The 72,089-nt window shown below is 44.2% G+C and overlaps 3 protein-coding genes across 4 annotated transcripts; all 3 read right to left on the reverse strand.

The window, feature by feature from the left end:
• Nucleotides 1-12,848: 12,848 nt before the first annotated feature.
• Nucleotides 12,849-15,896, reverse strand: LOC308327702 (toll-like receptor 13; the record flags this gene model as incomplete). Its single annotated transcript, XM_080781227.1, has 3 exons — nt 12,849-13,074; nt 14,524-14,641; nt 15,443-15,896. 3 exons carry the CDS (start codon nt 15,894-15,896, stop codon nt 12,849-12,851), a joined length of 798 nt encoding a protein of 265 aa, XP_080637353.1.
• A 20,257-nt stretch (nt 15,897-36,153) lies between these two features.
• LOC308327247 (uncharacterized protein) lies at nt 36,154-41,453 on the reverse strand (the record flags this gene model as incomplete). 2 transcript variants are annotated; one of them, XM_080780519.1, is made up of 2 exons in its annotated part: nt 36,154-39,845; nt 39,879-41,453. In XM_080780519.1, one exon carries the CDS (start codon nt 41,451-41,453, stop codon nt 40,896-40,898), a length of 558 nt encoding a protein of 185 aa, XP_080636645.1. In that variant the 3' UTR covers nt 36,154-39,845; nt 39,879-40,895. The 2 variants fall into 2 exon arrangements, with proteins under 2 accessions (XP_080636645.1, XP_080636646.1); XM_080780520.1 differs by having other exon boundaries at nt 36,154-36,452; nt 37,191-41,453.
• A 1,171-nt stretch (nt 41,454-42,624) lies between these two features.
• Nucleotides 42,625-55,419, reverse strand: LOC308327703 (uncharacterized protein; the record flags this gene model as incomplete). Its single annotated transcript, XM_080781228.1, has 3 exons — nt 42,625-45,853; nt 49,791-50,971; nt 55,353-55,419. 3 exons carry the CDS (start codon nt 55,417-55,419, stop codon nt 45,515-45,517), a joined length of 1,587 nt encoding a protein of 528 aa, XP_080637354.1. The 3' UTR covers nt 42,625-45,514.
• Nucleotides 55,420-72,089: the final 16,670 nt, after the last annotated feature.

Genomic DNA, 72,089 nt, shown 5'->3' on the forward strand with positions numbered 1-72,089 from the left:
CCAAAAACACTCCTTGGGCTAAAAAGAAACGGCCATGGCCTCTTGTGCCCAAGTGTCTGTCATGCATGCGCACACACAGACAATATATACACATAGCACACACAAACACACACACAGACACATATATATATAGACAACATAGCACACACAAACACACACCTGTTGTTGCTCCGGTCAGAGTCACCACAGCACAGAGAAGCAGACCCACACTCAGCATCATGTTTGAAGACGGTGGCCTTGAGATGGAGAGGTTGAGATATCTCTCAGGAGAAGTAACCATTAAGGAGGAGCGGCGGAAGGGAGGATTCTCAAACCTTCAGTAGACGACGCTGTGTATACGTCGTCCTTCCTGCCTTGGAATGCAGAAACAGAAGCACTGTTATATCCAGTTTAGTTTGGGGCGTGTCAGTCATTCACTCCCTCCTCCCCCCCGAGACCACGTGCCCTATCAGAGACAGGGATAATGCACACATGACACTCATCTGAATACACACTTTCTTCTGATTAATTATCGCTGGCCAGCTTGGAAGTGACTGTGTGGGGAGTGGTGTGTTTTAGTGACATGTGTCTCTAGCCTATTCTGACCTGAGATCAGATTCATACAAGGTTTCCACTGGACACCGACACACACTGGTCTGATGAACCCATTCTGACCTGAGATCAGATTCATGCAGGGCGCGGCCATTACTGAGGTGTAATTCATGGAGCAGGTGCTCTGTAGACCAGGTGTAGCTCTAATCAGTGCTGCTGCACTTAATGGTATACCTCAGTAATGGCCGCACCCAGGAAACCCTCGGTCTATATCTGAATTCCTGGACATTAATGGAATTGTTTCAAACATGATTGTTGAGTCACCTGTCCTCTCCTGCGCTGGCAATCGTCCTGTTGATTTGGGAGGTGCCAAGCGCTGTAGAGGAGAGGGGTGTTTGTTCCTGTTTTATATTGTAGCTTTTCTAATTATACCAGGCTTATTATAATGTGTTTGTAAAGTGGTGCTTGAGATATGAAATGTAAATTGTATATGGTTTAAAGCAGGGGTGGGCAACTTTGATGATGGAGAGGGCCACTATATTTCCACACTCACTCCCTAGGGCCATATATTACTGTCGTAGCAAAAATATTATAAATACTATTTTTGCTATATTCTAATTGGAATCCTGAAAATTAACATTTTGATGTAATTTCAAATGCCTTTAATTATACGTGAGTTGAGCATTGAGCTACTAATTTAGACTGAAGTAATTAAAGCAGGTCATGTTTGCATGTTGTGGAATTGTAAACAGCTGAAACCAATATTATATCAGTATTCTGATATTAACCTGAGGGCCACATTAAGTGAAGGTGGGGGCCGCATGTGGCCCCCGGGCCGCCAGTTGCCCACCCCTGGTTTAAAGTAATTGCCTTAGTTTGCCTTGCCTCACCCTCACCCTCACCATAACTGCGAGCACGGGGCAGCACACCTAAACCTAACCCCCAAACCCTATCCCGAGTCGGACCGATGCTCCTTCGAACCAATGATATGTCGGACCAAAGTATGCTCCCCATGAGCTGGTCCAGCCGGCTACATTCACTGGCATGTATTCATTGCACTTCCGGTGTGAGGTTGGCTCCCATGAAAGTGTCCATGAAGGTGTCATGGCGCAGCCCAGTCATGTGACCATTGCCTTTCCTTCTCAAAGCTTCCTTGGAGCAGCTGAGCTAGGAAGAGTGCTGCTGCTGGGGCCCTTCATGGAAGGGTGGCGCCTCAAGTTGCTGTTCTTTTTCTTGCCTTTTTCCTGTTATTTATTCACTGTGAATATATTGCACTGCCTGGTTGATGTTTGGAGACTTTGGGGTAAATAAAAACAAACAAAATGCATTCTTGGACAGTTGTCTGATTCTTGGAGCCTTGGCAGTAAGTAAAGTTAAAAAAAATCCTCTCAGGTTGGACAAAATGTGATTATTTTGTTTCTCAACTGATTGTGACAGAACATTAGGTCTACTAGCCAGGATAAAAATATCTACCAAAATCTGCTCACTGCTAATACCCTAAATTTGCCTTAATCCAAGATGGTCCTAAAGATAACCTATAAGGCAATATTTTCTAAATTTCATTATGCTTCAAGTAGCATCATGTGACGTGTCAAACTAGGGGGTTTTCAGGATTCTGAATACATTCCAAGCATTAGTTTTGCATGAAAAACACTCCTTGGACTAAATTTGGCCACTTGCCCAAACATCCCCAAAATGTGCCGACCATTACATTGGTCATGATTTAGGGTATTTGCAGTGAGCAGATCAGGGTAGATTCTTTATCCCGGCTAGTAGACCTAATGTCCTGCAGTCACAATCAGGTGAGAAACAAAATAAGCGACAATTTTGTCCAACCTCTTGCCATTTAATTATTGGACTATTTGGCAGACATGGTGAAATGAAGCCAATCAGGGATCCAATGACCAAGATGCCATTGTACAATGCGATAATTTTACAATAATGGCCCGCAGCAAAAATATATATGAATGACTAAATTTGTTAATTTCTTTGAACCATGAACTTTAGTTCAAATGTTGTGAATTATGAACTGTTAACAAGTGAACAAGTTAATGTAGAAAGTGAACTTTCCCCAACAACACAGCCCACCCCTAACCATAGCAAGGATGCAAAAGCCCACGTTAAAACTGGCCACTCTGAACACACACATGTGACACATGTGTAAAAACACTGGCAAACAAACACAGACTTGCTGTGGATTGAAGCTGGAAAGGACAAACACCTCTGAGGCTCTGGACCCATGGGCAGCTTTATATGGTGACGCCCATGAAGAGAGGAGCCAGCCAATCACCTCCGAGAATCCACCTACTAGTTAACCACTCACGTTCATACGCCACTCAGTCTATACTCACACAGGCTGGTAACCAATCACACATAAGTGAGAACTGACTAATTTAACTGATTATGACTAGAAGGCTATACAACCTGCTCAACATGAACTAGACTAAAAACACATTTAGATAGACAGAGGACATATTTAACAGCAAAAAGGTATTGTCTAGAGGACAGTTATAAATGATTCACACACACACACAGACACCAGTTTGATGATATGAGGGTATGTTTATTTTAGAGACTGGTGGATAGGACGGGGTTGTCCCTTTTTTTCTCCAAGCAGACACTGCTCTGAAAACACTCAGTTTTGGACAAGAGGTTGTGCGACAGGTGTGACTGATGGAGATAAAGCAGGTTGTGCGACAGCTGTGACGTTCAGGTGACCGCATAGATCGTCACACGCTTGCATGGTCTCGAAGTTGTTGAGGTTGCCGAGGCAGCCCCCGTACTGGAACGTTTCGCACTCCTTTGCGCCCGTGTTGAAGTACCACCGGATCATGAGCCTGCGGCACGGCCCGACATCCTTGGAAAGACTACACGACGACACGTCTGATGGAGGTAAAGCAGGTTGTGCGACAGGTGTGACTGATGGAGATAAAGCAGGTTGTGCGACAGCTGTGACGTTCAGGTGACCGCATAGATCGTCACACGCTTGCATGGTCTCGAAGTTGTTGAGGTTGCCGTGGCAGCCCCCGTACTGGAACAGCTCGCACGTCTCTGTGCCCGTGTTGAAGTACCACCGGATCATGAGCCTGCGGCACGGCCCGACATCCTTGGAAAGACTACACGACGACACGTCTGATGGAGATAAAAACACAACAATATATGACCATTACAACATGACGATCACTGGAGGAAGAATTAGGACTAATGTGTTTTACGTCGAGTAAGTCTTCATTATGGTATTGATACTGTCACAAGTAAAAGTCTGGTATTCAAAATGGACTTATACAAAAGTAGGCCTATAGCCATCAACATAAAGTATACAAAGGTCATTATGCAGATCAAAATGGACTTACAAAAGTATAGCCATCAAAATAAAGTAGGGGAGAGCCGCCTTGGATGTAACATTTTGCACGTTTCATTTTTTTACTCGGAGATCCGTTTAGCTACACATGTAATATTTTCAGGCAACGGACCTACACATGTCAGCTACCATAAACCACTTCAAGTTATTTTTTTGATAAAACAGGTCGGGAGTTATTAAACCGAACGTGGACGCTGTTTCAGTGTTACATTTGCTGCGCATATCGGATTAATTGTAACAGCATGGAGTATAAATGTAACAACGCTAAAAAACACCATTAAACATATCGTTTTCATCTTAAAGCAATTATATTTCATTGAAGCAACTCCTTAGCATTGTTTTCATACCATGGATGTGATAAGAAAATGTATCAAACATATTGGGAAATATTAAATAGTATCGGGTGTGCAGTTTGGGCTTTTTTTTCAGTTCAATGGGGAAATACATTGATTAAACAAACGTTTGATTGATTGAGTTGTACAATGTTATACAACCCTAAACTAATTTTAGAATACACTACACAATACAATACAATTTTAGAACATATAATATTGGCCAATATGTCAAATATGTAAATATTACTTATAATGGCATTGAATGGAAGCGGACCATTTGTAACACATGTTACAATTGACCCTCCCTCCGAAGTTTTCTTTGCCGTTGCTTACAGACCAGAATGAACGTGAATTCCGTCTAAACACGATGCAAACTAATGAAGAACATAAGCATGAAGACATCCATGTGGATTTTTATTCACCAACACCAAAGAAAAAACTTGTAGCACACAAATACTCCAGGTGTAAAATTATACGCATTTTGAAAAAAGTCAGTTTTTCGCCAATAGCTCCCCGCAGGATGAAGGTAAACACTTCAAACTTCCTGGGCACGTAGAGTACGTTGCTGTACACATACTGACGCGATGGCGTCATGGTGGCGTTGACCAATCAAGAGATAACGTCCATGTTACAACCGTGACGCGTTACATCCAAGGCGGCTCTCCCCTACCAAAAGTAATCATAATGTATAAACAAACATCTGTTTGGATGAAAGTGGTTAATGCTCGTTTTGTAGTAGGCCTAATAGTCAGCCTTCACAAAGTAACTAGTAAGCAAAGTTTTCAAATAAGTGGAGAGTAATATTTGCCTCTGAGATGTAGTGGAGTAGAAGTATTGACATTTTAAAATAGGCCGCCTACTCCTGTAAAGGAGACATTTTGGAATAGAATGGGTGGACCAAATGAGAAGCTCCCAATACATTTTTTGAAGGAATATTCTTAAAAAAAAAAAAATACCCACATTATAGACTTATAAAAAAACAAAATCATGTTAAAAGATTACCTGAAATTGCCATGTATTGCTGTACTTTAATATATTTTGATGAGTTGTTTTTAAAATATACCCGGATTTTAGTGGTTTGACAAAAGTTGAGTTTAGTGTTAAAACAATACAGGAACATTTGGAATAATGTTAGTTTAGTTTTAATCCTTTAAGTTTCTAGACGTGGGGGTCCGTGGGCCAAATATTGAACCACTGCTCGACTACACCAGTGGTTCCCAAACCTTTTCATGTCAATTAAGGACCCCCAAATTGACATCAATTAGCCCCACGGACCCCCCATTTGAAAATAAGATGCCAGGGACCCCTCCATGAGAGAAGATTTATACGGCTCTAAGATTGATTCTCAACCCGTTTAATTTCAAGGACCCCCAGTTTGACATGCATTACTCTATGGAACACCCATTCAATGTCTACCCATCTCTGGGACCCCCAATTTATATTGTAAAAGCAATGTTAATTTAACTCTTGAGAGTGTACGAATGGAACCAAATGGACCAACAAGGGTCCATTTGGTCAGGAAGTTGTTGCTGTGGGTGGAACAGCCTCCGTAAATGAACGTCGCACTCCTTTGAGGTGAACTCATGTTGATGATGTAAAACAAACTGTGCCAACAAACACTCTTTATCTTTAATGGCATTTAATGTTTGTTAGGGACAAGATGACGTACATTTTCCCTTCATAGTCAATTGCAAAGGCAATTGACTATGAAGGGGCCAGTGCCCCTCAAAAATAGAGTATTATATAAATTGTGGGATCATGGTAAATTCACTAATTCAGGGGTTGAAAGTTGGACTACCATTAAAAACCTTTAAGGCAAAACAAATCTTATTTTTTACATTATGCTTTAAGACGCATGAATGTGTCAAACTAGAGCTTTTCTAGCCGCAATTTGCAACTCTAGATTGTTATATAATGGAAAGAATCTAGAGTTGCAATACCCTCCAATGACTCCCCACTCATCCAAAGTGCGTTTGCGATCTGTATTAACAACGTTAAACTCATCATTGCAGCTCTAGGCCAAGCTTGAATTATCCCCTTTCAATCTGCCAAGCTTTTGTTTCATAAAATTCCACCGTATAGAACATGTTGTGAGATACTTTCTGTCAAGAAATTCTATGCATGAAGATTATTTTGTGTGCAGTTTGGAAGCACTCGTTATTAACGGGTTGCACTGCTGCCTCCTGCATTATGTGCAAATTCGAAACAGGTGGCACAGCAGGGCCGTTCAGTGACTTACAACGAGTGCTTCCAAACTCCAGCACTTAGAAAAAGAATCACATAATCTCTGTCCATGGTGGATTTTTATGAAACAAAAGTTTTAAAGAGGATAATTCAAGCTTGGCCTAGAGCTGCAATGTTGGTGAGTTTAACGACGTTTAATACAAGCAGATCGCAAACGCAAACTGGATGAGTGGGGAGTCAATGGAGGGTATGCGCAACTCTAGATTCAGCCCATTATAAAAAACATCTAGAGTTGAAAATTGCAGCTATAGGGCTTGTCATGATTCTGAATCCATTCCAAGCATTAGTTCTGCACCAAAAACACTCCTTGGGCTAAAAAGAAACGGCCATGCATGGCCTCTTGCCCAAGTGTCTGTAATGCATGCGCACACACAGATATATATATAAACATAGCACACACAAACACACACACAGACACATATATATATAGACAACATAGCACACACACACACACACCTGTTGTTGCTCCGGTCAGAGTCACCACAGCACAGAGAAGCAGACCCACACTCAGCATCATGTTTGAAGACGGTGGCCTTGAGATGGAGAGGTTGAGATATCTCTCAGGAGAAGTAACCATTAAGGAGGAGCGGCGGAAGGGAGGATTCTCAAACCTTCAGTAGACGACGCTGTGTATACGTCGTCCTTCCTGCCTTGAAATGCACAGAAACAGAAGCACTGTTATATCCAGTTTGTGATCAGCATGTGGGGCGTGTCAGTCATTCACTCCCTCCTCCCCCCCGAGACCACGTGCCCTATCAGAGACAGGGATAATGCACACATGACACTCATCTGAATACACACTTTCTTCTGATTAATTATCGCTGGCCAGCTTGGAAGTGACTGTGGGGGGAGTGGTGGTGCGTTTTAGTGACATGTGTCTCTAGCCCATTCTGACCTGAGATCAGATTCATACGAGGTTTCCACATGGACACACACTGGTCTGATGAACCCATTCTGACCTGAGATCAGATTCTAAAAATGTCAGTCGTTCTTCGATTTTTCAAAAATAGCAGACCTACAAGCTCGTAGCGCGCCACTCGGTGGCGCGCTATGAGCTTGTAGATCTGCTATTTTTCAATAGCTAAAGCATAACATGATGCTAACACCAAAACGGGTTCCCGGTCAGAATGGGCTAGTATAGACCGATTCACAGAGGGGTTCCCTGCAGGGCTTGGCCATTACTGAGGTGTAATTCATGGAGCAGGTGCTCTGTAGACCAGGTGTAGCTCTAATCAGTGCTGCTGCACTTAATGGTACACCTCAGTAATGGCCGCACCCATGCAGGAAACCCTCTGTGAATCGGTCTATATCTGAATTCCTGGACATTGGAATTGTTTCAAACATGATTGTTGAGTCACCTGTCCTCTCCTGCGCTGGCATGGCAATCCTCCTGTTGATTTGGGAGGTGCCAAGCGCTGTAGAGGAGACGGGTGTTTGTTCCGGTTTTATATTGTAGCTTTTCTAATTATACCAGGCCTATTATAATTGTGTTTGTAAAGTGGTGCTTGAGATGTGAAATGTAAATTGTATATGGTTTAAACTAAAGTAATGGCCTTAGTTTGCCTTGTTTAAGTTAATTGCTACTAATTACTGTGCGTGTTCTTGGTATGACCCACCTGGTATAAAAATGGTGGCTGAATCTGCAGACAGAGACAGGTAATATTGAGCAGCTCAAGGAAGCTTTGAGAAGGAAAGGCAATGTGGTCACATGACTGGGCTGCGCCATGACACTTTCATGGACACTTTCATGGGAGCCAAACTACCCGGAAGTTTGGCAGAATGCACTGGAGTCAATGAGAGCTCAGTGACCATACTTAAGTAAAGCACAGATATACCTCAAATTTGTATTTAAGTAAAAGTACTTTCCACCACTGACATAATAATAAGTGGATGTGGTGGAGGAGGTCTTGAGACATCTGTATCCTTGTGGCCGCTGCGTGAACTGCAGGTGAACAGCCCATTGGTCATCAGCGCAATATATATATATATATATATATATATATATATATATATATATATATATATATATATATATATATATATATATATATTGGACCAGTCATAACACGTGGACCATAACATAACAATTCAAGGAATACATTAACCACAAGAATAGGGAAGTTGCCGTTAACTGCCTTTAGCTGAAAAGAGGGAACTTTTCAGCTAAAGAAAACCCCCAAAAAAAACCACAGGATACAAGGTATGAGCATCTCAAAGAGAGTGCAAGTACAAGTCAAATGCAAGGTTAATATCCCTCACAAGAGTTTGGGAACTAATGTGAAGTTAATGTTAATTCATTTTCTAAATGACCGTCTAAAGAAATGGGGTCAAAATAGTCTAAAAATGTAACGGGTTGATGACTAGGCCTACAAGTATTTGGGTTCAAACTAGGAAGGGTATGGCCTGGTCAGCCTGCAATGACATGCACAAGATCTGGTCATCCCAGCTTAGTAAAATGTTAAAAGTTAAAAAAAATAGGACGACCGTTGAGCCGATTCTACTCTATGGATCCGAGTCAAAGTCAAAGTCGTACGATTTGTCACACAAGTTAACGCAGTGACATTTTGTGAGCCGCAGCCAAGGAGCAGTGAGCTGCAGCCAAGGAGCAGTGAGCTGCAGCCAAGGAGCAGTGAGCTGCAGCCGTGCCGCGCTCGGGAATCATTTGATTATTACTAGATTTGACCCCCAAATCCAACCCTTTGATGCGGAGTCCCAAGCAGGGAGGCATTGGGTCCCATTTTTACAGTCTTTGGTATGACTATGGCCGGGGATCGAACCCCGACCTCCCAGTTTCAGGGCGGACACTCTAACCACAAGGCCACTGAGCTGGTGTACAGTACACACACATGAACACTTTTAAAGAAACAGGAGAATCGGTTGGATGGCACTTACACCCGCGCCTTCTAATGAGAGCGCGAAATCTGTCTTGGAAGAGCCACCCATCGACTGATCTAACCTTCCCCGTGTTTCTTCACCAGTGCGATCCAGAAGAACACGGTTTTCCGGCCACTGATACAGAGCTGACAATGAGGTTAGATCTTCCCTTCTTCTCTGGAGTTCTGCCTCAAAGCAGACCAGAGGTAGAAAACTGTCGTTCCATGATGTCATCGCTAGTAGGGACACATGATGTCATCGCTAGGGACACATGCATCAGTAAGCAGGAACTGGGAGTGGCAATGAAGAACCGGAAAGTCTGGTGTGAACATTGGCCGTGGCATTGTGAAATCCATGGTCTTGACCGCAGTCAAAAATGCATGCGCACACACACACACACACACACACACACACACACACACACACACACACACACACACACACACACACACACACACACACAGTCAAGCATGTACGTAAGTGGCTATACTGCAACAGAATAGAACATGCATGTGATGCGATAGTTAGTTAATTTATTTAAGTTCAACCTCAACACCAAGGCAATTGGCAAGGATATTACAAAAGCTTTTTCTATTGAACATTATTGCTCAACATTTTCACGTCAAAGACCCCCAAAAATATGTATGTAATTGGACGCCGCCGATCCCCATCGGAGCAAAGAAGCAAAGATTTGAGTTAAAAATGTTGGCTCTGGGGGCTGTGGTTCAGCGGTCCAGGCACCTATTGGCCGGTATAGCCTGAGTCTGGCAGTGTGCCGCGGGTTCGATTCCCGATCCCGACGGCCCTTACTGCATGTCTACCCCCCCCCCCCCCATCTCTCTCCCCAGTTCCTGTCAGCCTACTGTCTATCCCTCCATAAAAAAATAAAAAATAAAATAAAGGTGAAAGCCACAAAAAACATCTAAAAAAAAAAGAAAAAAATGTTCGCTCTGAAAGAATATATATTCAGATTTGTGCCACAAAGAATATATATTCAGATTTGTGCCACAAAGAATATATATTCAGATTTGTGCCACAAAGAATATATATTCAGATTTGCGCCACAAAGAATATATATTCAGATTTGTGCCACAAAGAATATATATTCAGATTTGGGCCACAAAGAATATATATTCAGATTTGTGCCACAAAGAATATATATTCAGATTTGTGCCACAAAGAATATATATTCAGATTTGGGCCACAAAGAATATATATTCAGATTTGGGCCACAAAGAATATATATTCAGATTTGGGCCACAAAGAATATATATTCAGATTTGCGCCACAAAGAATATATATTCAGATTTGCGCCACAAAGAATATATATTCAGATTTGCGCCACAAAGAATATATATTCAGATTTGCGCCACAAAGAATATATATTCAGATTTGTGCCACAAAGAATATATATTCAGATTTGGGCCACAAAGAATATATATTCAGATTTGTGCCACAAAGAATATATATTCAGATTTGTGCCACAAAGAATATATATTCAGATTTGGGCCACAAAGAATATATATTCAGATTTGGGCCACAAAGAATATATATTCAGATTTGGGCCACAAAGAATATATATTCAGATTTGCGCCACAAAGAATATATATTCAGATTTGCGCCACAAAGAATATATATTCAGATTTGCGCCACAAAGAATATATATTCAGATTTGCGCCACAAAGAATATATATTCAGATTTGCGCCACAAAGAATATATATTCAGATTTGCGCCACAAAGAATATATATTCAGATTTGCGCCACAAAGAATATATATTCAGATTTGCGCCACAAAGAATATATATTCACATTTGCGCCACAAAGAATATATATTCAGATTTGCGACACAAAGAATATATATTCAGATTTGCGCCACAAAGAATATATATTCAGATTTGCGCCACAAAGAATATATATTCAGATTTGCGCCACAAAGAATATATATTCAGATTTGGGCCACAAAGAATATATATTCAGATTTGCGACACAAAGAATATATATTCAGATTTGCGCCACAAAGAATATATATTCAGATTTGCGCCACAAAGAATATATATTCAGATTTGCGCCACAAAGAATATATATTCAGATTTGCGCCACAAAGAATATATATTCAGATTTGCGCCACAAAGAATATATATTCAGATTTGTGCCACAAAGAATATATATTCAGATTTGGGCCACAAAGAATATATATTCAGATTTGCGCCACAAAGAATATATATTCAGATTTGTGCCACAAAGAATATATATTCAGATTTGCGCCACAAAGAATATATATTCACATTTGCGCCACAAAGAATATATATTCAGATTTGCGCCACAAAGAATATATATTCAGATTTGCGCCACATTTTCACGGGTTTTTCCAAAAATTGGCAGATCTACAAGCTCGTAGATCTATGAGCTCGTAGATCTATGAGCTTGTAGATCTTCTCGTTTACACGGGCTATAAGCAGCCCATTCCACCACGCACGTGCACGCAACCACACACAGAAGGAGATTATCAGGATGGGGAAATGAAAGACCATGTTGTGCAACCCCCCTCCCTCCCCCCCCCCCCCCTCCTTCCTTAAGAAAGAACTGAAACAATTAGCAGGATGGGCGTTGGTTCCCACGCTCTATCCTCCCCACACTTATTACTAGTGATCTGATCATGGTTGACCTGCATAAATAATCTATGGAAATTAACCCATTCTGACCTGAGATCAGATTCATACGAGGTTTCCACTGGACACACACTGGTCTGATTAACCCATTCTGACCTGAGATCAGATTCTAAAAATGTCAGTCGTTCTTCGATTTTTCAAAAATAGCAGACCTACAAGCTCATAGCGCGCCACTCGGTGGCGCGCTATGAGCTTGTAGATCTGCTATTTTTCAATAGCTAAAGCATAACATGATGCTAACACCAAAATGGGTTCCCGTTCAGAATGGGTTAAGTAGGGTGTCACATAATGTACATTTAATATCTCAATCTGGAGATTTTCATTGATAACATGGTAAATGGTGCATTTATATATAGCACCTTTATCCAAGGCGCTTTACATAGATTGTGCATCATATTCACCCATTCACACACCGATGCCGGAGGAAACCATGCAAGGCACCAACCTGCACGTCAGGAGCAATTAGGGGTTCAGAGTCTTGCTCAAGGACACTTGGACACTAACTCTGGGGGAGCACCACAGGGTTCGAACTGGGACCATCCGGTCATTCTACCCCTGAGCCACTGCCACCCCTGTTGAACTAACAGCAGAGAAGAAAACATAATAAAATCAACAATAATAATAATAATAATAATAAAGCACTTTTATAACAGGCTAAATTAAACCAGACACCCACAAAGGTGTGTCCCAGCTTTAAAGTCTCATCAAACTAGCTAGAATATATGTTTGAGGGATTGAAAACAAATGCAACATCAGTTGCCCTGCACTTTTGGTTATATTTACCACAAACTATAGGCTATAATAATTTGTAACAGGCAGCGTATATAAATAAATTACGTCGACAATCCATTCAAACACAGGTCGGTGTCAGGGGTGTCCAGAGCTCTGCGCAGGTTCTGCCAGAACAGTCCAGGGTTCTGTGCAGCCTGGCACCAGCTCAGGTAGGTGTGTTTCTTCACCAGCCTCCTCATGCGAAAGTAGGGAGACAACCGCTGGGCTGGAATGTCCTCCAGGAACACCAGGATCAACACGTCCTTCTTCTCATCAAACAGACGGTAGCTGCACACACAGCACAGGAGAGCAGCATTACTGTATAGGCTATAAGACTCAAACATTACTTAGCGTTATGTGCAGACTCATTCACGGTAAGACATATACGGCACTGCGGCTTACAATAAGGAAACACATGCGGTAAGTGAAGCGGCATCTACTGCAAGTAAACATTTATGTAGGCCTACAGTGAAAAGGGTTGTTATTATTTAAACATTTTAATTGAATTGAATTGAATTGAATTGAATTGAATTGAATTGAATTGAATTGAATTATTATTTTTGTATTTGTTTTATTGATAAATAGTAGCCTGACAAGAAATGGGGAGAGAGAGATGGGGGAATGAAAAGCAGCAAAGGTAAAATAAAATAAATAAAATGAAATGTTGGTCACAAAAAAAGGTCGTCGGGATCGGCAGTCAAACCCGCGACACACTGTCAGGCAAGTGGCAACATTAGCAGCCTAGGTGCCACTACAGTCCAGGCTAATTTAATGGACATTAATAAGAGCTACATAGTATTTGATGGAAAGTGCTTTTGATAAATCAAAAAATATGAAAATGTGAAATGTGTACATCTATAAGGACCGGTTATTTCACAACATGTTTAAGCACACATTGCATGAAATAGAATGCACAGATTCTCCTGCCACTTCCAAGTGAGTAAATGTGGCGTTCAGAGAACATGTACATTTGCATGATGTTGTAGTGATTGCGAACGCAGTGAGCACTAACTACGAGTAAGACGCGCAAACGCGGGAAGCGAACGCAGCTCGTACATATTTGGGTTTTGGACGTATAGCTCCATATATGGGCACAAAAGGTGCCAGGTCCACAACAAACAAATCACTGGCCCCTTTTGTGCCCATATATGGAGCTGAGTGATTGCTGATGCAACACACTCCATATTTGGATAGCGGGACAGACACACGGACAGACAGACAGACAGACACACACACAGACATGATCTGCTAGGTCTCATAGTAAGTGCTCACTGCGTTCGCAATGAGACCCTGCAGATCATGTCTGTCTGTCTGTCTGTGTGTCTGTCCCGCTGTTACTGTATATGTGGACCTGGCCCCTTTTGTGCCCATATATGGAGCTGAGTGATTTGTTTGTGATTGATGCAACACACTCCATATTTGGACGTATAGCTGCTTTGGGGACTCCTTATATGGTTATGGCTGAGTCATGGTGGCATGAGTGTGATGGCGTGGTCCAACTTGTATTCCATTATTAGGCCATTTTGTGGCTACACTTGAAAAAAAAATCATCTTTTCCATAGGCCTACACATCCACGCTACCTGGCCCTCACATCTCCTCTCTCTCACACAGGCACACAGAGCCCTGTCGGTATCAGTTGTGCGCTGAACCCTGAGCCATAACTTATACGATCTGCGTTCGCTTCCCGCGTTCTCGCGTCTTACTTGTAAACATGTCTAGGTAATTTGGGAGCCCACCTGGCCATCTGGATCTCTCTGGAGCACCACTCACTCTCCAGGTAACGACGACTGATGACACAGATGGTCTTTCTGCTGCCATAGATGGCCTCTGTGATGTTCTCTATGATGGCTTTACCTGGAAACATGACAAACAGTCAAAACTACTATGCATACAGACATTAACCCATTTTGGCCTGATGTCGAAATTAAGAAAAATACCCGAGGCGGGGTTGGCGAAAGGGCCTTTCTGTGTGGAGTTTGCATGTTCTCCCCGTGTCCCCTATAGGGTAGGTACCCTCACAAAAACATGCAGTAATCCTGGTCTCTAAACTGCCTCCCCCTGTCCAGCCGGGGCGCCTGATGGAGGGGAAAGGAACTGGTTGGAATAACGTGTTCCTTCCACGCGCTACGTCCAACCAGGGAAACTCCCCCCTGTCAGGTGTAAAGGAGCAACTTGGACACTCAAGCATGAAGGAAGCATGAGTTAAGTCCGTTGCTCTCCCCAGGTTGGCGGAGGGTGTGTAGAGCCCAGGATCACATTAGATGATTGACACAGGGGTGAAAAATGGATTACAAAATCGTGGGATAAAAAATATATTTAAAGAAATTAAAACAAAAGTCTTCAGTTTTCTGAAAAACAAAAAAAATGTTTCTATGTCAGTTGTTCTCGAACTTATTCATGTCAAGGACCCCAAATATGACATTGGCCGCCGACTCCCATCTGAAAATATGTAGTTCCATGAGGGACCATCCCAGTAGCAAAGATTTGAGTTAAAAGCTCGCTCTGAAATAATTATATTCAATGATTTCAGGCACATTTTCACGACAAAAATAGCTGTTTTATGCCCTGTCAAAATGTCTCCAACACTTTTAAACAGGCAGGTTTAGATAAATACATAGTGCACTGCAAGCGAGAGACAGAGAGAGAGGTTTGTACCTGGTAGGAAGTCTCGGTGGTGCAGACAGAGTCTCCAGCCCTGCTCTCCCTCCAGCACTGGAAGCATCTCTCTGTAAACCCAGAGCTCATCGTGAACGTTGTAGGAGATGAAGGCGTCGTAGCGCTGAGGAGACCCCCTCTTTCTTCTCTGGGCATCGTAAAGGAAGGCCAGGAAGAGGTAGTAGGCATAGAGGAGCTGCAAACTCAGGAAGCGGTAGGCGAAGGTCGTGAGAATAGTGAGCACAATCACACAAGTGGAGGAAACATAGCAGACGAAGCTAGCGTCCATCCAACAGGAATGGAAGTCAAAGTCCAGAAATCTGGTTCCCCTTTTCACCAGAGGATAGCCACAAGTGTAGCTGTGAGCATCAACCACCTGCGTTTGGCTGTTGTTCAGAATCCACTGCTGAAAGTCGGAATTAGTGCATTCGCAAGCGAAAGGATTGCCACTCATCTTAAGATACCGGAGAGCAGGAAGAAAACTGAACACCGAGATATTGATCACAGTCAACTCGTTCTGGCTCAGGTCCAGCGAAGACACTCGGGTCAGGTTGGACTGTTCCAGGAAATCTAGGGACTTCAGTTCATTGTGGGAGAGATCGAGAACTTGTAAGTTTGGTGTGTTTTTGAATGTGATGTACGATATGTTTTGAGTAAATAATTGATCCTTGCATTGTATTGTAAGGCTTTTCAGGCTCTTCAATAACGGTAAGTCACGGCAACTCAGCAGAGAAATTAGAGTAAGGGTTTCAAGTTCATCCAGTCCTTCAAAAGCGTTTCTTGGCTGCGTGTCTTTGCCGAGTGCCTCCAACCTGAAATTTCGTAATGTAAGGTACTTGAGCCCAACCGGTCCTTCAAAAGCGAATTCGTCCAACCAACCATAGTCCTCCCTCACTCCGTCTGAATACACATCTAAGTGCTTCAGAGACGCAAGACTTTGAAAATCGTACTTATTTAATTATTTAATGTCATTCATATTTAAATCCAATAATTCTAGTTTCTGTGAACCAGTCCAGAATGTAGTGCCAAGCACTTTAATGTAATTTTTAGTCATAGTTAGAACCTTTAACTCACTGAGATGTTGAAAAACACACGGTTTCATTTCAGTGATTTGGTTGAAATCTAGATGAAGGTGTGTGAGTCTGGTTGAATTTAAGAAGTCTGAGCAGAGTAAATTATTTATATTATTGTCTTCCAGGTGTAAGATTTGAAGCATGGAGAGATCCTTGACATCGTCTGGCACTTTAGTAAGCTGGTTTCTGTCGAGTTTCAGGTGACTCAGTTGTTCCATTTGTCTGATTGAATCCTTTGACAGTCCAGTCAGGGTATTAGATGATAGATCAAGGTTGGTTAGCTGAGTACAAGTTGTCAGTTCACTTAAGTGAACTGACTGCGCTTCGTTTTTGTGTAGGTCAAGTGTCCTCAGTGTGGGTATTTTGCAGGCAATATTCAATAGACCTCTGTTTAGCCACATAGAAGACAGCTGTAGGCACTCTAGTGAATCAAGGTTCTGTAGAGACTTTCTGATGTTAAAAGAAGTTGGAAAAGAAAAATACACATGCGTTATATTCCTGAGAAAAATCTTGTCTGGTATGTCCCACTCCCATCCTGATTCGTTACAACAATGTGTCAGATCAATTGTCTTCAGATTTGGAAATACAGCTGTTGTGATGCTAAACGTTTTTATGGAATGTGAATTAATTCTCAATGCCCTGAGCTCAGAGGACATGTTTAATGGCAGATCTTTTGACTGAAAACACACTAATTCATAAATTGAGATTTCCAGCACATGCAATCGTGGTACTTGTAAGATGGTGATGATATCGGCCATTTGATGTATATAGTTTAAATTCAGATATAGTTCCTGTAAACTGGGGAGTGACTGGAAGGCAGCATGGCTGATGAATCGGATATCGTTCCAATCCAAGCCCAATAGCAAGAGGTTAGACAGTCCCTGAAACATATTGTCTGTCAGTGTTGTTAGACGGTTATTGTTCATATGGAACACTTTAAGTTCCCCCAACCGACTAAAAGCTCCGTCATCGACATGAGTTATTGAATTAAAGCCCAGTGACAATTCTCTGAGATTCATCAGATTCATCAAATCCGTCCTGTTTATCATTAGAATGTTGTTACCACTGAGTGATAATGCCATAACTTCTCTGGGAATGTTGTCTGGTATGCTACCGAGTTGACGGCGCTCACAATCTACTGAAACACCAGCGGTGACATTTTCAGAGTAAAGAATAGTGCAGTCTTTCAGGACGTAAGCCGGTATAGCAGTGAGAAGAAGCGTAAACAGCAGGAATAAGAAAGGGAAAGGATGCCAGATTCCCCTCTGTGCAGGCATCATTGCTGTCCTTAATTCAGGGTGAACGGCCAGGTCCTTTTGGGGATTATGCTGGTTGGTTGCTGGGAGGGAATTCGTACATCATCATCATCAAGATTGTGCATTGGTGTGAAAGCTTTTCAATTGTGGCATATGGTGTTAGAGGTATAAGGCATAAGGTTTTCAAAAAAACATTGCAAACTTCACCAAACCACCAAGATATAGTATAGAACAGTCGCATGCTTCTCAGGATGATTTGCACTACTATCAACCCCTCTCAAGGCCCTGGGCCTGGCGCTTCACCGAATCAAAAGGCCCTACAGATTCAGCCAATCAATTAATTAATTAATTAATTAACATGCACAAGTTTAGCGCATATCCACTACTACCTGCGCTGCCCGCTGACACAGCCTTTCCGACTTCAGTCTCTGCTAAACTATTATGCAAGGACTAGGAGATTACTTTATGGTTATTAATACAGTCATTAACAAGAAACATGCATGGCAATGATGAGATGGGGGAAAAACGATGCTGTTTCATGTATTTTCCTATAGGCCTACGCCGCCTACTGTATTCAACAGCCAAACAGCTGATTGATGGACCACGCAAATCATACCTTCCTGAAAAAGGCTATTCAGGTCCTGAATATAGCTTACAAGCTAAACAAAAAGCTGCCTCCTTAATAGGAGAATATACTTTGAAAAGCTCCACTTCTGGTGTAAAATACAGTTTTTCACATTTACTAAAGTCACCATATCTGTTCCGGCAAGACTGGCAACTGGTTCACTCAACTATCTGCAATTTTCCCGAAAAAATAATTAGCCTATATCTACCATTAGCAGGCAGCAGCATGTTTTGTCTAAATTGTCTTTGTGGCCAACAAATGTAGCTACATTTGCAAACAGTGCTGTTGACCATGTTGTTACATGGTCCATATAACATGTGTGCACCAACAGACAATGCCAATATGCTATATTAATATTAGAACGTTTTAAAGACATATGAATTATTGACGACAATGCAACCAAGTTGTGGGTGCAACGTCACTGAAAACTTTCATAATAGCAATTCAATTAATTTACTCACGAGTGCTGAAATCGTGAAATGGAGGATGTAAGAACACACGTTTGTTGCATTAGAGCAGGGTGAATATGAAGTTTTGCGCCACGGTCTTGTGTTTATATTCCTCTTACATATGTATGTTATTGTCGCAACAACACACGAATTGGGCAGTGCCAGTGCGTTGACTCCACATGCGGTTACAGATTGGGAATGGGGAATTGGGGATGAGGAAATGAAAGTGGCATGTGTGACATGCACCAGAGATTGGAACGAAGAACTGAAACAATTAACCCATGAGAACATGGGTCTTGGCATCGCTTCCAAATAAATACCGGTTAAGAATGTTTTTATTTTGGCTTTCTTAAAAAAATAAAAGTAAAGAAACGAGTTGAACAAATGTAGGCTATTCTTCACCAAACAAATATTTGTCAACACTAAAATGTATCTGCAAGCATTCAATTGATATTAAACCAACAGATCAGTAATAAAACATTAAGATTGAAAGGGGTGCATATGCTACTTAGTTTAGACTATAGTCATTGGTTAGACATGGGTCAAGGTTAGGTTTAGGTATGCTGCCCTGTGGGAGGTTAGGTATAGGTTTCTGGTTTAAGGAAGTGTTCAGTACCGTACTATTGTATGAGTACAGAACAAAGAATGTTTGCTTTGTTGAAGAAGAGTCTGGGCAATTAAGATTTGGCCTTACTAGGTCCCTTTCTTTCACCTCTAGAAATGTGTTTTTCTAAGGGTTGAGGGTTTGAGATAGGTTGTAGTTGTAGGACTAATGACTGGTCTAACCAATGACTAGTCTAAACCAAAAACTGTCTAAACTAAGTACTGCACCCGGTTGAAGTACGTAGAAGGAGTGGAATCTTTTTAGTGACAGACTATTCTGTTTATCGATTGCCGAGCAACCTATCCAGACACTGGTCTGCACAGCGATCTCACTGAATCAATAATAATAAAACAAATCTTCCCTTGTATAATTAGTCTTTATGTGCCTTTTCAGGTTATCCATTTAAATAAATATTTTGCCACAAAATGTGCAACTATGGGGCTATATGAATCATCATAATCGCTTCGGACCACCATTGTCACAATTAAAGCCTTTGCCACAGATTTCACAAATGGCTTCTCTTATGTATGATGTATGCGCATCATGTGCTGCTTCAAATTTCCATTGAGGGCAAAGCATTTGCCACAGACTGTGCAAATATAGGGCTTTTCCCCTGTATGAATCAGACTGTGTTTCCTCAGGTCATTCATTTGAACAAAGCCTTTACTGCAAATTGTGCAACTATAGGGTTTTTCCCCTGTATGAATCATTATGTGTCTCTTTAGATTCTTAGTAGAATTAAAGTATTTTCCACAAAATGGGCAATTAAAGTTATTTTCCGCTGTATGACTGACCAGGTGCTTCTCCCCTGTGTGGATCATCATGTGTTGCTTCAAATTTCCATTAAGGTTAAAGCCTTTGCCACAAACTATGCAAATATAGGGCTTTTCCCCTGTATGAATCAGACTGTGATTCTTCAGATCATACATTTGAACAAAGCCTTTACCGCAAACTGTGCAACTATGTGGTTTTTCCCCTGTATGGATCATCATGTGTCTCTTCAGATTTCTATTAGAAATAAAGCTTTTCCCACAAACTGTGCAATCAAAGCTCTTTCCCCCTGCATGCTTATTCAGCTCGTGGCTCAAAGGCAACTCGTCTCCTTCCACATGTGATGGAAGTGTGTTTAAACCCGACTGGTCTTCCTGCTTCTCCTCCCACTCATCACTGTCTTCAGTGTCCAATTCATAACAGTGTGAAGAGAGGAGCTCATCATCTCTAGTAAATTGCGACGCTCCACCGTCCTCTACATCAGCTTGTGTTTCTATGTGTGGAGTTGAGGTGCTGGCCACAGGCTCGGTCTCTCCGTTTTCACTTTTCACTGTTATTAATGTCAATGTTGACCAATCAGCCACCTCTGAACTATGAAGTAGCTCCTCCTGTTCCTCTTTAATGTGTGGAGGCTCTGGTTCCTCCTGGCTCCTCTCCCGCTGTTCAGGGGGAACCTCTTTACACACAGGGAGGTGCAGGAAGCCTGGGGTAAAGATACAATGAGAGCAAACCGTTACACGTTTGGATGTTTGAACCTTCATCTTGATCATAGATTGCACATGAGCAATGTGGCAAAGCCAAGGTGGCGTGCACACATCCGCCTCAGTGACAGCATACTGCTGGGTGAGTGCTGGCGCTTTGGCTTGGGGGGGGGGGGTCAGATCAACATATGGAATGCAGTCTGTATATAGAACGTGTCTTGAGTGTACAGGGTTTGATGAGGTTAGATCAACATATGGAATGTCAGAACAGATCAGCTCCATATTTGGATATCTAAGGGTAGCAGCGGGGGCAGTGTCTTGAGTGTACAGGGTTTGATGAGGTTAGGTCAACATATGGAATGTCAGAACAGTTCAGCTCCATATATTGACATCTAAGGGTTTGAGGTCAGATGTATAGTGTTGCTGGCTGCAGATCCAGGTGATGATCCAGTCTTCTCCATGTGTGGGTAACCAGGGTTTGATGAGGTCATGATCTTCATATATAGAAACCATATATGGAGCGTGTCACGAGGCGTGACTGATGACCATATATAGTGGCGAGATCTGTCACAAGGGGTGATGGACTGACGGCCATATATGGAGGCGTGGCGGATCGACTGATTGTCGGACGGACTGACAGGTTTTGCAGGTTTTCATAGTAATCTGCGACCTAGAGATTAAAAACTAGACTATGTTAGCGAGGGAGTAGTGGAGAAGAGATCCAGTTTTATTGCGAACGCAGTGAGCACTTACTATGAGACCTAGCAGATCATGTCTGTCTGTCTGTCTGTGTGTGTGTGTGTGTGTGTCCCCTTTGTGCCCATATATGGAGCTGAGTGATTTGTGAATCACTCAGCTCCATATATGGGCACAAAAGGGGCCAGGTCCACATATACAGTAACAGCGGGACAGACACACAGACACACAGACAGACAGACAGACATGCACACACACGAGCTGCGTTCGCTTCACGCGTTTGGTTTGGATGGTCGGGGGGGTAGGACCAAGTCTCATGGGATTTGTGATTTGTTTATAAACATTTTGGTATTTGTTTATAAACATTTGTGATTTGTTTATAAACATTTGTGATTTGTTTATAAACATTTGTGATTTGTTTATAAACATTTGGGATTTGTTTACAAACATTTGGGATTTGTTTATAAACATTTTGGGATTTGTTTATAAACATTTGGGATTTGTTTACAAACATTTGGGATTTGTTTATAAACATTTGGGATTTGTAAGTCTCATGGGGGGGGGGTAGGACCACTTCCAGTTGACCTGTAGTAAGTCTCATGGTCGGGGGGTAGGACCAAGTCTCATGGGATTTGGGTAGGGATGTCCCGATCGATCGGCCTCCCGATCGATCGGGCCCGATCACGTCATTTTCAAAAGATCGGGATCGGGAAAAAAATATCGGGAAAAAAATATTTATTAAATATAATATATATATTTTTTTATTAAATCTTTTCTTAATTGTATTTAACGTTACAGAAGAAACGTGACCATCTATAAGTCTTAAAGTCATCCTCCCGAGTCTTTAATTAAAAGTCATAATTAATAACAACAAAACATCCTCCTCTCGAAGCAGCCTCTTGCTGCTGCTCCTAGGAAAACTTAGCGCACGACAGTGACGTTGGCCCTAAACAGCAGATCTGCAAGCTCACAAAGAGTTGCTTTCGCAACGCGCTGTGATCTTGTAGATTTGCTACGAATGGCGACGTTCTTGCGTAACTTGCGTAACTTGCGTAACTTGTAACTTGCGTGGCTAGTAGGCTAATAGCAGAAAGCTAACGACAACAAGCGGCAGCGGCTGCACTGAAACAACCGACGCTTAAAGCGACTTTTAAAAAGAAGGAACCACAGAGAGAGAGAGAGAGAGAGAGATGATGAGGAGAATCCAGCCCTCGCAAAGACCACTCGGTGGAATAATTATTGATCGTCATACACAGAGACACACACAGCGGAGTAACCTCGAATCAACAGGCTTCTAAGCACCGTCTTGTTCAGATCTGCTTCTGCATCTGCACTCGCTGTTTGAGTGCTAAAAAGGGAGAGAGAGAGCAAAAACAACTCGTTGTTGTTGCTCTGTCCACCCGCAGCAGGAGAAGAATATTCCGTCTGAAAAGTCCCAACAAAATACTCTATGTCCAATCCATGACTGTAGATAGAAACCCTTCTTCTAATAATATAAGCATAATATCTCATGCAGAGATCTTTATTGTAAACTTTTGTAAATGTTTCTGTGCCACGGAATCCCTCCTCTCCCCAGTGAGCTCTCCTCTCCTCCCTGCATGTGCTGCGACTCTGCACCACGTGTGAGCGCATAGGTGCATTATTTTTCCCTTGAACATAATGATGAGGCACATTAAAATAGCAATATAAGGTTTTTTTTTCCCCCTTTAAATAATGAAAAGGCAGAAATGTCTAATAAAATAATATATGCTAAAAAAAGAATAAAAGATAATGCTATAAATAAACTTTTTGAGTGGTGCAAGCCAGTCCCTTGGACTGGGTATGAGCATGAAAACAGCATGGTTGTTTTTCACCACCTGTGTGCAACCTAACACACGCACACAAACACATGCCCATATTAACTGTATATGATGATTTCGTGTGTGCCAGTACAGTACAGTAGAGGGTACAGTAGAGGGACCGGCACACAGTAACTCTGTCATTTCTCAACCGTTTCGGACACGGGGCGGCAGTTCGGAACCGTTTTAGTCCCTTTTTTTTCTTACTGCATTGCCAAAATGTATCTGATTGGGAAGAATTATCGGAAATGATCGGAATTGTATCGGGAGCAAAAAAAAGTGATCGGATCGGGAAATATCGGGATCGGCAGATACTCAAACTCAAATGATCGGGATCGGATCGGGAGCAAAAAAACGTGATCGGGACAACTCTAGATTTGGGATTTGTTTATAAACATTTTGGTATTTGTTTATAAACATTTGTGATTTGTTTATAAACATTTGTGATTTGTTTATAAACATTTTGGGATTTGTTTATAAACATTTGGGATTTGTTTACAAACATTTGGGATTTGTTTATAAACATTTGGGATTTGTAAGTCTCATGGGGGGGGGTAGGACCACAGGGCCGGTTCTAGGCATAGGCGAACTAGGCGGTCGCCTAGGGCCTCAACCACTGAGGGGGCCTCGTCACAGGGAGAAGATTTTTTTTTTCATGTATCCCTTACATGGGCTACTGGCCACATGTGGCCCCCACCTAGCTTCTTAATTTTGATCTCAAAGTGCACCAGATTGAAGCATTTTCATGGCAAATTTACAATTTTTATCCGGCGTGGCAAAGCAGGAGGGGGGGGGCCTCTGTATAATATGTTGCCTAGGGCCTCAAAAGGCCTAGAACCGGTCGTCATCCCCTCTCAAACGAGCACTGGTCGGGCAACTTGAAAGCAAACTCAACCAAGGGACGGCGGTGGCTCAGGGGGTAGAGTGGCCGGATGGTAACGGCAAGGTTGTCAGTTCGAACCCTGTTGTGCTCCCCCAGAGTTAGTGTCGAAGCGTCCTTGAGCAAGACGCAGAACCCCTAATTGCTCCTGATGTGCATTACAGTACATTTCAAGCATAACTCAATACAGAAACTGTCAACTGTGAGTGGACGACCCAATAAATCATTACACTTAATTGTTTACAAGAGGGTCCACGTCCACATGTTCAATTCATCATAACAAGCCAAAAACAGGAAATCATCATAGAGGCCTACAGTGAGGGGAACACATGGGGGCGGTGGGGGGGATTCATATTTTCCGGGGGCCGGATTGCAGCCGTCCGTAGGTGCCCTTTGAGAGCGGTTTTGAAGGAGTCAAGGGATTTGCATGTCTTAATGACTGTTGGTAGGGCGTTCCACATTTTGGTGGCATAGTAGCAAAATTAATTTAGTCCCTTGTTTGTGCCGAATCTGGGTTGCAAATGCGGTTTGTTGAACTCCCTCTGGTGTTGTGGGTGTGGACTTCGTTGACATTAAGGAAGTATTTAGACAGGTACATGCATGTGTAGACCCCAGCCAAGACCCAGCCCCGCAACAGCCCTGCCAATCGGTCTCAGCCCTGTTGGCACGCCAGGTTGCGCGTTGGTCTGGCGAGTGGGACTGTGGGAGGCCCGGGTTTCCCCGCTTTCCACGCAGTGCTACACATGGGTATCTTGGTGGTGTATCAAATCTTGTGGGCCAGACCCATTGCAAGATGCTGTACACTGTTGTCAACCCTAAGCCTTTCCAGCCTGTCAAAGTGGGCAGGGGTGAGGTGGGTTCGGGGAGGGAGGCCAAGTAGTAGCCTGACCAGTTTGTAAAAACCTTGTATGAGGGCTCCTGTTAGGGCCTTCAAGTTGTTTTTGTTGACCAGTGAGGAGGTCCTGCATAGGAATCTCCTCCTGGTCAATGTAGTCCAGTTCAGCTATAGCTGCTATGAACTTGTAGTTTCTTGTGTTTCCACATGCAATGCATTTACAAACCTGCTTTGTGTAGTTTGATGCGTGGCTGTAGCATCACGTCCAGCAGTGACTCCATCTCTGTCTGGAATAGGTTGCACATCACCCCTGCTGCCGCATGGAGGCGCTCCAACACAAACACTCTGACATTAAGCTCCACGCTACAGACATCAGTGGCGCCACGCTGCTGGCTTTCCAAAACACACAGTATCTCCTCTCCCACCGACATCAGGTGCTCATTTATCGACCGCCTAACAGACTCCGTTTGACACCTTTTAACTCGTTTTGAAGACATTTTCTTCAGCGCGAACGTTGTTTCACTGCTGTGAAAAGAACAAGCGTGTACTTCCGTGTTTAGCGTGCGTCACGCATGCGCGTTGCCATGGTTACGGAGGGGAGGGGGAGGAGTGTGTGTCAGCAGCATTTTATGCAGACATGATCGAATAAATCAAATTGAATTGATCAAAAATAGTAGATACATAATAGAACATTGATATGTTTGGTTTTCTCGTTTTGTGTTTTGTTTTGATGTTTTTGTTCTTTTTTGTCTTGTTCCTGTTAACTGTATTGTCCTGTCTGTCTTTGTTTTTGTTTTATGTTATGTTTGTTTGTTTTTGTTTTGTTTTCTTGTTTTCCCCCTTCTGTTTGCTTTGTTGTATTATTTTACCTATGAAAGCCTTCATTTATCTGTTAGAAGGGTAGGCACTATAAGCTTAGGCTTCAGCCTACACCTGTTTCTTTTGCAAAAAAAGAAAGAAAAGCAGGCACTATATTGATTTGTTATAATGACCAAAATAAATAAACTCTACTCTACTCTAATAGGTTTATTTTTATAAATATTCCACTGTTAGGTTCTTACTAGCTTTCATGATAACTACTTGTTTATGTATTGCCATGCTTTTTGTTCTTGCTTAATGTAATCGCTCTGGATTAAGAGCGTCTGCTAAAATGCCTAAATTGTAAATTGTAAATTACTCTGAAAAACCGGAAGGCATAATCTTCCGTTCTTACCTCACGTAGATTCATCTGAAGTCTCTAGAAGCGTTCCAGACGAGAGCCATGCTGAAGTCAGACATGAAGACAGAACATTGCGCTTGACAAAACCATGGAGGGCTCCCTAGATTCAGAGTTATCGAGCCTTTATTTTGTATTTTTTATGTTTTATCCCACAATGTTGTATAAGTAACCCATTTTTTCACCCAGTGTCAATTATCTAATGTAATCCTGGGCCTTCCTCTGCCAACCTGGTGGGGCAGCGGACTGACCTCATGCTTCCTTCGGTGCATGAGGAGTCCAAGCTGATTCCTTTCACCTGACAGGGGGGATAGTTTCCCTGGTTGGACGTAGCACGTGGAAGGAACACGTTATTCCGACCAGTTCCTTTTCCCCTCCATCAGGCGCCCCGGCTGGCCAGTGGCCAGGGGGACGTAGACCAGGATTGCGGCATGTTTTTGTGAGGGTACCTACCCTATAGGGGACACGAGGAGAACATGCAAACTCCCCACAGAAAGGCCCTTTCGCCAACCCCGCCTTGGGTATGGGCACTGATGACACAGATGAGGGAACATGCCCCCAGTGCCCACAGCGTCCCCGGCGGGAATCGAACCCAGGACCTTCTAGCTGTGAGGCGACAGCACCACCGTGTCCCTTCGTTACGAGCTATTCTAATGGAGCCCTAAACAAGGAAGTGATGCATATAGAGCGTCGCAGTCCCGCCCCCTCGAGAGACCCGGAAAATAAAATGCCTGTTCATTTTCATTTTCATAAAGTATTTATTTAAAGACGTTTACGCCGCGGACAAAGCCAACTCTTGTGACAAATCATGACAATAAACACAATGTTTTGGGCCAAACAAAGAATTCGAAAGTAGAAAAAAACACATTTTTTGTTGTTTTTCTTCTTTGTAATTATTTGTTTGGTCCAAAATATTGTGTTTGTTGTCATGATTTGTCACGACTCGAGTTGGCTTCGTACGACGCTTAAAAGGTCTTTAAATAAATACTTTTTTGAAATGTCTATGAGGAAAAATGCATTGGATGGGATTCCTTTCCTGGGCCTGGCGTCGTCATGAAAGGGGGCGGGACTGGGCCTGGCGTCGTCATGAAAGGGGGCGGGACTGGGCCTGGCGTCGTCATGAAAGGGGGCGGGACTGGGTTCTGGCGTCGTCATGAAAGGGGGCGGGACTGGGTTCTGGCGTCGTCATGAAAGGGGGCGGGACTGGGCCTGGCGTCGTCATGAAAGGGGACGGGACTGGGCCTGGCGTCGTCATGAAAGGGGGCGGGACTGGGCCTGGCGTCGTCATGAAAGGGGGCGGGACTGGGCCTGGCGTCGTCATGAAAGGGGGCGGGACTGCGACGCTCTATACACGTCCTTAGCACCCGTGTTTTTTATTCCCAGGCCAGGACGTGTATTACAAAAAGTAATGACAGTGTGGGCTACAGTATGAACCTTGGCTACTGCCATGAAATGTGACTTTGTTGATATGAATTACTCGACCTGCACGTGTGTGAGACAGATATGATTCAGTGCCGGAAGTGCTTCAAAATAGGAGCTCTGGGGTGCCGGAGTTGTCTGATCGCTTTTACTCTGAAAGCCATGAACCGGAAACACTTTCCTAAAAAAGTTGACTTGACAAATTGACCTAAACATCCCGATCATTTTAATTTATACGATATATGATCCAAAAAGCGTTCATATTTCTGGCAGTGTGCCGCGGGTTCGACTCCCGATCCCGACGGCCTTCACTGCATGTCTTCCCCCCCCCCCCATCTCTCTCTCCATTTCCTGTCAGCCTACTGTCTGTCCCTCCATAAAACAATAAATAAATAAAAAGGTGAAAGCCACAAAAAACATTAACCCATTCTGACCTGAGATCAGATTCATACGAGGTTTCCACTGGACACACACTGGTCTGATTAACCCATTCTGACCTGAGATCAGATTCTAAAAATGTCAGTCGTTCTTCGATTTTTCAAAAATAGCAGACCTACAAGCTCGTAGCGCGCCACTCGGTGGCGTTGTAGATCTGCTATTTTTCAATAGCTAAAGCATAACATGATGCTGACACCAAAATGGGTTCCCGTTCAGAATGGGTTAAAAAACAAAATAAAATAAAAAAAACTTCCTGTGAGGTTAGGTTTAGGGTTGGGTTTTGGGTAGGGTGTCGGACTCATGACTGTAGCACTTCCACATTTAGATTAGAGAGCCTGTATTATAACACAAGGGGACATGTTTTATTCGAGTCAATGTTCATTCAAGACAAGAAAATACATACATATACACCACAATTCAAACACCCAGCAACCAAGAATAGACAACAAGTAATTAATTATATAAATACACCTTAACCCTTTACCACCTGCCGGCAATGCCTGGAGTGTGGACCCAATGCCAGAAGAATAAACAAAAAAAGCAGAGAAGAAGTACCGTTATCTGGGCGTATATATCTTTTCTGTCAGTAGAACCATTAATATGCTAACCGGGAGCTCGAATTAATGTTTTATTAAGCTCTCAGCATCGTCTTTTACCTCATTCTGAGCCCTAAAGTCAGGGCTTAGACTACGTTTGTGCTCCTGCACAAGTTTTGGGATTTTGGCTGCTGCTACCATGGAAGCAAGTGGTGGCTAGTGACAGAAATAATAAAAAAATTCTGGAAAATACTCGTCTTCTCGTGATTATCAAAGGAGGGTTTTTTTGTTTTTGTTTTTAATACATACCTAATCACAGTTGGCATGTTAACAGCTTCATCACTGCATGCTTCTTCAATTTTAGTTTTTTTTTCCCCCCTAAAGGGCTAACCCTAGCCACAAACTGCAAAAGATTCTTGGATCTTGGATGAATCCACTTGTTTACAGATAATTCATTTTTTTTACCAGATTATTAATTTGACCAAAATGCAGTTTGCACTTTTTAGTGTCTTCCCTTGTATGATTAGTCTTCACATGTGCCTTTCCAGGTTACCCATTTGAATAAAACATTTGCCCCTAATGTGGGGTTTTCCCCCTGTATGAATCCTATTGCTTCAGACCACTTATTGTCACTAAAGCCTTTGCCACAGACTGTAAAATATGGGGCTGTCTCGAGTTGGAGATGTTAAGGTTTTCAATTGCCGGCTCTGGAAAAAAAGTTTTACAAAACCTGAGGTCCGTTTTTGACATTCTACCACGACACACAAACGGTATAGTGTGCCGTGCCTATGCCTCGGCCACGCCAGCCACAACTGAAACAAATTCTGCTCTGCTATTAAAATCTGCTCTATTATTATCTACTTTTTATTTATTTTATTCTTTTTTGTAACTATATGCATGTATGCTGTGTATGTGTATATAGATTTATGTATTTTCCGACTATCCTTGGGATTGTGGGTGGGGGGTGGGTGGGATAGGGGATGGAGTTTTATTTGTTTTTATTTTCTGTTTTCTGTTTAAGGCTTGCCCCTGGGTCTGTCACAAAAACTCAAATAAAAAGATTTTGAAAAGAAAATATGGGGCTTTTCCTCTTCATGAACCGCCATGATATGCAGATCAAACTGTGGATTAAGCTCGAAGCCGCAACTAAATGGCTTCTCTTATGTGTGATGTATGCGCGTCATGTGTTGCTTCAAATTTCCATTGAGGGCAAAGCATTTGCCACAAACTGCGCAAACATAGGGCTTTTCCCCTGTATGAATCAGACTGTGTTTCCTCAGATCATTCCTTTGAACGAAGCCTTTACTGCAAATTGTGCAACTATAGGGTTTTTCCCCTGTATGAATCATGATGTGTTTGTTAAGATTTTGTTTAGAATTAAAGTCTTTTCCACAAAATGGGCAATTGATGTCATTTCCCCCTGTATGACTGACAAGCTGCTTCTCCTCTTTGTGAATAATCATGTGTTGCTTCAAATTTCCATTAAGCTTAAAGCCTTTGCCACAAACTTTGCAAACACAGGGCTTCTCCTCTGTGTGAATCATCATGTGTTGGTTCAAATTTCCAATAAGTTTAAAGCCTTTGCCACAAACTTTGCAAATGAAGGGCTTCTCCTCTGTGTGACTCATCATGTGTTGCTTCAAATTTCCATTAAGGGCAAAGCCTTTGCCACAAACTGTGCAACTATAGGGATCTCCCCCTGTATGAATCAGACTGTGTTTCTCGAGGTCATTCATTTGAACAAAGCCTTTTCCGCAAACTGTGCAACTGTATGGTTTTCCCCCCATATGCATCACCATGTGTTTCTTCAGATTTTGTTTAGAATTACAGTCTTTTCCGCAAAATTGGCAATTGAAGCCGTTTCCTCCTGTATGAATGACCAGGTGCTTCTCCACTGTGTGAGTCATCATGTGTTGCTTCAAATTTCCATTAAGGTTAAAGCCTTTGCCACAAACTGTGCAAATATAGGGCTTTTCCCCTGTGTGAATCAGACTGTGCTTCTTCAGATCATTCATTTGAACAAAGCCTTTGCCGCAAACTGTGCAACAATGTGGTTTTTCCCCTGTATGAATCATTATGTGTCTCTTCAGATTTCTATTATTAATAAAATATTTCCCACAAACTGTGCAATCAAAGCTCTTTCCCCCTGCATGCTTCTTCAGCTTGTGGCTCAAAGGCAACTCGTCTCCTTCCACATGTGATGGAAGTGTGTTTAAACCCGACTGGTCTTCCTGCTTCTCCTCCCACTCATCACTGTCTTCAGTGTCCAATTCATAACAGTGTGAAGAGAGGAGCTCATCATCTCTAGTGAATTGTGATGCTCCACCGTCCTCTACATCAGCTTGTGTTTCTATGTGTGGATTTGAGGTGCTGGCCAAAGGCTCGGTCTCTCCGTTTTCACCATCATCTTCACTTTTCACTGTTATTAATGTCAATGTTGACCAATCAGCCACCTCTGAACTATGAAGTAGCTCCTCCTGTTCCTCTTTAATGTGTGGAGGCTCTGGTTCCTCCTTGACCAGCCTGGGGCTCGTCTCTCGCTGTTCAGGGGAAACCTCTTTACACACAGGTAGGTGCAGGAAGCCTGGGGTAAAGATACAATGAGAGCAAACCGTTACCCGTTTGGATGTTTGAACCTCCATCTTGATCATAGATTGCACATGAGCAAACACGCATGCACGACAACAGCATCACACACACACCACTACAAGACACGGTCCATGGATAATACACTCATTTTGTTTTGTTCTGTGTTCTTTGTGGCACATTCACCACAGGCCAAGTGAGGTCTGTGATTCCTTTGAATGTACTAACATTAACCCCCCGGATGTAAAACAGTCAAACAGAGCAGTTGCTTTGTTGCCCAACTTTGTAAGACTTTGCCGTCTTAATTGTTGAACTGAAGTATCCCCTCAGCTTAATGACTGCAATGTATATGTATATATACAACAGCTGCTGCTCATTTGCTGGCTCAAATTGATTTGCATTTTGCACACTTTATTCCACTGTATAGGAAAATTGGGCTACAATTGAATAGTTGGATTTTTGATAAGGCTGAGTATTACAATTAGCATTATTTTTTTTTTTTTACCTGATTCAGTGTTGCACCGCATGTTCCTATGTAGTAATGTCGATGCTGACACATCAGCCTCCGGCTGTTCCTCTTTAAGCTGCTCCTCCTGGCCCAGACTGGATGTCCTCTTCTCAGATGAAATCTCTTTACACACAGACAGAAGGAGGAAAAAAATAAGTAGCTGTATCTGTACAACAACTCAGTGATGATATGCCATGGATGTGGCTTTTGTCAGGAATCTACCGAGTTACATGATGAAAATAAACAAGTTAGACGAGTTTTGGCCAAACGGCAGCGGTGGCCGAACGGTTTGCGGAGCGGTCTTGAATTGATATCGGAAGGTTGCAAGAGTTCGTATCCCCGGACGGGCACGTTAAAATTACCACCGCTGAAGTGCCCTTGAGCAAGGCATTGAACCCCTACCATGAAATGTCCTATGAGCAGGGCCTGGCTGTAAACAAGTTATTGAGCTTAGTCCAGTTACCCTGCAGGGTAAACATAGTACCTTTCCTTTCTTTCCTCTCCAGCGTCTGAATAGCCCTCGGTTGCTACTGCTAGGCAATCGTTACAAAGGCAGTGAACCGGAAGTGAACAATAACGGCTCTACCAGCTTCAATGAAAACAGACTTTTTAAAATCCATTGATCTCCATCTCCATAATATGTGGATTAAAGGACCCAATGCCAGAGTGTAATTGGTTTTCGATGGTGACGTAATGACGATATGTTTTAGTGTTGGGAGGATTAAAGGTAATGCTCCTGTGTGTACATGTATGCAATCTGGCACCACTGCCGTATCAGGCACAATTTGCTGGGACGGTGCATACGCATCAGAAGTGACAGTTTATAACGGTCGAAAGTACTTGCGCGCTCTGCTTGCGCACTAGTTGGCCATTCATGGCCTACTAGTGTGCAACAAGCAAGTATGCACTTGACAGAGTGCAGTTCTAGTTTATTTGATAAATTGAAAATGGTGGGCCCTATATAGCCCCTATTGTAAACAAGTGTAATGCTTTATGGTGTCGTCCACTCACAGTTAACAATTTTTGTATTGAGTTGTACTTGAAATGTACTGTAATTCTGCAAACTGTTAATACATCAATCAATTATCAATGCTAGGAGCGTAGAGTTCCAAACAGATAGCTATAAGTTCAGTTCAGCTAGCCGCTAGTCATTGTAGGAACTTGTAGTTGTTTGTGTTTCAACATTTACAAACCTGCTTTGTGTAGTTTGATGCGTGGCTGTAGCATCACGTCCAGCAGTGACTCCATCTCTGTCTGGAATAGGTTGCACATCACCCCTGCTGCCGCATGGAGGCGCTCCAACACAAACACTCTGACATTAAGCTCCACGCTACAGACATCAGTGGCGCCACGCTGCTGGCTTTCCAAAACACACAGTATCTCCTCTCCCACCGACATCAGGTGCTCATTTATCGACCGCCTAACAGACTCCGTTTGACACCTTTTAACTCGTTTTGAAGACATTTTTATTATTATTATTTAATTCTTAACCGCGACCGTTGTTTCGCCGCTGTGAACATATAACATTCGTTTGGCCCTTTACTTCCTGCTTTGGCGTGCGTCACGCATGCGCTTTGCGCAATAAGATTCCACGCTTGTTTACATTTTGCACGTCCAGCTTGCAGAGCGCGCGCGTGCGCGCGGAAAGAGAGAGAAAGAGAGAGAGCGATGGACGTTGTGTCGTCGTGGTGTGTGCGCGTGCATGCGTGCGCGCCTCTCTCTCTCTCTCTCTCTCTCTCTCTCTCTCTCTCTCTCTCTCTCTCTCTCAATTCAATTAGCTTGATAGAGCGTCGCAGTCCCGCGGCCCGCCCCCTTTCATGACGAAAAAAGTTTTTTTAAAGCCTCGAACAAATCAAGCCAACTCGGATCGTGACAACTCATGACAACGAACACAATATTTTGGGCAGAACAAATAATTAGAAAGAAGAATAGAAGGGCAGTGACTTTTTGGTTTTTCTTCTTTGTATTAATTATCTTTTCAGGCCCAAAATATTGTGTCTGTTTGTTGTCATTGGCGTTTTCTTCAAAACTTACATTTTGCTGTATACTTGTTCTACAGATTTGGTCCAAAACTCATACAAATCAGTGATCAAGAAGATGTACAATGAGTCTGATGTTTGAGGGGCGCCAGCTCCTCAAAAATATATGCAGCAATATATGCAGAACTTTACGTCATATAGTATCAATTAATATAGGCTATAGGCCTATATATATAACAGTAAGACGCGCAAACGCGGGAAGCGAACGCAGCTCGTACATATTTGGGTTTTGGACGTATAGCTGCTTTGGGGACTCCTTATATGGTTATGGCTGAGTCATGGTGACGTAATCACTCAGCTCCATATATGGGCACAAAAGCGGGACAGACAGACACACAGACATGATCTGCTAGGTCTCATAGTAAGTGCTCATTGCATTCGCAATCATTGCGTTCGCAATCACTGCGTTCGCAATATATGCAAATATGCATAGTGTCTATATATTACGTCATGATGTAAGAGCACACAGGTGTGATATTTACCATATTACATCCCGATCGATTGACTTCCTAACTGTGTGGGTAGCCAACCCTGGTCAATGGCTGGCATATCTAGGAGGTCATCCGCCCCCCCCCCCCCCCCCCCCCCCTCACTGTATATGTTTCTTTTCCCGTTTTTCTTCCTTTATGATGAATTCCTGTTCTGTTCTTTAACTTTATAGAAGTGTCTATTTGTGCATGTTCTCCCCGTGTCCCCTAGGGTAGGTACCCTCACAAAAACATGCCGTAATCCTGGTCTCTAAAACTGCCTCCCCCTGGCCAGCCGGGGCGCCTGATGGAGGGGAAAGGAACTGGTCGGAATAACGTGTCCCTTCCACGCGCTACGTCCGGCCGGGGAAATTCCCCTCTGTCAGGTGAAAATAAGCAGCTTGGACTCCTCATGCATAGAAGGAGGCATGAGGTCAGTCCGCTGCCCCCCCAGGTTGGCAGAGGAAGTGTAGCGCCCAGGATTACATTAAAAAATTGGCACTGGGTAAAAAGAAAACTGGGTTACAAAATCGTGGGATAAAAATTTTAAGTAAAAAAAAAAAAAAGAAGTGTCTATTTGTCTCTAAATGTTTTGATGAATTGAACATGGTGGACCCTCTTGTAAACAAGTGTAATGATTAATTGGGTCGTCCACTCACAGTTAACAGTCTTTGTATTGAGTTTGTGCTTGAAATGTACTGTAATTCGGCAAACTGTTAATAAATATTTCAATCAATCAATCAATCCATACATCTGACCAGTTCCTTGTATTGGTTCTCCAGTACATCCACGTATGTTAGTGTGGGACGTCCTCGTGATCAGGGACGGATTAACCCCCAAGAGGCCGGGCCCCTGGGCCGGTAATCTTTGCAGGGTCCCCATAGAGCGCATGCATGCAACATTTGTATTTGTTTGTCAGTGTTTCTGCTATATAGACTATAGCAGGACACTGTCACAGACACCAGGAGAATGAGACTATAGCAGGACACTGTCACAGACACCAGGAGAATGAGACTATAGCAGGACACACTGCCAAAGACACCAGGAGAATGAGACTATAGCAGGACACTGTCACAGACACCAGGAGAATGAGACTATAGCAGGACACTGACACAGACACCAGGAGAATGAGACTATAGCAGGACACACTGTCACAGACACCAGGAGAATGAGACTATAGGACACTGACACAGACACCAGGAGAATGAGACTAACAGGACACTGTCACAGACACCAGGAGAATGAGACTATAGCAGGACACTAGCCACAGACACCAGGAGAATGAGACTATAGCAGGACACTGTCACAGACACCAGGAGAATGAGACTATAGCAGGACACTGTCACAGACACCAGGAGAATGAGACTATAGCAGGACACTAGCCACAGACACCAGGAGAATGAGACTATAGCAGGACACTAGCCACAGACACCAGGAGAATGAGACTATAGCAGGACACTAGCCACAGACACCAGGAGAATGAGACTATAGCAGGACACTAGCCACAGACACCAGGAGAATGAGACTATAGCAGGACACTGCCACAGACACCAGGAGAATGAGACTATAGCAGGACACTGCCACAGACACCAGGAGAATGAGACTATAGCAGGACACTGTCACAGACACCAAGAGCTGCCAGCCAGCAAACATTTTGGAAGTCAATTGATCGGAATGTAATTGTAAATGTGGTAAAAGAGCCAACACAACACACTACACACACGTCGCACACACACACACACACACACACACACACTAAAAGACAGACTCTTGGGGAATTGGCTGGCTCGTCCAGCATGTAGATTTTTATTTTTTTATTGTGAACAGAATTGTTCTAGTTACTGCAGTGGAATGTGACAACACTCAAAAACACATCAACAGCTTCAGTGACTGGCCGACCTCATAGCAGTACCCGGTGTGGCATGTATAACCTCATAGCAGTACCCGGGGTGGCATGTATAACCTCATAGCAGTACCCGGGGTGGCATGTATAACCTCATATCGATCAGTACCCGAGGGTGGCATGTAAACCTCATATCAGTACCCTATCAGTACCCTGGGTGGCATGTACAACTCATATCAGTACCCTGGGTGGTAGTACACCTCATATCAGTACCCGAGGGTGGCATGTAAACCTCATATCAGTACCCGAGGGTGGCATGTGTAACCTCACAACAGTACCCGAGGGTGGCATGTAAACCTCATATCGATCAGTACCCGAGGGTGGCATGTAAATCTCATATCAGTACCCTGGGTGGCATGTATAACCTCACAACAGTACCCGAGGGTGGCATGTATAACCTCACAACAGTACCCGAGGGCGGCATGTAAACCTCATATCAGTACCCTATCAGTACCCTGGGTGGTAGTACACCTCATATCAGTACCCGAGGGTGGCATGTAAATCTCATATCAGTACCCTGGGTGGCATGTATAACCTCACAACAGTACCCGAGGGTGGCATGTATAACCTCACAACAGTACCCGAGGGCGGCATGTAAACCTCATATCAGTACCCTATCAGTACCCTGGGTGGTAGTACACCTCATATCAGTACCCGAGGGCAGCATGTAAACCTCATATCAGTACCCGAGGGTGGCATGTATAACCTCACAACAGTACCCGAGGGTGGCATGTATAACCTCACAACAGTACCCGAGGGCGGCATGTAAACCTCATATCAGTACCCTATCAGTACCCTGGGTGGTAGTACACCTCATATCAGTACCCGAGGGCAGCATGTAAACCTCATATCAGTACCCGAGGGTGGCATGTAAACCTCATATCAGTACCCGAGGGTGGCATGTAAACCTCACAACATAATCAAGCAGAGATAGGATTGGTGGTGCGGCATTCGAGGGTTCCGTTCTATTGTCATTATAACACCATATCTGTTACCATGCTGGTACTGTGTAAGGAAACACTTGGGAGTAGTGCAATACTGCAGTATACTGAAATACTTGGGGTGTGGTAAACAGTGTAGTACCACAGTAACTGTGATACTTTTACTGTGATACTTTTACTTTGGAGTAAATACTTGGGGTGTGGTAAACAGTGTAGTACCACAGTCACTGTGATACTTTTGTGCCATTGTATTTACCTGGTATTTCTACATAACACATTTTGGGCGGGATCCCCTTTTGGTGTTTTAAACGTTGTTATAATTTAAGCTATTGAAAAATAGCAGCTCTATACAAGCTATACAATAGGTCTGCTATTTTCGATAAATCGTGAAAATGTGACACAAATCTTTGAATTATATATTATTACAGAGTGAACATTTTAAGGGTGGAGGCATAATGCAATTTTGGGGGTCCTTGACATGAAATATTGAGCACCACTGATACAGAAACATGCGGTTTTTCAGGAAACTGTCAGGATTTAGAAGATTTTTCTGACGTTTTCTTTTATTTACATTTTGACATCAGGCCTAAATGGGTTCCTGCTCATTTTCCTTGTGGTTTTTTCCCCCACACTAAATGCGTCACCATAGCGCACGTGGGCTTTGGGTTGTCGGTTGAAATCCTACCGTATACTACAGAAACGCTGAGGCTGAGTATAGCAATGTCTCGCTCAAGTGGGAATCACATTTAGCAAAAGGAGCTCAAGACTTTGCTGTCAATCGACGTTATAATACAATGCAGGCTCTGGCGCTGGAATTATTATTAAATGGCCGGTTCAGATAGTTGGAACTTAAAAGCTGTAGGACATACCGTACTTGCCATTAATATAGTGGTTGGAAATGAGTCCCGTGGTGGGAGTTCTGCTCTGGTTCTGGTGAACTATTTAAGTTGTTCTGGTCATTTAGATTCATCCACGAATCTAGCATCATGTGTATTGTTGACCTATTTCTAGAGAGAGCTACTTTCATTGAACTTTGACCCCACCTGTCACATGATGGAACTATATGTTGTTGTGCTGCTGATGGCGTAGTGATACTCGGTACACAAAGAAAGTTCCATGTGACAGAGAGGTCAAAGTTGAACGAAAGGTTTCTCTGTATGGTAGAAATAGGTCAATAATAACAAATGATGCTATTATAGCTTGTGGGTTCATTTATTTTTAATGCGTGCCCCCCCCCCCCCCCCCCCCAATTAATACCTTTTCAATTCCAACCACTATATTTATGGCATAAGTATTTCCTACAGCTTTATGTCCAAAAATCTGAACTAACCATTTAAACTGCAAAAATAAATACATGTACTATAAAACACTCAAAACACTGGAGGGGAGCTGTGATTAAAAGCGAACAACACTAAATCAGTGGAGCTCAATCTATTTTCATGTCAGGGAAATAGACACATATTATTATTATTATTATATAATATTACCCCACGGATTAGTGTTAAGTGTCCTTGATCAAGACACTGAACCCCACATTGCTCCCGATGTGCAGGTCGGTGCCTTGCGTGGTTTCCGCCGCCATCGGTGTGAGAATGGCGTGAACGTAGTAATGCACAATCGCTGTGAAGCGCCTTGAATAAAGGCACTATAATAATAATAAATGCACCATTTACCACGCTCACATTTGAAAAGATACGTCAAGATTTGTATCAGTGTCTTTAAATGTATAAAGTTATGAAGTATGAGAATATGGTTGGGAATCCTGATCGGGGGATCCTGGACATGAAAAGGTTACACAGCAGGTAGTCTATAGCCTCGATACCCATGCAGGCTTTCATTTCGTCTGCGCGAAAAATGAAAGCCTGGAGGAACGCATTGGTCTAGAAGTGGGAGTCAACGCTTCCGGGCTGGTGTCGCTCCAAATGATGTGACGTAGCGCTTCACTAGGTGGGAGAGGAGTGGCCAGGGCTGACGGACAGATCGGTGAGATCCAATCAGGGCGTGCGCAAATCTCAGCCGCGACCCACCCACTATAGACCAGAAACTTAACACGTTAGCTCAGGCTAGGTAGTCTATGACAGACTCAACCTAAAAGCAGTTACTGCTCTTGAACGCCAGAGGGCAGCATTGTGTCATAGTTAAGTGTTTTAAGAGCATTGTGAGACAAATTAACAAAGTTGCCATAATGGAAAATACAGTTAATAAAGCATTATGTCATACTTTAGCTGTTGAAAAACAGCAGATCTACAAGCTCATAGGCCACGAGCTTGTAGATCTAATCGTATAAAAGGTGGCGCAAAGCTTTGAATATCTATTCTTTCAGAGCGGACGCTAGTATTTAACTCAAATATTTTCTTCTGGGGGAACTACATATTTTTCAGATGGGGGTCGGCGGCCAATTACACATATTTTTAGCATGACGCGAAACTACGCCGAATGCTGATGCTATATGCATTAATATCTCACTTTGCTTGTACAGTAGAACAGATTGTACAACATTTAGTTTTAGATGCTGGACAAATTCTACGCATTCATTTGGGGGCCCTTGACATGACAATGTGTGAGAACCTTACAATACTGTCACCCTGTGGCTGTGTTTGGTACTGCAGTGTTTCACTACTACTATTTCAGTAGTCAGTATTTCAGCACTAATACTCTCATACTCTAGAGTATTTCAGGACTAATACTCTCATATTCTAGAGTATTTCAGGAGTGATACTCTAGTACAGCACATATAACCAGTCCTTTCAGCGTTCTGTAATTTGCATACATACACAGCAAACACCAATCAATCTCAGCACCACATTCAAAAGTTTTTTTTTCTACAAACCCTGCAAGATTCCCGCATTTTAATGGCATAAAATGCTTGAATTATCGTTAACCAATTAACCAATAGCATCGTGCGCTATTCACCAATGTGAGTTTGTTTGTTATTTGACAATTCATTTTTTTAACCATCACTTTTGAGGGATCTTTCTTTTTTTTTTTACCAGAACCACCCAAAATAAATTAACGGCATAATGATGTATAAACGTGACCAATCAGATTGCTTCCTCGAAACGACCTGTTGTACAATGATGTATAAGGTGGCTGACCAATCCGATTGCTGACCAATCAGATTGCTTCCTATATTATAATTCTTTCACCATACGTGACCAGATTTGACTGAGAGACTGCCATCGCGCAAATTCCAGCTTTTCACCAGAGGAGAAAAAACGTTTTATTTCTGTATTTTCAAAATGAATTAATAGCACAGGCAGACTCTTCACATACTAGAGCATGTCTGGAATAAATATCAGAGCTGAAATTGACATGTAAATATGAAATAAATGCTATAACACGTAGCTAGGTGTAATGCTAGAGACCACAGAAGTGAAGTCTGTTTTCTCAACTCACTGTTTTCTCTGCAAGACATTATTACTCTATAAGCTATATCTCCAAAACCGGTGGGTCAAACTGAACAACCAATATGTCAATTTGAAGCTATGATTCCCTGCTTTCATGTGACAAAATCCAATGGCAGTCCCTCAGTCAAATTTGGTCACTTATCATAGTAAATACATGCTGCATTCGTTGGTCTGGAGAGGGCAGTTGTTTTACAGACGGGTTAAAAGGGCAGGGGCCGAAGCCCCCTTTGATGTCTGTGTGCAAACCGCTCCGGTGGTGAGGTGACTACCGCTCCGGTGGTGAGGTGACCACCGCTCCGGTGGTGGTGGTGACCACCGCTCCGGTGGTGAGGTGACCACCGCTCTGGGGTGGTGAGGTGACCACCGCTCCGGTGTGGTGAGGTGACCACCGCTCCGGTGGTGAGGTGACCACCGCTCCGGTGGTGAGGTGACCACCGCTCCGGTGTGGTGAGGTGACCACCGCTCCGGGGTGGTGAGGTGACCACCGCTCCGGTGTGGTGAGGTGACCACCGCTCCGGGGTGGTGAGGTGACCACCGCTCCGGTGGTGAGGTGACCACCGCTCCGGTGTGGTGAGGTGACCACCGCTCCGGTGTGGTGAGGTGACCACCGCTCCAGGGTGGTGAGGTGACCACCGCTCCGGTGGTCGTGAGGTGACCACCGCTGCGGTGGTTTGGATGCCAATGTTGTGGTTGGATGAGCGGGTGGTGAGTAAAAAACAGAGAGAAGGGCTGTGGTTTTATCTTCACCGCGGCTCAGTGACGTCACGTTGTAGTTCGGGGGTGCAGTACTTAGTTTAGACAGTTTTTGGTTTAGACCAGTCATTAGTCCTACAACTACAACCTATCTCAAACCCTCACCCCTAAACCTAACCTCCCACGGGGCAGCACACCTAAACCTAACCCATGTCTAACCAATGACTAGTCTAAACCAAGTATGCACCCCGCAGTTCGGTGGTCACGTCACCACCGAAAATCCAGCCTATGAAAGAGCCGTCACACGTTCCAAGACGGTCGGGAACCCCTTACGGTGTTTTAAAGCATTTTATGTTATACTTTTAGCAGTTGAAAAATAGCAGATCTACAAGCTCTTGTGGGGGTCTCTGGATGTAACTAGTAACTACGCATTTTCAGATGGAGGTCATGTTGTAGTTCGGTGGGTTGCAGTACTTAAGTTTAGAGACAGTTTTTGGTTTAGACTGGTTACATGACTAAGGCCGCACTACGAGCTTGTAGATCTGCTATTTTTCTAACAGCTAAAGTACATATACATACATAATGCTGAGAAAAAGATGATGCTGTTAGCATCATGTCGTGCTTTAGTTATTGAAAAATAGCAGATCTACAAGCTCATAGCGCTTGTAGGTCTGCTATTTTTGAAAAATCTGATCTCAGGTCAGAATGGGTTAATCAGACCGGTGTGTGTGTCCAGTGGAAACCTCGCATGAATCTGATCTCAGGTCAGAATGGGTTAATCAGACCAGTGTGTGTGTGTCCAGTGGAAACCTCGCATGAATCTGATCTCAGGTCAGAATGGGTTAAAGAGTATATATGAATAGAGACGGCACCCTGAGGCCAAATGGACATAGTAGTGGCCGAATTTGGTATTTCAGTTTTGCCCCCAAACACGTGAACGAACGGGCTGGTCCGTTGACTATCATTGCGCAACGTTCATGATGACACGTGGACGCACGTGAACGCACGTGAACGCACGTGAACGCACGTGAATGCACGTGAACGCACGTGAACGCGTGCAATGATGATAGTCAACGGCCAGCGACTTAATGCGAGTGGACGGGAGGAGAAATCTGGTGCTGTCTCTATTACTACATACTCTAAAGGGTAACAAAGTGTATCCACACTTTTCCTGGGCTGTGTGTGCTCCAGTTCCTGTCGATTTGATCCAATGAAAGCCAATGAAACTCGTCAGATGACCAATGATATCCAATGAAATTAACAGGAACTGGAGCACACACAGCCCAGGAAAAAGTGTGGATATAGGATGTCTGTAAAGTGACATTTAAAGGACTTTCAAGACCTTTTTGAACACCTTTTCTTAACATGACATACGTGAACAGAAATAAGACCGTTACTGCGTCAAAGGGTCATCATCAAACTACCCGGGTATACTATGAAAAAAAAAAAAAAGATGGTCAAATGAACAAATTGTCAAATATTACCTAGAGAAAATAACCGATCTACACATGCTCACAACAGCTCGCGTTGGAATGGAATTGAGAGCTTGTAGCTCGGCTATTTTCACAATAGTTTAAAAGAGCGGTTTGCGGTCGCCCGAGAACAAAAACAACAATAAATAATAACATTAATAATACCACAAATAAGACGGTATAATCTCTCGGTAAACCCTTTGTTTACTGTGAGGCGTTTAAAACATGGCTGTCTTGTGAGGCGTTCCGAGGTTACATCATTCCCTTTGGAACGTTAGTGTTGGTCAGCAGTCACATCATAACTGTTGTCAATCAACCTTCAAATTTCACCCCTGCTCCAACGAGAGGAGGCGTTGTTCCTGAGAGCCTTCCTGATTGGCTGGTCGGCTAGGAAAGGCCTGGTGATTGGATTAGAGCGTCGGGGGGGGGGGGATAGGGTAAGGGGGGCTTTCGAGGGACGGGGGGGAAGGAAGAGAATTTATCCAAAAACAAAAGGATTCCATCCCCCGCCCACACAAAGAAAAATAACTGTTGATCGCAGGGCTGGGCAGTAGATCCGTCTTCACGTCGATATGGTGATGTGAGACTTTAAAGGTAGAGTAAGTGATTTCACTCAAAAAACCGTAGGTTTCGTTTTTGGCTGTGGGACCTAAGCCTTCGTCCAATCAGGATAGAGAGTCAAAAACGAAACTTAAGGTTTTTTGACCCCCAGGGGTTAACTGGGGACAGGGAGGAACTCCTTATATGGTCAGCACACTCTATAGTAGAGAGGATTATCACAACAAAACAAAAAAATAAGTGATATTTGAGTTAAGTGAAATCACTTACTCTACCTTTAAGGTGCGTTCAGAACATTCGCCTCGGTCCGTCCCGTTCGCGGCGCCGCCGCCCGGTACCACTGTTCTGCTTTTCTCTAACAAAACGGCGGTTCCACGAGCCCAAAGCCATCGATATGTCGTCGCCGCTGTCGGAAAACGTATACGTCGATATTGGCGGGCGTTTCGTAAAAAATGCGCCGGGAAGAACGCGCACGCTCAGATGGACATACGAGGGGTGGAGTACTTTAGTTCAGAGACTAGTCAATGGTTTAGCTCAGATGGACATACAAGGGGTGCAGTACTTTAGTTCAGAGACTAGTCAATGGTTTAGCTCAGATGGACATACGAGTGGTGCAGTACTTTAGTTCAGAGACTAGTCATTGGTTTAGCTCAGATGGACATACGAGTGGTGCAGTACTTTAGTTCAGAGACTAGTCAATGGTTTAGCTCAGATGGACATACGAGGGGTGCAGTACTTTAGTTCAGAGACTAGTCATTGGTTTAGCTCAGATGGACATACGAGTGGTGCAGTACTTTAGTTCAGAGACTAGTCATTGGTTTAGTTCAGATGGACGTACGAGGGGTGCAGTACTTTAGTTCAGAGACTAGTCATTGGTTTAGTTCAGATGGACGTACGAGGGGTGCAGTACTTTAGTTCAGAGACTAGTCATTGGTTTAGTTCAGATGAACATACGAGTGGTGGAGTACTTTAGTTCAGAGACTAGTCATTGGTTTAGCTCAGATGGACATACGAGTGGTGCAGTACTTTAGTTCAGAGACACGAGTGGTGGAGTACTTTAGTTCAGAGACTAGTCATTGGTTTAGCTCAGATGGACATACGAGTGGTGGAGTACTTTAGTTCAGAGACTAGTCATTGGTTTAGCTCAGATGGACATACGAGTGGTGCAGTACTTTAGTTCAGAGACTAGTCATTGGTTTAGCTCAGATGGACATACGAGTGGTGCAGTACTTTAGTTCAGAGACTAGTCATTGGTTTAGCTCAGATGGACATACGAGTGGTGGAGTACTTTAGTTCAGAGACTAGTCATTGGTTTCAGATGGACATACGAGTGGTGCAGTACTTTAGTTCAGAGACTAGTCATTGGTTTAGCTCAGATGGACATACGAGGGGTGCAGTACTTTAGTTCAGAGACTAGTCATTGGTTTCAGGTGGACATACGAGTGGTGGAGTACTTTAGTTCAGAGACTAGTCATTGGTTTCAGATGGACATACGAGGGGTGCAGTACTTTAGTTCAGAGACTAGTCATTGGTTTCCGACAAAACGACCACCCACCCTCGAACCCTGCCCCGCGACCATAACCACCACGAGCAGCATCGCGTGTTCGTCTAATGCTTCTGCGGTCCCCCCTGGGGGGGGAACGCGCTCGGATGGAAAGACGCTGGGGGAACGAACGCGCTCGGAATGTCAAGAGTGTTCTGGTGTCAGAGATCAATCAGTTCATTAGCTTAACAGTCGAGTATAGACACTCTTTGACGAACGTTGCCTAGTTTCCACCCTTTCTAATTCATATCGTTCATTCGAGGTTTTTTTTGTCACTCGCAAAAAACCCGCAAATCAAATATCCGCCCGCTATCCAACCGCACCATCCTGTTTATATTAAGATATTCGCGAAATTACGTGCGACAATTCTCTAAGAACGTTATTTTCTGAACGCAGCCTGTTTATCGTCACCACATCATCATCATCATCATCATCGATATGGAGGTTATTTGGTGAAAAATAACACTTTTTTTCTTCTTCTTGATGGCCCAGCTCCTGGTGTGTGTGTGTGTATGTGTGTGTGTGTAACGTGTATGTGTGTGTGTGTGTGTGTGTGTGTGACGTGTGTGTGTGTATGTGTGTGTGTGTGTGTGTGCGTGTGTACGGTGGTAAAAAGCTTCAGTTCTCTTCTATCATGTTCAGATCTAGTTCTGTACAATCCCTCTCAAACACTGCAGTCTGCTGCGACGAGGGGAGGGGCCCCTCCTCCTCCTCCCCCCCCTCCTCCTCCCCCTCCTCCTCCTCCTCCTCCCCCGCCTCCTCGTCCTCCCCCCCCTCCTCCACGGGGCCCCCTCCCCCCTCCTCGTCGCTCTCGCTGAGCGGTCCGATGGAGGAGCATCGTCCCAGGAGGTCGGCGGGGGAACAGGAGCGCCTGTAGTCCAGGAACAGGTCCCTGACCCCGCCTCCTCCTCCTCCTCCTCCCCCACGCTCCACCGCCTGGGGGTCAAAGCTACGAGTCTGCAGTGATCACACACACACACACACACACACACACACGCAGACAGACACACACACACACGTATTAGTATACAGTACTTGTGACAGTACAAACATTTTAAAACGGTGATCAGGTCCAGAGCCCGGGCAGAGGCTTTTGTGCCGTTTCTGGACAACCGGCGGCGTATCCGACGGACTCGACACTGAGCACTGCACTCCCTGTGGGGGGGGGGGGGGGGGTGGTGGTGGACCGTGGACACGCGTGTGTCGAATGTGAAGCGACCGGTTCCGAGTTACGTGTTTTTACAGACATACGTACACATGTACATACACACACACAGAGTGTGCATTTATAGATATTATTATTATTAGTAGTATTATTATGTCTGTGTTGTTGGGGCTTGTATGTACATCAGCGGTGTCAGTGTAAATCAAGCATAACTCTATCTCCGACCCCTAAACCTAAGAACTTATAAGTGTTCTAAACCTAATCCCAACCTGAATCTACCTGAATCATAACTCTATCTCCGACCCCTAAACCTAAGAACTTATAAGTGTTCTAAACCTAATCCCAACCTGAATCTCAAATTCTACTTAAAGGACAACTTTAGTTTTTTTTCCAACCAAGGTTCATGTTTTAGGTTGTTATTAGAGTGTTTTTTTTTTCATTTGCTGCTTTCTTTTGTTTTAGGGATTTTAGCTGTTTTTGACAGCAGGGGCATTCGAGCATGGGGCTAAATATTTATTTATTTATCAAATGTTATAGCGATTTCTTTTTTTTATTATTATTTACTATAGCCCTACTAGACTCCAATAAATTACATCTGGCCACAGAAGATCACAGGATCTACTGAATGTGAAGGAGGCCTACTGGGGGGAAGCCACACTGTATCGTGATCTTTTGCGGTCAAATATAATTTCTTGGGGTCTACTAGGACTATAGTAAATAATAAATAAAAAAATATTTAGCCCCATGTTCGAATGTCAAAAACAGCTAAAATCCCTAAAACGAAAGAAAGCAGCAATCTTTTATTTTATTTTCAACACTAATCTTTTACTTTATCTAAAAACAACCTAAAACATGAACCTTGAGGCCTTGGTTATAATAGTTGAAAGGGATCTCCATGTATGGACATGAAGGACTGCCAGACAAACACAGAGAGGCGGTTTCTAAACTGCACACAGCCCTCCTATGAGAGTGGAAGAAAATCGGGCCTTTTTTTTCATGATTATTAGTAGGTCTGACGCACAATGAATTATAGGCTTCAAATAAAGACTGTGAGTGTGTGTATGGGAAAAAATATATAAACTTCACAGATTATAGATCACTTGGAATTATAACAATCTGTTGAGTATTGCCTGAATAATGCCACTAGTGAAATCCCAACTTTTATCGAGATGCGATGGCGATGGAGAAATCCCATAGTTAAATTACCTCATAGTCATGCTGCATGCGCTGTTGGTCGATGAAGAATTATAATCCAAGGTTTGTCCATCATATTATGGTTTATGGTTGAAAGTAAACCATAATAAGTAAACTTTAAGAAGAGATCTGCAGACTGCAGTGCAGAGTGCATGAGAGCAGCTCCGCTTGCTAATTGAGTTGACATTTGCGCAACTTCACTGCATGGCATTATACAGTAATTAGTTATTTGCCAGCACCTGCTCCAATATAGGCCTAAATCAAACGTTATTTATATAGCACATTTAAAACAATAGAAGCTGACCAAAGTGCTGTAGGCCTACAGGCTGAAACAAGTGGAGCATCACCATCGGCGCACAAAAAGAACATAATTAAAAAAAAAAAACACACAGGCAAATAGTATAGGCTACATAATTACAATAATACGATCAGGTGCAATTAAATGCCAAAGAGAAAAGGTGTTTTGGTCTGGGTCTGTAGGAGCTGCTCTGCTGCATGGGAGTTCACAGTGACAGAACAGGTCAGTCTTCAGACAAGAAGAAAAAAAAAAGATATCGCTGGCAACGGCAAAATCAGTTCTCCGCATCGCCAAAATAAATCTATAGGCCTAGTTTAATTCGTGCCATTATACTCAGCCAATATGCACAACGCAGCCCATGAGATTGCAGATCTTTGAATTTTCTTTCGTGTGAATGTGAATCCAAGCTGGTCCTCACAAGTATAGGTACACGGTACATCGCCAGGCTCCACAAGGTTCTCAGCGCAATGGCGCATCGATAAAAGTTGGGATTTCACTGGTGGCATTATTCAGACAATACTACAATACTACAGATTGTTATAATTCCAAGTGATCTATAATCTGGTGAAGTTTATATTTTCATTTGGGTGTAAGTAATGTTTTTATATGACTTTTATCAAACATGGTAGCCTATATTTAATGTCCACTGAGCTGTGGTGCGCTTGCCTATACACTCTCTCAATTAGGGATTTTCCCAGCGGTTATTTTCACTCTCGTGTACAACCTTTATTCAAATAGGGTATTTTAAAATGCAACCACACTTTCGATTTATTTTTCCTGGGACTGCAGCTGCACTTGTTCAGTTGACTTCCTTGTTGTTAACACGGGGAAAGAGGAGGCGTTGTGAGGTGCTGCGAGGCGCGAGCGTCCGCTTTTTTTAATATGACTATTCAATGTTTTATTTCAAAATCGATTCCCGTGCGTATCGATTGAACGTCGATTAATCGATTTTTTTTTTTGGGGTCAGCCCTAATTATTAGTGAGGACCTGTTATATGAAGATAGGTTGAAAAGTGGTGAAGTGGTCCTTTAATTAACACTAGAGAAAGTAGGAATGCCAACCCTAACCCTAAAAACACCAAAGTTCCGAGACAATTACCATTTAATTGCACAAAATAATTTGATCACTTTGTAAATGAACTATAACATCTGTGGGATCGACATAGGCTACTACAGAGATGAAGACAACATGTTAGCATAACCATGAAGAATTGTCACCATGGCGACTCCATTCTGACCTGAGATCAGATTCATACGAGGTTTCCACATGGACACACACTGGTCTGATTAACCCATTCTGACCTGAGATCAGATTCTAAAAATGTCAGTCGTTCTTCGAATTTTTCAAAAATAGCAGACCTACAAGCTCGTAGCGCGCCACTCGGTGGCGCGATATGAGCTTGTAGATCTGCTATTTTTCAATAGCTAAAGCATAACATGATGCTAACACCAATATGGGTGCCCGGTCAGAATGGGTTAAAGGAGAATTCCATGCTAGAATGCTTTCTTACCTTTCTTTGTAGTCGTTACGTCCCCACCAAAGAGGTCCAGGTGTTTTTTTTGTGCAAAAACTCCTTATTGGCTATTTTCCCTACCATAAGCCCTCAATGAATTGCATTGCATTGAATGGGAATTGAATGGGGCTATGGGGTGTTATGCTAATTTGCTTATTTCCATCGAAATAAGTAGTAAAGTGTGCCACTTGGGATATTATTTACATTATGAAGAGAGGATATATACAACGAAATTATACTTTTGAGCGATGGAAATAAGCGAATTAGCACAACACCCCATAGACCCATTCACTTCAATGCAATTCATTTAGGGCTTATGGTAGGGGAAATAGCCAATAAGGAGCTTTTGCACAAAATAACACCTGGACCTGGTGGGGACGTAACAACTACAAAGAAAGGTAAGAAAGCCTTTTAGTATGGAATTCTCCTTTAACCCATTCTGACCGGGAACCCATTTTCGTGTTAGCATCATGTTATGCTTTAGCTATTGAAAAATAGCAGATCTACAAGCTCATAGCGCGCCACCGAGTGGCGCGCTACGAGCTTGTAGGTCTGCTATTTTTGAAAAATCGAAGAACGACTGACATTTTTAAGAATCTGATCTCAGGTCAGAATGGGATATAATCAGACCAGTGTGTGTCCAGTGGAAACCTCGTATGAATCAGATCTCAGGTCAGAATGGGTTTTAAACGGGCGAGTTCTCCGGGTCTCCGTAAGCCCATACCTGTGTCATCTTGGTGAAGTCCAGTCCGGGTCGGGTGAAAGGTCGGTCGGGGTCGCGCCTCCTCTTCAGCCCCGGCTTGAGCAGCAGCAGGAGGTCGCACGGCTGCGAGTGGCAGCGCGGCAGCTGGGGAGGCAGCGCCCTCCGCAGGGAGGAGGGCGTACTGCACGCCGACGACGCTCCGCCACCTCCTCCTCCTCCTCCTCCTCCTCCTCCTGACGAACAGACGGAGCAGGGCGGGGCATGGGGAGGAGGAGGAGGAGGAGGAGGAGGAGGGGGGAGGGGAGGAGGGGGGTGCGGGGGCAGGAAGCAGGCCCCGCCTCCTCCCCCGCCGCCGTGGTAGTCTCCTCCTCCTCCGCGGATGAGGACGGGCGACAGGCTGAAGCGTCTCTGGGGCTTGGTGGGCCCGCCGTAGTAGTAGTAGTGGTGCTGTTGGTGTTGGTGTTGGTGGGAGGAGGAGGAGGAGGAGGAGGGGGGCGGCGGGGGGGGATGGGGGGGGTGCAGCGGCGAGGGGGAGGACGAGGAGCAGGAGGAGGGGGAGGGGAAGAAGCAGCAGCAGGAGGAGGCCGCCCCTCCCGCTCCGCCCAGCAGGGGGCCGTCCTCCCAGGGCAGGCTCCAGGGCAGCGGGGAGTCGGGCGACAGCGCCAGGCTGAAGAAGGTGGGGCTAGAGGAGGAGTGGAGGGAGGAGTTGAGGGAGGAGGAGGGGGGCAGCGGGGGAGCGCCCCCTCCTCCTCCTCCTCGCCCCCCTCCCCCTCCTCCGGGCCCCACGGGTGTCCAGACGTGCGAGGCGCTGGGTCTCCAGGTGTAGCCGCGGCAGCGCGACAGGTCCTCGGGCACGGAGAGCGAGCGACAGTGGCGCTTGGAGGGCGGGGGAGGGGGCGGGGCAGGGGGCGGGACCTGAGAGGAGGAGGAGGAGGAGGAGGAGGCGGGGAGGGGGGGAGGGGCCGAGGGCGGGGGGTGTTGGTGGTAGTGGTGGTGGTGGTGGGCGGGGGGGAAAGGAGAAGGAGGGGGAGGCGCGGAGTAGGAGGACGTGGTGGAGGAGCAGGAGGAGGAGGAGGAGGGGGCCCCCCCTCCCCCCACCACCCCCACCCCCTCCTGGAGGAGCAGGAGGTGGTGGTGGGCCGAGTCGGTGGGGGAGGGGGAGGGGGGAGGGGCCCCGGGGGGAAGGAGGACGAACTCAGGAGCTTGGAGGAAGGAGAGCACAGCTGGTGGTAATATCCACTGTCTGGAGAGAGAGAGAGAGAGAGACCATTAATATACACTGTCTGGAGAGAGAGAGAGAGAGAGAGTGAGACATTAATATACACTGTCTGGAGAGAGAGAGAGAGAGAGAGAGAGAGAGAGAGAGACAGAGACCATTAATATACACTGTCTGGAGAGAGACAAGAGAGAGAGAGAGAGAGACACCATTAATATACACTGTCTGGAGAGAGAGAGAGAGAGAGAGAGAGAGAGAGAGAGAGAGAGAGAGAGAGACCATTAATAACTATCTATAACTAATATCCACTGTCTGGAGAGAGAGAGAGAGAGAGAGAGGAGAGAGAGAGAGAGAGAGAGAGAGAGAGAGAGAGAGAGAGTAGAGAGAGAGAGAGAGAGAGAGAGAGAGAAGAGAGAGAGGGAGAGAGAGAGGGAGAGAGAGAGAGAGAGAGAGAGAGAGAGAGAGAGAGAGATGAGAGAGAGAAGAGAGAGAGAGACATATCAACCATTAATAACTCATCACTTCAATGTGTTCTGGGAGAACAGTCCAAATGCACAGTTTAATACGATATACTCCTTTCTGCTCCTCATCTGTCTCTCCGCAAAATATGAATGCTTTTTTTGGATCATATATCGTATAAATTAAAATGATCGCAATGTAAGCTATAGCATTAGCAATGTAAAGTCAACTTTTTTTTACTAGATTGTTCCGGGTCATGGCTTTCAGAGTAAAGCGCGGAGACAACCCGGCCACCCAGAGCTCCTATTTTGAAGCACTGATAGTGTTTTAATAACTCATCACTTCAATATGTTCCTGGAGAACAGTCAAATGCACAGTTTTGGCAGCAGAATTCGTGTGAGTTGTCATCAACTGAGGGACAGCCAGTGGACAGAAGAGGCAGGTATATCTGCCTGAACAGGGTCATTAAAGGACAACTTTAGTTTTTTTTTCAACCAAGGTTCATGTTTTAGGTTGTTATTAGAGAAAGTAAAAGATGAGTGTTATTTGCTGCTTTCTTTCGTTTTAGGGATTTTAGCTGTTTTTGACAGGGGGGGGCAGGGCATTCGAGCATGGGGCTAAATATGTATTTATTTACCAAATGTATAGCGATTTATTATTTTTATTATTAACTATAGTCCTACTAGACCCCACGAAATTACATCTGGCCACAAAAGATCACAGGATCTACTGAATGTGAAGGAGGCCTACTGGGGGAAGCCACACTGTGTGTCATAGGCTGCCATAGGATCCTGTGATCTTTTGTGGCCAGATGTAATTTCTTGGGGTCTAGTAGGACTATAGTAAAGAATAAAAAAATAAATCGCTATAACATTTTGTAAAGAAATACTTATTTAGCCCCATGCTCGAATGCCCCCGCCCCCCTGTCAAAAACAGCTAAAATCCCTAAAACTAAAGAAAGCAGCAAATGAAAAAAAAAATACACTTACCTTTTACTTTCTCTCATAACAACCTAAAACATGAACCTTGGTTGAAAAAAACCAAAGTTGTCCTTTAAGTTCCTGTTATGTTTCTGTGTGTTAATCTATTTTCATTGCTACTGTATATTGCTTGTTGTTCATTATTGTTGGGATGTTTGTTGTTGTCTCTGTGTGCACAATGCAGTGACACAAGGCTGCTGTACTTTATACCTCATACTTTAAATGCTTAGTATGAGGTATAAAGTACAGCAGGCTTGTGTTCACACAACAGAAATATTGGGTATTGGGTAAGACTGACGTCATGCATGATCTTTCAGGTCTGCCTCAAAGCAGACCAGAGGTAGAAAACTGTCGTTCCCTGATGTCATGGCTAGGGAGGGACACATGCTTCAGTAAGCAGGAACTGGGGATGGCCAACGAAGGACCGGAAAGTCATTGTGAAATCCATGATCTCGACCACGGTCAAAAGAATGATGATCTTTCAGGACCTTTCACTGCTTCGTCTCAACCATTACTCTATGGCTCTGGTCTCAGTACACCACGGTAATATTTTTTTGACATTCCGTTTCTCTCCAAAGTTGAATGTTGCCTCTACTGTTGGAGCAGCCATAAACTACACAGGTTCATCTCTACTGTTGGAGCAGCCATAAACTACACAGGTTCATCTCTACTGTTGGAGCAGCCATAAACTACACAGGTTCATCTCTACTGTTGGAGCAGCCATAAACTACACAGGTTCATCTCTACTGTTGGAGCAGCCATAAACTACACAGGTTCATCTCTACTGTTGGAGCAGCCATAAACTACACAGGTTCATGTTGGAGCAGCCATAAACTACACAGGTTCATCTCTACTGTTGGAGCAGCCATAAACTACACAGGTTCATCTCTACTACTGTTGGAGCAGCCATAAACTACACAGGTTCATCTCTACTGTTGGAGCAGCCATAAACTACACAGGTTCATCTCTACTACTGTTGGAGCAGCCATAAACTACACAGGTTAATCTCTACTGTTGGAGCAGCCATAAACTACACAGGTTCATCTCTACTGTTGGAGCAGCCATAAACTACACAGGTTAATCTCTACTGTTGGAGCAGCCATAAACTACACAGGTTCATCTCTACTGTTGGAGCAGCCATAAACTACACAGGTTCATCTCTACTGTTGGAGCAGCCATAAACTACACAAGTTCATCTCTACTGTTGGAGCAGCCATAAACTACACAGGTTCATCTCTACTACTGTTGGAGCAGCCATAAACTACACAGGTTCATCTCTACTGTTGGAGCAGCCATAAACTACACAGGTTCATCTCTACTACTGTTGGAGCAGCCATAAACTACACAGGTTCATCTCTACTGTTGGAGCAGCCATAAACTACACAGGTTCATCTCTACTGTTGGAGCAGCCATAAACTACACAGATTCATCTCTACTGTTGGAGCAGCCATAAACTACACAGGTTCATCTCTACTGTTGGAGCAGCCATAAACTACACAGGTTCATCTCTACTACTGTTGGAGCAGCCATAAACTACACAGGTTCATCTCTACTGTTGGAGCAGCCATAAACTACACAGGTTCATCTCTACTACTGTTGGAGCAGCCATAAACTACACAGGTTCATGTTGGAGCAGCCATAAACTACACAGGTTCATCTCTACTACTGTTGGAGCAGCCATAAACTACACAGGTTCATGTTGGAGCAGCCATAAACTACACAGGTTCATCTCTACTGTTGGAGCAGCCATAAACTACACAGGTTCATCTCTACTGTTGGAGCAGCCATAAACTACACAGGTTCATCTCTACTGTTGGAGCAGCCATAAACTACACAGGTTCATCACTACTGTTGGAGCAGCCATAAACTACACAGGTTCATCTCTACTATTGTTGGAGCAGCCATAAACTACACAGGTTCATCTCTACTGTTGTTGGAGCAGCCATAAACTACACAGGTTCATCTCTACTACTGTTGGAGCAGCCATAAACTACACAGGTTCATCCCGGTGTTCTGGGGCATCTTTGTAAAGTTAGTGTTAGTAAAAAGCAGGTAAAAGAGTAACTTTTGAGCAGACTAAACATCAGTCACTCTACCATTCAATGCAGTAGACGACCTGCCTATTTACACCGCAGATATGTCGTCTCCAGCATGTTTACGTTTCAGTCGAACGCAAGCGAGCCTCGCCTGGCGTCGACTGGCTTTGATTAGGAAACGCAGAGACGCGTTATTACTAACCCTAACCCTGGCTAAATCTAAACCTAACCTCAGTCTCAAAGATGGAGTGCCACAATTTTTGTATTTTTCCAGTTTTTCATGTGTCTATGAGGTGACAGTACTTCATTAGACACCCTGGAGTTGTTTTTATGTGCAACGGTGTATTCACTTTGTATTTAGGGTTTCTTCCTGGAGGCTGAACCCTTGCCAGTCAAACGGGCCAATGAAATAAACAGTAATATAGCGACATCACACTGTCAGCCCCTCCCCTAACCCCTCCCCCTTTATCATACAACTACAGCTGTGGGTGTGGCTTCAGTTCAGGTGGATCACCCCAAGAAGCAAAGATTTGAGTTAAAAACATTAGCTCTGAAAGAATATATATATATTCAAAGATTTGCGCCACATTTTCACGATTTTTTTTCAAAACTAGCAGATCTACAAGCTCGCAGCGCGCCACCGAGTGGCGCGCTGCGAGCTTGTAGATCTGCTATTTTTCAATATCTAAATTATAACAACGTTTAAAACACCACAAAAGGGGTTCCCGCCCAGAATGGGTAAAAAAAAAAAGCCCTAGACGTAATAATAAGAGTCAAACAATGGGCCCAGCCAGGTATAAATCAAAACAACAGATCTGTACATCTGTAGATCTAGGTATAGCTCTCTAGGGAACAGAGGTTTGTACGACCTGTGATGTATTGATCTGCTGACTGATGGAGATGAGTCTGATGAAGGTGATGAAGGTGATGAGGATGATGATGATGGACTCACCGGGCATCAACCCATCAGGCCACCGCTCAGCCAAGTCTCTAGGATCCAGCTGGGACTACACACACACACACAGTCACACGCACACACACACACACACACACACACACACACGCACACACACATAATTGATCATTGTTAGGGGTGCGTGATTATGAAATTATGACCGACGATATCCGATTATTTTTACAGGGTCATGTCTGCCGATTGCGATTCTGACCGATTCCGATATTATAGGCCCAGTCCCGCCCCCTTTCATGACGACGCCAGGCCCAGGAAATAATTCCCAATGCATTTCTCCTCATAGACATTTCAAAACGTATTTATTTAAAGACCTTTTAAGCGTCGTACTGACGGAGCCAACTCTTGTCGTGACAAATCATGACAACAAACACAATATTTTGGACCAAACAAAATAATTACAAGGAAGAAAAACAACAAAAAAAAGTGTTCTCCTTCTTTCAAATTATTTGTTCAGCCCGAAAAATTGTGTTTGTTGTCATGATTTGTCACGACAAGAGTTGTCTTTGTCCGTTTGGGCGTAAACGTCTTTAAATAAACACTTTCTGAAAAGTCTATGAGGAAAATGAACGGGGATTTATTTTCCGGGTCTCTCTCGAGGGGGCGGGACTGCGACTCTCTATAGAGGCCCTATAGGGGCTGATTGCAATTTACAATTTAGGCATTTATCCAGAGCGACTTACATTAAGCAAGAACAAAAAAGCATGGGAATACATCACATGAAAACAAAAGCATTTATCGTGAAACATGCGTAAGCTAAGAACGCAACAGTGGAATATCTATATAATGAAACTATACATATATACTATACTATGCTATACATATGTACTATGACGTGCTATGACTACATACAATGCAATTATAGTGCTGTCTACGTAACATGCTATAAGTCTGTATCAAATGCCCATTGATTGGCCCAAAAGCCTGTTAAAAAAGTATTCAATCAATAAATCAATAAATAGCATAATACTTTTCCAAGTGTCTGTTTTGAGTGTTTTCACAACTGAATGACTGAATGAACTGAATTGTGTACTGAGCGTACACAAATTAAATATAGATGCATTTATGTTTTTTCTGGAGAAAACCGATTAAATAATGTGTATTATTTGGAGACCATTTCCGATACGCCATTTTAGTGGCCGATATGGCCATAAAAAGTGAAGCAATTCCGAATAGAGCACCGAAGTCCTGACGTAACTCGCTCATCCCTTCGATTCCCCTCCTGGTTCACGGAAGTAATTTCTCTATACGGAGAATAACATGGGCTCATCTTAATATGGTCTACTATAAGCATTGTGGTCCAAAAATAAACAAGCTGTCTCCGCGTTATTGTCAGGGAGGTATCTCTGTATCGTTATTGTCAGGGAGGTATCTCTGTATCGTTATTGTCAGGGAGGTGTCTCTGTATCGTTATTGTCAGGGAGGTGTCTCTGTATCGTTATTGTCAGGGAGGTGTCTCTGTATCGTTATTGTCAGGGAGGTGTCTCTGTATCGTTATTGTCAGGGAGGTGTCTCTGTATCGTTATTGTCAGGGAGGTGTCTCTGTATCGTTATTGTCAGGGAGGTATCTCTGTATCGTTATTGTCAGGGAGGTGTCTCTGTATCGTTATTGTCAGGGAGGTGTCTCTGTATCGTTATTGTCAGGGAGGTGTCTCTGTATCGTTATTGTCAGGGAGGTGTCTCTGTATCGTTATTGTCAGGGAGGTGTCTCTGTATCGTTTGCAACAGTCATAATATGATACGGTCGGTTTCTAGTGGAAATGTAACTAATTCAGTAGCAGTAACATTATAGCGTTTTCTCTCAGTCAGTTGATTCTTCACATCCATATGAGTGAAACGGCCGGGATGACAGGTTTATGTTTCAAACACAGTCCTTATATGAGGCGATCTAAAATCCCCCCTATGGGGATTATAATGCAAATAAAAAGTACATGAACCTGTGGATTTGCGCCCTCTACCGATATTGACGTCAGACTTCGGTGCTCTATTGCTACACTACACAAATAAGGGCCGATTCATACTCCTATTTTACCGCTGTAGTGCCAAAATGATTTCGGCTCGTCAGACATTTCCAGTAGCACCGAAGAGATGACTTTAGGACGGTACCTCAAATGACGTCACATTGTAGGCTCTACAGAGCCAAATGACGTCATATTGTAGGCTCTACAGAGCCAAATGACGTCACATTGTAGGCTCTACAGAGCCAAATGACGTCACATTGTAGGCTCTACAGAGCCAAATGACGTCACATTGTAGGCTCTTTTTATTCGGCTCTAAAATAGGAGTATGAATCGCGCCAAAGTCTCTGAACCCATTGCCATATTAACTCTAGAACACTAAACGTAACTTTTCATCCCATTTTGACCTGAGATCAGATTCTAAAAATGTCTTCTATAAAATCGTGACAGTTTTCAGAAAAATCCATGTTTCTATGTCAGTCGTATGTCACTCAAACATTTTCCCAAAATGATAATGTAATTGGCCGCCAACCACCATCTGAAACATGTTGTTCCAGGCAAGGGACCCTCCCCAGAAGCAAAGATTTAAGTTAAAAACGTTAAAAACGCCCTGAAAGAATATATATTCAAAGATTTTCATGATTCATGATTTTTCAAAAAATAGCAGACCTACAAGTTCATAGCGCGGCACCGACGAGCTTGTAGATCTGCTATTTTTTTCAACAGCTAAAGCATTACCAAATGCTTAAATCACCAAAAGGGGTTCCCGGACCCCCAAAATGGGTTAAGCCATTTTAGGCGTGAACCACCCTTTTTTGGTGTTAGCATTACGTTATGCTCTTAGCCATTTAAAAATAGCAGATCTACAAGCTCGTAGCACGCCACCGAGTGGCGCGCTACGAGCTTGTAGGTCTGCTATTTATTTATTTTTAATCGAAGAACAACTGACATATAGAAACGTAGCTTTTTCAGAAAACTGTCATTTTCAAACAGACATTTTTACAATCTGATCTCAGGTCAGAATGGGGTTAATCAGACCAGTGTGTGTGTCCAGTGGAAAACCTCGTGTGAATCTGATCTCAGGTCAGAATGAGTTAAGCTGTGGGGGGGGGGGGGGGGGGGGGGGTATTATTACCAGGTGACTGCCCCCAGGGGGCGGGGCGTGCGCGTCCAGAGTCTCTCTGGTCAGAGGACAGTCCACCAATCAGGAGACCACAGCATGATGATGTCACACCGTGGGGGGAGGAGGACCGACCACGATCCGTGGCGTGGGGGGGGCGGGAGGAGGGGCTAAGATTCTGGCTCCTCCTCCTCAGGGCTTGGGCAGCCCTGCCCACGACCTTAAAAGGACATCGTTAGATGGCGTCGCCCACGGCAACTAGCGCACCTGAGGAGACAGGAAGAACAGGTGAGACTTATTAGTACTGACCTGAGATCAGATTCTAAAGATGTTCTTCTGCATCCTGACAGTTTTTCATTCTGACCTGAGATCAGATTCTAACGCACAGAAGAATGGTGGTTCTTTAATGCATTCTGAGCTGAGATCAGATTAAAAAAAATGTCTTAAATCCTGACAGTTTAAAAAAATAGCAGACCTACAAGCTCGTAGCGCGCCACTCGGTGGCGCGCTACGAGCTTGTAGGTCTGCTATTTTTCAATAGCTAAAGTACATAACACCAAAAGGGGTTCCCCCCGCCCAAAATGGGTTAAAATTGGGTGCATTTTGCATCCCAAAACGCAGTTTTATAGACTCAATAAAACAAAAACGACCTCTGCATCCACTGTTTTTTTAAATGTATTAGTTTATTTTGCTAGCTTTAGTTATAATAATCATTTAAATGGTGCAACAACAAAAAATAATGCCCGACATGAAAATGATTGAGAACCACTGGGATGCGCACGCACGCACGCACGCACTCTTGATTATCCTTTTTGTATTTCCCTTGCTGTTGTATAGGTTTATAATCATGTTATTTGTATAAAAAATTATAATAATAATAATAATAATGCTTATGCTGCTACAATGTCTGAGGACAAAATCGTGTTATTCTTTTATTTTTATCCCACAATTTTGTAACCCATTTTTCACCCCTGTGTCAATCATCTACTGTGATCCTGGGCTCTACACACACCCTCCGCCAACCTGGGGAGAGCAACGGACTTGAACTCATGCTTCCTTCATGCCTGAGTGTCCAAGTTGCTCCTTTACACCTGACAGGGGGGAGTTTCCCGTCGTAGCCGTGGAAGGAACACGTTATTCCAACCAGTTCCTTTCCCCTCCATCAGGCGCCCCGGCTGGCCAGGGGGAGGCAGTTTAAATCGTGTTATTCTTATGTACACAACACCTTGACATGAACAGTACTTCATTTATACTTTTATACCCACGGAGGTGCTCCGCTTGCCTAAAAACGACTGATCTACAAGCTCACAGCGTGCCGTGATGCAACACGTTGTTAGCTTGTAGATCTACTTATTGTAGCTGAGTGATCTTTTTTTTCCTGCTTTGCAACAAACACGTGTCCATAAATAAATCCTTTGTAATCCACAAGAGTCTCTCTCTCCTCAGAGTTACAGACCTGGAACCCTGAGGGTCTCTGGATGGACCCCAAATTTAACCCATTCTCTACTTCATTTAGGCCTGAAAACAATGTCTTCTAAATCCTGACAGTTTTCTGAAATACCTATGTTTCTAGGCCTATATCACTCAATATTTCATGTCAAGGACCCCACAAATTATCTGTAATTGGCCTCCGACCCCCATCTGAAAATATGTTGTTCCAGGGACCCCCCCCAGAAGCAAAGATTTGAGTTAAAAACGTTTGTTCTGAAAAAATATATTCCAAAATTGAGGCACATTTTAACGATTTTTCAAAAATAGCAGACCTACAAGCTCGTAGCGCGCCACCGATATGAGCTTGTAGATCTGTTATTTTTCAATAGCTAAAGTATAACATAATGCTTAAAACACCAACATGGGTTAGCGCCGAGTGCCGAGCTACGAGCTTGCAGATCTGCTGGTTTTTTTTTGTATCGTGAAAATGTGCCTCAAATCTTTGAAAATATTTTCTTCCAGAGCGAACGTTTTTAACTCAAATATTTTCTTCTGGGGTTCCCTGGAACAACATATTTGCAGATGGGGTTCGGCAGCCAATTACATATAATCTTTGGGGTCCTTGACATGACATATTGATAACCACTGATATAGAAACATGAGGTCTTTCAGGAAATTGTCATGATTTAGAAGACTTTTTTTTTTTTTAATTTCGACTCCAGGCCTAAATAGTTAAACTGATGTCGATGTTACTAATGTACCGAGGGATCCCCTAGAACACTCTCAAGGGTACACTTTGAGAAGAACTGGTCTGGGGGAACTCTGTATCATTAAAATAATAAGAATCCACAGTCTGCTCATGTCTTTATAATAGTACACAAACATTTGTGATTCTTTCTCCATTTCATTTCAATCCCTTTGAGCACGTTTGCCAACTATAAAAGGAGTACAGAACAGTAGTGCTTGAAATGATGTTCTTGACTTTACGCATAAAACAATATCATGCGTGTATTGGGTCCAGGGACCCTCGTGGTTCCTTGAGGGCCTTCCAAATATATGGACCCTCACAGGTGTGTAACTCTGAGTGTGGCCTACAAAATATGGAACTAAATGGACCCTTACATGGTCTGTAACTTTTGAGTGCACAAATGGAACCAAATGGACCCTTACTCTGAGTTAAATGGACCCTTTTACATGTCTGTAACTGAGAATAGAGTTAGACCTATACAAATTATGGAACTAAATAGACCCTAATACAGGTGTGTAACTGAGAATAGAGTTAGACCTATACAAATTATGGAACTAAATGGACCCTATAATGCAGGTCTGTAACTGAGAATAGACCTATACAAATTATGGAACTAAATGGACCCTAATGCAGGTCTGTAACTGAGAATAGACCTATACAAATTATGGAACTAAATGGACCCTAATACAGGTCTGTAACTCTGAGTAGGATTATACAAATGGAACTATAACCGAATGGACCCTTAACAGGTCTGCAACTCTGTGTGCAAATGGAACTACGGGGGTCTTTGAAATAAAAACATTAATCTTTCTACACAAATTAAATTCTACACAATGCCAAAACCACAGACAGTGCACAAGCAGCCATCATCACTTGCAGTTATAGCTTAATTGAAGCTAACGTGGCCATGGGTTTACAATGGTGACTGATACTATGCTAACAATATTTTTTTCCCCTGCTTTTTCTCCAACCACCTCAAACGCTGTGGTCAAAAATAATTAGTTTCTTAATAATAATATAAATGATGCCCTAAAAATATACCCCCCCCCCCCCACACACACACACACACACACACACACATGCACACACACATTAGCCAGACTACACAGATAGCTCGCTTCAAATACAGTCACATTAGCTAACCTGCTAAAAATAAATATTAAATAATGAAAATCAATCCAGTCACAGCATACAACAATTTAATCCTCCCTGTTGCACATTATAGCTCCCCCAAAAAAATAAACAACATTTATCTCCCAATGTCTACTCCCCCCCCCCCCCCCCTCTAATTAAAAACATCACAACAATAAATAGAACCATGAATACTATAGGCTAGCTAGGCTAACAAGCTAGCTAGCTAGGTTAGCCATCTAGCTAGCTAGCTACATAACGTCAGCTAGGATGCGATATTGACATTTTTTTTTAAAGGACAAAAGCAAATGCGTACAAAATATGAAAGAGCGCGAGCGATACGTGCCGAAGCTAAGCAAAGGTTAGAATAACAGAGATAATAGTACCGCATCTTTGTGTCATTGATTAGCTGTCAGCAGCTTGTGGTAGACAGCAGGCAGGATTAAAATAACGACGATGCTACACATGCTACAGCTAACATGCTGAGTGAGTGTGTGAGTGTGAGTGCGTGTGTGCGTGTGCGTGTGTGTGTGTGTGTGTGTGTGTGTGTGCGTGGAGAGAGAGTGAGACCATGGATGAATGCGTTCAGCTGTAATAATAATAATAATAATAATAATCACATACTAAAAGGAGAACTATATATATATAAAATATTTTTTTCGTGGATATATTTATAAATGTCCATATACAGGGCTTCTTGCCAGGGTATTTATAACGGACACATTTAATACAGCTACTACACTACTACTACTACTACTAGGCTACTATACTAATAATAATAATAATAATAATAATAATAATAATAATATTAATACTATTACTACTATTATTACATTGATCGATTGATTGAAGTAGGCTATTTATGTAATAGATTGGAGAATTCCAGACAGTATACAAACATTTCAAGCACAACTCAAACACAACAAACTGTTAACTGTGGACGACACCATAAAGCATATTATTACACTTGTTTACAATGGGATCCACCATGTTCAATTCATCATAGCATTTAGAGACGTACAAATATAGGCCTATACACTTCTATATAGCCTAAAAAGTGGGGGGAAAAAACATATAGTGAGGGGGAAAGGGGTGGGGGGGGGGGGGTCAGATTTGACAGGGGGCCAGTTTCAAATTGCAGCCGTCCGTAGGTGCCCTTTGAGAGCGGTTTTGAAGGAGTCATGGGATTTGCATGTCTTAATGACTGTTGGTAGGGCGTTCCATATTTTGGTGGCATATAGTAGCGAAATTAATTTAGTCCCTTGTTTGTGCCGAATCTGGGTTGCACATGGTTATAGTTGAGCTCCATCTGGTGTTGTGGGTGTGGACTTTGTTGACATAAAGGAAGTATTTAGACAGGTAGGGTATCTTGGTGCTGTAGCGAATCTTGTGGACCAGACCCATTGCAAGTTTCTGTACTCTGTCGTCAACCCTATAAGCTATTCCGAGTGGGCAGGGGTGAGGTGGGTTCGGGGAGTGAGGCCAAGTAGGAGCCTGACCAGTTTGTTTTGGGAAGTCTGGAGCCTTGATTTAAGGGCCTTTGAGGTGCTGTGGTACCAGGAGGTGCATGCAGAGTCAAAGAAACCTTGTACGAGGGCTCCTGTTAGGGTCTTCAAGGTGTTTTTGTTGACCAGTGAGGAGATGCACCTTTGTGTGACTTTGTTATGGTCCAATCTGTTACGGTCCAAGCTGTTATGGTCCAAGCTGTTGTGGTCCAAGCTGTTATGGTCCAAGCCTCTTGAGACTGTGGCTCAAGAGGTAGAGCTGCAGGTCGTCCAATAATCCATGGGTCGGCAGTTCGAATCCCGGCTCCTCCTGTCTACATCGTGTCGAAGTGTCCTTGGGCAAGACACTGAACCCCAGCCAAATTGCTCCCGATGTGCTGGTTGGTACCTTGCATGGCTTCCGCTGCAATCGGTGTAATGTGTGTGTGTGTGAATGGGTGAATGTAATGCACAATCTATGTAAAGCGCCTTGGATAAAGGCGCTATATAAATGCACCATTTACAGTAAACGTTTTGGAGCCCCCTCCAATATATATATATAAAATGATATATTATTATATTTTTTTACTGTTAGCAAGACCTGAATGTTTTATTATTATTATTGTTGTATCAGTTTCTAAAATTAAGGATGATTTCTGGAGGGTGTTAGAACACCTCGACGCATTGCTGTTGAATTGTGGGCAATGTAGTTTAGCATTGAACAGGGCCTCACTGTCCCTGTGCGCGTGCGCGCGCCTGCACGCACAGAGAGAGAGAGAGAGAGAGAGAGAGAGAGAGAGAGAGAGAGAGAGAGCGAGCGAGAGAGAGACAGACAGACAGACCGCGTGCTTCAGTGTTTGTGAGAGATACAAGAGCGACACCATGTGGACATTAGTAGCTTCAGCCCATACACTTTCATACTAGATTTTAGAACCCCGTTTTACCGTCCACTGCCGTGGAACAGTGAACAGCCTCTCTCCACTCGTGTTGTGAAGTAGGTTGTTTATGGTCTTAAGCATGATGGGGTCATATCAGGGTTGAAATAATCTTTACACAGATGAAGGTTATGTTTACACAGACAGCTGCTAGGTTGCTGATGTCTGCAACGTTGCATGGTATTGGCCTATATCCAGTGCATCTCAAACCTTTTCACGTCGAGGGCATTTTCAGATGGTGGGCTCCACACTCCACAGCCAGATATATTGAATACATTTATGGTCAATGTGTTGATGTGCCATTTTTGAATAGCCAACATATATACGTAGTGGTTAAAATGATTACAATGATATGGATATGCATTAACACATTTTACTGGGGACCCCTGGAGAACCCGTGTCCGAGTAGACAGTTACACTAGACGTATCCTCCTAGTTACATGGTAAGAGTAGAAATTATATTATTCGTAAAAATCGAAGAACGACTGACATTTTTATAGAATCTGATCTCAGGTCAGAATGGGTTGATCAGACCAGTGTGTGTGTCCAGTGGAAAACCTCGTATGAATCTGATCTCAGGTCAGAATGCAGGTTAAAACTGAACAGAAATGAGGCCGGCCATGTGACTTTGTGAAATAATTAATTAGTCTTTATTTAGTTTAGTTCTGTCAATTCAACGCTCAGAATTCAACTTTTTTTAACAAACGACCAGATAAACATAAAACAGAAAAAAAACCCACAAACCTAATTTACAACACCCACACACACACACACACACACACGCGCGCACACACACACACACACACACACACACACACAGGCGGATACAGCTGGCAGAGAGAACACACACACACACACACACACACACACACACACACACACACACACACACACACAGGCGGATACAGCTGGCAGAGAGAACACACACACACACACACACACACACACCCCCCCCCAACGTGTCAGTTTAACATTACATCAAATAAATCCTCAACCGTAACATTTTCAAACAGACCCGTCAAATTAAATGACGTCTGGATATATTAATAAAGAATCACATTTAGTGACATTTCAGGACATGAAATGTATAAATATACCATTAAAGACAGTGGAGAAGAAAAAGAAAAAGGAAAAAATAAATCTAAACATTGAAGTGAAGTTGCTGTGCGATGATGATGAGTGAGTCGTGGGGTGGGGGGGAGGGGGGACACACAGAAATCAAAATTAATAAAAAAATAAATGATAAAAAAGTATTAAATAACATTAAAGTGCAGACGTCCATCTCATGCTCACATCTCCTCCGGTTAGTTCAAGACAGCCATTTTTAACAAACCAAGTGGCTCTCAGACATTTGATTCATATCAAGGACCCTCGGTTTGTCATCATTAGGCCACACATTAGGCCATTCTTTCAACTCTCAGAGTCATAGACGGGTTCGGATCTATAGCCGGCTCCTAACCGTCAGTCATTAAGCTGTAGGGGACCGCCCTGGAACCCCTTCAGGGACCCCTGGGGTCCGACCCTAGGGGACCGCCCTGGAACCCCTACAGGGACCCCTGGGGTCCGACCCTAGGGGACCGCCCTGGAACCCCTACAGGGACCCCTGGGGGTCCGCCCCTATAGGGGACCGCCCTGGAACCCCTTCAGGGACCCCTGGGGGTCCGCCCCTATAGGGGACCGCCCTGGAACCCCTTCAGGGACCCCTGGGGGTCCCCCAGACCGCCGCATTTTCGAGAACCACCGGTAGGTATACTTCAGGTGATCCTGAACTAAAAAAAAACAAAAACACGCACGTGTGTGTGTGTGACAGTGTGTGGGGCATGGTTATACATGTGTGTTGTCATGGTTACATGTGTGTGTTGTCATGGTTGCATGGTGCGCAGATCATGGTTCCATTAATCACAACAATGTCACAGAAATCCTTAAAATAAAACAACACAAATCGATCATATACAACAAACGGCTGCTTCCGGACCAAAAAAAAGGCCAGTTTCAAAACCTTGCTGATAATTCCCATAATCAAAATAAGGGAGCACTCCCCCCCCCCCAGCCCGCCCCACCCCACCATATCTTCGTATAAAATCGGCCCTCAATAATCCTCATGATACGATGCTAATGCTAATGTTCATGATACGATGCTAATGCTAATGTTCATGATACGATGCTAATGCTAATGTTCATGATACGATGTCATTTCTGTCATTGGTGGACAGTTCAGAAACCTAGCCTTGCCCCCGGTGATGTCATCGGTAGCCGTATGGTCTGGACATTTCAAGTTATTTCTTTAAACGTAGTGGCTTCTATTTACAGCATGCCAACTGTCCAGAAAGTGAAAAGGCTGTCGTTTGTCACTGGTATATATATATATATATATATATATATAGGCAGGTCTCGGAACTGCCCACAGTCCACCGTTGAGACACAAGAGTGCGTAGACCGGAAACGGCGCGCGACGAGCAACAGCGAGAGCCAATTTTACGCAGACATGGTTGATAATGGAATGAAGTGGTCCTTTTGATGGGCAGTTGTGCTTCACTATAGTTGCTATGACAACTCTAAAGTTGCGAGGACTCATTTACCCCCCCCCCCCCTCCCCCCTCCCCCCCCACCATCCCATAATATCGCTGAAAGACGATCAGTATGGGTTCCATGACGACGGGTCACTGATCAGCGGCACCAGCTGGTCTTCCGGGGCGTAGTCTATATAGGAGCAGAAGAAGAGCAACTTTAGATGTATATGAAGAGTTTACCATTAAATCAGATCTGTAAACATTGCAGTTGTCCACCGTGATCTGAAAACAGTAACACCTCTTCAGACTCCACCTCACCCCCTAGCACTCACCTCACCCCTTAGCAATCACCTCTACAGACTCCACCTCACCCCCCTAGCACTCACCTCACCCCCTAGCACTCACCTCTACAGACTCCACCTCACCCCCCTAGCACTCACCTCTACAGACTCCACCTCACCCCTTAGCAATCACCTCTACAGACTCCACCTCACCCCCTAGCACTCACCTCACCCCCTAGCACTCACCTCTACAGACTCCACCTCACCCCCCTAGCACTCACCTCTACAGACTCCACCTCACCCCCCTAGCATTCACCTCTTCAGACTCCACCTCACCCCCTAGCACTCACCTCACCCCCTAGCATTCACCTCTTCAGACTGCCACCTCACCCCCCTAGCATTCACCTCTACAGACTGCCACCTCACCCCCCTAGCACTCACCTCTACAGACTCCACCTCACCCCCTAGCACTCACCTCACCCCCTAGCACTCACCTCTTCAGACTCTATCTCACCCCCTAGCACTCACCTCTACAGACTCCACCTCACTCCCCTAGCACTCACCTCACCCCCTAGCACTCACCTCACCCCCTAGCACTCACCTCTTCAGACTCTACCTCACCCCCTAGCACTCACCTCTACAGACTCCACCTCACCCCCTAGCACTCACCTCACCCCCTAGCATTCACCTCTTCAGACTCCACCTCACCCCCTAGCACTCACTGTGGCTGAAGTAGCCAAAACACTCTAGAGGCGATCGACAACAACAGGGAGGTATGATTAATTCTAACGCGACTAGCGACGGGACCGCGGTGGGGCCGTCTGACACACGATCCTTTCTTAGAATTGGACCGGAATGATTTAGATCAAGAGTTATTCACGTTTTAAGATTTCCGATCTCGTCGGCTAAAATGGGGGGGGGGGGGGGGGACATTTTCGATGATGTCCCACCGGAAAATAAGAGAGTGTGGAGCAACAGACGCTCCCAGCCTGTGGAGCAACAGACGCTCCCAGCCTGTGGAGCAACAGACGCTCCCAGCCTGTGGAGCAACAGACGCTCCCAGCCTGCAGAGCAACAGACGCTCCCAGCCTGTGGAGCAACAGACGCTCCCAGCCTGTGGAGCAACAGACGCTCCCAGCCTGTGGAGCAACAGACGCTCCCAGCCTGTGGAGCAACAGACGCTCCCAGCCTGTGGAGCAACAGACGCTCCCAGCCTGTGGAGCAAACAGACGCTCCCAGCCTGTGGAGCAACAGACGCTCCCAGCCTGTGGAGCAACAGACGCTCCCAGCCTGTGGAGCAACAGACGCTCCCAGCCTGTGGAGCAACAGACGCTCCCAGCCTGTGGAGCAACAGACGCTCCCAGCCTGTGGAGCAACAGACGCTCCCAGCCTGTGGAGCAACAGACGCTCCCAGCCTGTGGAGCAACAGACGCTCCCAGCCTGTGGAGCAACAGACGCTCCCAGCCTGTGGAGCAACAGACGCTCCCAGCCTGCAGAGCAACAGACGCTCCCAGCCTGTGGAGCAACAGACGCTCCCAGCCTGTGGAGCAACAGACGCTCCCAGCCTGTGGAGCAACAGACGCTCCCAGCCTGTGGAGCAACAGACGCTCCCAGCCTGTGGAGCAACAGACGCTCCCAGCCTGTGGAGCAAACAGACGCTCCCAGCCTGTGGAGCAACAGACGCTCCCAGCCTGTGGAGCAACAGACGCTCCCAGCCTGTGGAGCAACAGACGCTCCCAGCCTGTGGAGCAACAGACGCTCCCAGCCTGTGGAGCAACAGACGCTCCCAGCCTGTGGAGCAACAGACGCTCCCAGCCTGTGGAGCAACAGACGCTCCCAGCCTGTGGAGCAACAGACGCTCCCAGCCTGTGGAGCAACAGACGCTCCCAGCCTGTGGAGCGATGCGATCGCTTTGGATATCAATAACCCCCGTTCTTTTGATCAATCTCCGTCCTGAGCCTTGAGCGCTGGGCGTTACTAATTGATAGGGCGGAGAACTCAACTGTTACTTTCACATTGAAGTGAAGGTACAAAGCAAAGCAACGTTCTTCGTTTACCCAGGGAAGTGGACTAAGCTCCAGATGCTTGTTTACAGCCAGGCCCTGCTCATAGAAACATTTCATGGTAGAGGTTCAATGCCTTGCTCAAGGGCACTTCAGCGGTGGTAATTTTAACGTGCCGGTCCGGGGATTCGAACTGGCGACCTTCCAGGTATCAAGACCGCTCCGCAAACCGTTGGGCCACCGCTGCCCCTACACAGACTTAAATTAGAACAAATTAAATACGTGGGACTCGTTTCATTGTACCGTGGGTGTGGTCTGCCTCGTGGAGGAAGCGGAGCCAGCCAATCAGATTCTCATCCGTGGTCATGTGATTCCTGAAGGAGTAGGTCAGTCCAAGAGGGGAGACCTCAGAGCTCCTGTCAATCATCTGAGAGAGAGAGAGAGAGAGCGAGAGAGAGAGAGAGAGCAAGATTGATTGAAGTATTTATCAACAGTTTGCAGAATCACAGTACATTTCCAGCACAACTCAATACAAAAACTGTCAACTGTGAGCGGACAACCCAACAAAGCAAAGCATCACACTTCTTTACAAGAGGGTCCACCTTGTTCAATTCATCATAACATTTAGAGACGTATGTACGAATATATACATCTATATAGAGCGCGAGAGAGACAAAGAGCGAGAGACAGAGAGAGCCAAAGAGCGAGAGAGCGAGAGCGAATGAGAGATAAAGAGACAGAATAGAATAAAGGTGTCGTGTTCTGTACAATACATCAGAATGTACACTATTCCTTACATCCTACTGTACAAATCATTCGGGAGGACCGGTCAACATTATCTCTATCTTATTGCGTGCGTGCGTGCGTGCGTGCGTGCGTGCGTGCGTGCGTGCGTTACCGTAGAGGGCGGCAGGGTCTCCATGGCAGAAAGGCAGGAGAAGGTCTTGGAGACAGGAGGAGTCTCCTCTCTCTGCACCTCCTTCTCTCCTCCTGGCCCCCCATGGTTCATCCTGCTGGTCAGGTGTTCTCCTCCGCACCCCCCATGGCTCATCCTGGCCAAATGGGACCTCCTGAAGGAGAGACAAAAAAAAACAAACAAATCAATCAAGTTAACAGTTTTTTTAAATGCCGCGATTAAACACTCGTGTTCCAAGATCTGGTGTTTCCACTAAACGTTTGAAGAGCCACTGCGCCGACCCGATAGTTTCTCGTCATAAAAATCCACTTTAATTAAAAACGGTGTAATCGCTTGTCGTATAGTGTTAAAATATTCCAAAGACACGACAATCACGACCACCATTGTAATGCATTGGGCCTCGATTTGAGATCAGGGGATCTCAAATGTTTGTCAAATCTCAAATGTACCCTGTATGGGGTCAGCCCTATGTTCCCCTCAGCCCTATGTTCCCTCAGCCCTATGTTCCCTCAGCCCTATGTTCCCTCAGAAGGAGCATTGGTCCGAGGTGCGCTGGGGGTCGGGAGAGGGTGGGTGGTTAGGTTTAGGTGTCTGCCCCGGGGGAGGTTAGGGTTAGGGTGAGGGTTTGAGGTAGGTTGTCGATCGGACCGTCGGCATATTGACGCGGACCCGAGGGAACATAGGGCTGAGGGAGATAGTATGCATTTGTGCTGCAGACCCAATCGACATCAATTAGCCCCACGGACCCCCATTTCAAAAGATATGCCATAAGAGAAGATCGTTAGGGCTCTAGCAGTGATTCTCAACCCGATTAATTTCAAGGACCCTCCGTTTGACATGCATTAGTCTATACGGACCCCCCCATTGCATGGCATTTCTATCTCTGGGACCCCCAATTTATATTGAAAAAAATTAATTCATTTTCCTCAGACTTTTCAAAAAGTGTTTATTTAAAGACGTTTACGCCGCGGACAAAGACAACGCTTGTCGTGACAAGTTTGTCGTCATGATTTGTCACGACAAGAGTTGGCTCTGTACGACGCATATAAGGTCTTTAAATAAATACGTTTTGAAATGTCTATGAGGAAAAATGCATTGGGAATCATTTCCTGGGCCTGGCGTCGTCATGAAAGGGGGCGGGACTGGGCCTGGCGTCGTCATGAAAGGGGGCGGGACTGGGCCTGGCCACCGTCATGAAAGGGGGCGGGACTGGGCCTGGCGTCGTCATGAAAGGGGGCGGGACTGGGCCTGGCGTCGTCATGAAAGGGGGCGGGACTGGGCCTGGCGTCGTCATGGAAGGGGGCGGGACTAAAAACCCACACATTTCAATTCCGGCTACAGTACTCACAGGTGCTCCATGGTGTCCGCCGATTGGATGCCTTCTGACTGGACGCCGTTCTGCGATTGGACGCTGGTCTCCGCGTCGGCCGGGATTGGATCCCACAGGTGGAGGTTCCGCCTCCACAGCCTCACCTGCATGTCCCAGCTCCGCCTACTGTACTTCCTGTACTTGTTGGGAGTGGAGGGGTGGAGCTTGGGGTCCCTCATGTGTCTAGAGAGAGAGAGAGAGAGAGAGAGAGAGAGAGAGAGAGAGAGAGAGAGAGAGAGAGAGAGAGCGAGAGCGAGAGCGAGAGCGAGAGCGAGCGAGAGCGAGAGCGAGAGAGTAAAACTCCTGTTTTCATAAATTCACAGATTGTTTTTAGTAATACTGTGCATGATTGTGTTACCTGGCCCAAAATATAATTTAATTAATTCATCAATCATTGTCACTTTGGAATAACCTGCCTCGATCGAACCTGCCTCTCACTTGTAATCTTATCAATTTCTATTTGTTTTTTATCCAAACTAATACGCATCAGACTTTTTAACAAATATGTATTTGTTAATTGTATGTGTAGGCGCCTACTGTAATGTTTATTCCTATTTGGACCCCAGGAAGACTAGCTGGTTGCTATGGCACCAGCTAATGGGGGTCCTTAATACAAATAAAAAGAGAGAGACAGAGAGACAGAGAGAGAGAGAGAGAGAGAGAGAGAGAGCTGTGGGCAGTTTAGAAACCATCTTCCAGTGACATCATCATTAGGCAGATTATTTTGCAAAAATGTTTCGATTTTCATCATCGTGAGAACGATGGCTTCCATT

The sequence above is a fragment of the Protomyctophum bolini genome (assembly GCF_963924005.1).
Source record: "Protomyctophum bolini genome assembly, chromosome: 13".
Classification (NCBI taxonomy): Eukaryota; Metazoa; Chordata; class Actinopteri; order Myctophiformes; family Myctophidae; genus Protomyctophum; species Protomyctophum bolini.